The sequence below is a fragment of the Trichosurus vulpecula genome, chromosome 1 (assembly GCF_011100635.1).
Source record: "Trichosurus vulpecula isolate mTriVul1 chromosome 1, mTriVul1.pri, whole genome shotgun sequence".
NCBI classification, from domain to species: domain Eukaryota; kingdom Metazoa; phylum Chordata; class Mammalia; order Diprotodontia; family Phalangeridae; genus Trichosurus; species Trichosurus vulpecula.
Window position 1 is genome coordinate 79,694,237 of NC_050573.1, and position 72,089 is coordinate 79,766,325.

General features: G+C 39.2%; 1 pseudogene; it reads left to right on the forward strand.

The window, feature by feature from the left end:
* The first annotated feature begins 26,346 nt into the window (after positions 1 to 26,346).
* Positions 26,347 to 39,692, forward strand: LOC118845270 (annotated as a pseudogene).
* The last annotated feature ends 32,397 nt before the right edge of the window (positions 39,693 to 72,089 follow it).

The following is a 72,089-nucleotide window of genomic DNA, read 5'->3' on the forward strand; positions in this document are numbered from 1 at the left end:
AAAATCTCCAGGGCCAGATGGTTTTACATGTGAATTCTATCAAACATTTAAAGAACAACTAATTCCAATACTTTGTAGACTATTTGGGAAAATAGGTGAAGAAGGAATCCTACCAAATTCTTTTTATGACACAAATATGGTACTAATACCCAAACCAGGTAGAGTTAAAACAGAGAAAGAAAATTATAGACCAATTTCCCTAATGAATATTGATGCAAAAATTTTTAATAAAATATTAGCAAAAAGATTGCAGCAACTCATTACGAGAATAATACGCCATGACCAGCTAGGATTTATTCCAGGAATGCAAGGCTGGTTCAATATTAGGAAAACTATTAGCATAATTGACCATATCAACAACAAAACTAGCAGAAACCATATGATCATCTCAAAGATCATCTCAAAGGCAGAAAAAGCCTTTGACAAAGTACAACACCCATTCCTATTAAAAACACTAGAAAGCATAGGAATAAGGGGAACCTTCCTCAAAATTATAAATAGCATCTACCTAAAACCATCAACAAGCATTATTTGTAATGGGGATAAACTAGATGCATTCCCAATAAGATCAGGGGTGAAACAAGGATGTCCATTATCACCCCTATTATTCAATTTGGTTCTAGAAACATTAGCTGTAGCAATAAGAGAAGAAAAAGAAATTGAAGGAATTAGAATAGGAAAAGAAGAAACTAAATTATCACTTTTTGCAGTTGATATGATGATTTATCTAGAGAATCCTAGAGAATCAAGTAAAAAACTACTTGAAATAATAAACAACTTTAGCAAAGTTGCAGGATATAAAATAAACCCACACAAATCCTCAGCATTCCTATACATTACTGACAAAGCCCAACAGCAAGAGATAGAAAGAGAAATTCCATTCAAAGTTACTGAAGGCACTATAAAATATTTGGGAGTCTATTTGCCAAGACAAACCCAGGGCCTATATGAACATAACTATGAAACACTTTTCACGTGAATAAAATCATATCTAAATAAATGGAGAAATATCAGTTGCTCATGGTTAGGCCGAGCTAATATAATAAAAATGACAGTTCTACCTAAATTAATCTATCTATTCAGTGCCATACCAATCGAACTACCAAAAAATTTTTTTACCGAGCTGGACAAAATAATAACAAAATTCATTTGGAAAAACAAGAGGTCTAGAGTATCTAGGATATTAATGAAAAGACATGCTAGAGATGGTGGCTTATCCACACCAGATATTAAACTGTACTACACAGCAGCAGTCATCAAAACTGCCTGGTACTGGTTAAGAAACAGGGGTGTGGATCAGTGGAATAGGATAGGTACACAAGTAGGTGAAATCAACAAGTTTAGCAATCTACTCTTTGATAAACCCAAAGAAGCCAGTTTCTGGGCTAATAATTCACTATTTCACAAAAACTGTTGGGAAAATTGGAAAATGGTAGGGCAAAAACTGGGCATAGACCAATATCTTACACCATATACCAAAATAAAGTCAAAATGGGTTCATGATTTAGGAGTAAAAGTTGATACTCTAAGTAATTTGGGAAAGCAAATTCATGACCCAACAAGAGATAGAGAGCATTACAAAATGCAAAATGGATAATTTTGATTATGTCAAATTGAAATGTTTTTGTACAAAAAAAGCCAATGCAACAAGAATTAGGAGGGAAGCAGAAAATTGGGAGAAAATCTTTGCAACTAGTATCTCTGATAAAGGCGTCATCTCTAAAATATATAGGGAGCTAAGCCAAATATATAGGAATACAAGCCATTCCCCAATTGAGAGATGGTCAAAGGATATGAACAGGCAGTTTTCAGAGGAAGAAATTAAAGCTATCTACAGGCATATGGAAAAATGCTCTGGATCGCTGCTGATTAGAGAAATGCAAATCAAAACAACTCTTAGATACCACATCTCTCCTGTCAGATTGGCTAAAATAACAAATCAGGAGAATGATAAATGCTGGAAAGGATGTGGGGAAATTGGAACATTGTTGCATTGCTGGTGGAGTTGTGAGCTGATCCAGCCATTTTGGAGGGTGGTGTGGAACTATGCCCAAAGGGCTATAGAAATGTTCATACCCTTTGACCCAGTAATACCACTTCTAGGGTTGTATCCCAAAGAAATCACGCAAGCAGGAAAAGGACCCATATGTACAAGAATATTTATAGCAGCTCTCTTTGTGGTAGCCAAGAATTGGAAAGCAAAGGGATGCCCATCAATTGGGGAATGGCAGAACAAGCTGTGGTATATGAAGGTGATGGAATACTATTGTGCCATAAGAAATGGGGATGATGCAGACTTCATAACAACCTGGAAAAACCTACACGACATAATGCTGAGTGAGCGGAGCAGAGCCAGGAGAACGTTGTGCACAGCCACAGATATGTGGATTCTGTGAGGACCAATCCTGACATACTGCGCTTCTCTCAGCAACCTAAAGGGGCAAAGACAACTCCAGGGGACTCACGATGGAGAATGCTATATTCATTCAGAGAAAGAACTGAGAAGTTTGAATACAGACTGAGGCACACTACATGCTCGCCTTTTCTGCTTCTCTTTTGTTTTTGTTTTTGGGGTTTTTTTTTTGTTTTTTGTTTTTTTGTTTTTTTTTTGGTTCTGTTTCTTCTTTCTCATGATTCATTCAATTGATCAAAATTCTTCTCCACGACTTGACTAGAGCATAAATTAATTCAACGCGAAGTTATACATGACAGTTATATGAGACTTCATGCCGTCTTGGGGAGGGAGGGGGGAGGGAGGGGAGAAAAACTGGAACTCAAAACTATGTAGAACCGTGTGTGGTAAACTAAAAATAAATAAAGAAAAAAAAATAATTTCTTTGATTGTCTACTCTTGAATAGCCCCAATAGTGAGAATCATGCTTTTTGTGTATATGATACTGGGTAGATATAGATATAGATATAGATATATGTGTGTATATATAGACATGCACGTATGTATGTACACACACATATGTGTGTGTCCAAATCCAGCCTCAGAGTATGAGTCCTTGTGCAAGTCACTTAACTTCTGTGTGTGTAAACATATATTTATATATACACAAATGTGGATGTATATTTACATATTGCTCATATGTGGTAACACACAATGTACTTGCATAGCATATATATATGTACGTATATATGTATATTCAAGTATGCATATATGTTTATTCAGATCCAATCTCACTTACTGTGTGTCTTTGGGCTAATCACTTACCTTCTGTTTGCCTCAGTTTCCTCATCTGTAAACTGGGGATAGTAATAACACCTAGCTCCCAGGGTTGTAGGAATAATATGAGATAATTTTTGTAAAGTGCTTTGCAAACATTAAAATGATATATAAATTCAAGATATTAATCTAATTTGTACTTGCTGGTTGTATTCTGTCCCCTTTAAAAAAAATCTGGACAGCCTTTGCTCCTCTCTGGTCCTGTGGTAATTCCTCCTTTCTCTATGCTTTTTCAAATATCAATAGCAATAGCTCAATAACCACATCTTCCAGTTCTTTCAGTACCTGAGTGTCTGGGTCAGGTGACTTGAAAAAGACTTTCTTTTGAGCTCCTTATAGATTTGAAACTGTATTTCTTTGGTGTGTCTAGTTTATCTTTGGCCACGGATGCAAATATTGATGCTAGCTTCTGCTGCCAAGGGACACTGCTGGGACTTCAATGAGAAATCTAACTCTCTAAAGTTCACAAAGTTGTCCTGTAGTCAAAGGAGTTAGAGAGAAGGAGACAGAGGCTCTCTCTCCTCCCCCAAGAAAGTTCTTCTCTGGGGCTTGGCTAGACCACTCTCTTCTTGAGTCTGCCAGCTGCTTGAATTTGTTTTGCTGTTTTATGCAGAATTTTGCTATGTTATGCTAAATTACATGCAAAATCAAAAGAAAATAATTTTGAGGGGAACACTAGCAGATTGGAGATAATGAGAAAAGCCTTATATTAGAGATAGCCCTTGACATGAACTTAAAGGGACATAGGGATTCTAAGAGGTGGAGGTAATGATAGCGTCCATTCTGAGTCTGTGCAAAGGTGCTGAGATAGAAGATAGATTGTTGTGTTTGAGAAACAGCAACTAGGTCAATTTGTCTGGAACATGAAACTGCATAAACTGGAGTAATATACTTCAAGTTTAGGCAGTCTGAAGCTAATAGTGGAAGGATTTAAATTCCATGAAGTAGAATTTCTAGGCTAAAGACAATAGGGAGCCACTGAAGCTTCTTGAGCAAAGGACTGAATTGGTAAGCCCTACGCTTGACAAAGATTATTTTGGTGGCTGGTTGGAGACACAATTGGACAGGAGAGAGACTGGAGGTAGCAAGACTAATGAAATTAGCCTCTTCTTTTTTGTGTTAGTTTTGCATGTTTAAAAATTTGCCCCATAAAAGGTGGTATTTCATCTTTCTCCATAATTATGAACAATATGTGTATAAAGGCATTATTTGGTTCTTGGGCAATTTGGAAAAATTCTACTGTGAAACCTTCTGGACCACTTCTTTTTTGTAACAATAACTTGGTGACTTTTCTTATTTCTTCCACTAAGATTGATCTATTTAAATTATTCATTTTCTGTTGTTTCAATTTTGGCAGCTTATATTTTTGTACATAATCCTCTATTTCCTTTAACTTCTCTAATTTATTAGCCTATCACTATGTATAGCATTTCCTAATAATATTCTGAATTTTTTTGTATTTTATAAGATCACAGAGTTAAAGCTAGAAGAATATCTTAAAAGTTATCTAGTCCAACCCTGTCATTTAAGAGATGAAGAAACAAACCTAGAGAAGCCACAAATTTGCCACAGGTAGTAGTGTCAGACCCAGCATTTGAGCTTAGGTCTGTTGATTCCAAACTTAGCAAACTTTCCATTGTATTATCCTGCCTTCCACTTGCTTTGACACCTCCTTTCCTTTTGTATTTTTGTTTTCTTCTCCCCTTTTTCATATTAAATTTACTAATGCTAGCAGCTTTTATTGACTTTTTTCATATAGTCAGCTGCTGGGTTTAAAAAAATTCAAATGTTCTAACATTTTCTATTCTCTTTATTTTATCCTTTACTTGAATAATGTCACTCTCTTTTCCTTTGGATTATTGCTTTCTTCCTTTTCTCATGAGCTTAGTTAATTTATTTTCTCCTTTTCTTATTAATGCAGATATCAAATGATATAAATTTGTCCCTAAGAACTGCTTTTGTATGATCCCATAGATTTGGATACAAGTTATTATCCACTGCTTTTTATTCAGGAATGGCTGAAAAACTATGGCATGTGAATTTTGTGCAATAAATGGCAAATATGAGTTCAGAGAAGCATGGAAAAGACTTGTATGAATTGATGGGGAGCAAAATAAGGAGAACCAGGAGAATAATATAAAGAATGATTAAAGCATCAAATATGAAAAGCCTATGAATAGGAAGTTGAATTCTTTCATCTAGGTAACAGATAATGGAATAGATCTTTCTCATAATAAAGAAGTAAGAGACTACCAGGACAGAATATAGTATATATTATCAGATATAATCACTACTTTATGTTTTTGTTTTATTGTCATTCTTTGTTACAAAGCAGAGAGTTCATTGATGGTATTGAGCTGGGATATGAAAACAAAAGGCATGAATAAAACATATTAAAATGATCTTATTTCTCTTCTTTAACTTAACCATTGGTTAATAAATGGTTTTCAAAAATTTATGTGTAGTTCATCCTATTATTAGGATGGAGGGAAATACATGGGTAGTAATCATAAATGTGATTCTGAATGGGATGAACTCTCCCATAAAATGGACATGGATAGGAGAGTGGATCAAAAACCAAAATCCTACAATATATTGTTTACAAGAAACACCCTTGAAGCAGAGAAGCACACACAGAGTAAAGGTAAGGGACTGGAGCAAAATCTATTCTGGTTCAGCTGAGGTTAAAAAAAAACATGGGTAGCAATCCTGAACTTAGATAAAATAAAAGTAAAAAATAGACCTAATTAAAAGAGGTAAAGAAGGAAACTACATCTTGGTAAAAGGTACCACAGACGACGAAGCAATATCAATATTAAACATATATAAACCAAGTGGTTTAGGATCCAAATTCTTAAAGGAGATGTTAAGTGAGTTATAGGACTAAATAGACAGCAAAACTTTACTAGTAGGGGACCTCAACTGTCCCTTCTCAGAACTCAATAAATCCAACCAAAATATTAACAAGAAAGAAACTGAGGAATTAAATAGAATATCAGAAAAGTTAGATATGAAAAACCTTTGGAAGAAAACTGAATGGGAACTGAAAGGAAATCAAATGTAGAAAGGAAGAAATATTAAATATATCCTTTTTGTATCATAATGCAATAAATTACATTCAATAAAGGACAGGGAAAGATAGATTAAAACTATGTCAGCTAATATGTCAACTAGTAATACTAATGATGATGATGATGGTGGTGGTGGTGGCTAGAATTTGTCTTTGAAATTTGCAAAGTGTGCCACATCTCAGCTTGACTATGTTTGTGATCATGAGCAAGCCACATAACCTCTCTGAGCATTAGTTCCTCAACTATAAATGAAAAGGTTAGATGATGCCTCCATTTACTAATGGGAAGAACAAAGTGAATTGGAAAAGGGGTCATTTGACCTTTATCAACTGGGGTAACTATACAAAGGAGTAAAGGAAAGAAAACAAATAACTTAGATATAAATAATAAATATAAATATAAAAAAATAAAAGCTTAGAGATAAATAATAAATAAATATTTGCATATTGGATAATGGTCAAAACTCAAAAATATATTGAAGACCTAGAAGAAAAGCTCAAATCTATATTTATCAGATTGTCTAACATGACAGAAAAGGAAAATGACAAATACTGGAAGAAATGTGGAAAAATTGGGACACTGATGTACTATTGTTGAAGTTGTGAAGTAGTCCAACCACTCTGGGAAGCAATTTGTAACTATACCCAAAATGCTATAAAATTATGTATATCCTTTTACTCAGCAATACTACTACTAGCTCTGTATCCCAAAGAGATCAAATAAAAAGGGAAATTTCTATTTGTGCAAACATATTTATAGCAACTCTTTTTGTGATGTCAAAGAATTAGAAATTAAGGGCATGTCTATCAGTTTGGGAATGGCTAAGCAAGTTGTGGCATTTGATTGTGATGGAATACTATTATGCTCTAAGAAATGATGAGCAAGATGGTTTCAGAAAAACATAGGAAGACTTGTATGAACTCATGCAAAGTAAAATGAGCAGAATCAGGAGAACATGAGTACACAGTAACAGCAATATTTTAAGTATGATCAACTTTGAAAGACTTATCTACTCTGATTAAGGCAGTGATCTAAAACAATTCTAAAGGACACATGATGAAAAATACGATCCACTTTTATCTACCCTCAATCTGCATTCAGAGTTCATGAGAGAAGACTGATGAACTCTGAATACAGATTGATGCGTACCTTTTAAACACTATTTTTATTAGTTTACTTTCATTGTGTTTTCTTTTGAAATTTATCTTTTGCACAACTTCACATGTATAATCTATATCAAATCCTAACCTTAGGGAGAGAGGAGAGGTGGGAGGAAAGGAAAGAATTTTCAGGTCAACTTTTAAAAATTTTTACATGTAAATGTGAAATATTTAACAAAAATAAATGAAAACAATTTTAAAAAGAAAAAAATGTCAAATCTAACATATTGAAATTTTAAAAAAATAAATGTAAAGCTTTCATTTTCACCCAAAGAAATTAACTTTACCTGGTATAATGGATGAAGTGGGGTCAACAACAGTTCATGAAGAAAAGATATAGGAGTTTTCAGTAACTGAACATTTAATATGAGTCAGCTGTGGAATATGAGAGCCAAAACCGAATGGAATCTTAGGATCCAAGTTGAGGGCTTTGGTTCAATTTGCATTTAAGTGTTGTTTAAATAAAGAATAACATTTTATTAAAGATGAAAAGCCTGAAGAATTAATGATTCTAACCTCCTCTCTAGTTAACCAACGGATGAAACCTATTAATTGGAACAAGAACAAGCTCACTTCTTACCAAATAATGGAAGCATAGTCCTCATTGCAAGTTTGTTTCCTTTGAATCATGAACATCAGGGAACCAAGAAATCAAGAGTAGGAATGGGATTTAGGTAGATAGGGGTTAATCTGAAGTAGGGAGAAAATGTAGGAAGTATGAAAGAAGAGAGGAAGTTGACTTAGAAGAGAAACTTTCTGAGTCCTGCCATCCTTGTGCCCAACACTGATGGCCATATACATTTAGAGTAGCCAGAACAGGATACAATTAGTCTCCTCCTCTTACCCTTAGTCTCAAAGGAACAGACTTTGCCTGGGGTCTTGAGTAGTAATCATCTAAAGAGATTAACAAAATTGTAATAAAAACCACATGGAGGGTATACATAAATTTAGGAGTTATCTTTTAAAACCAATAAAATAGAAATGGTTAGCTAGTTGGATTTAGAAAATGAAAGCCATGTTGCTCCTATCAAAATTCAAGATGGATAATTTACAACAACTGAAGAGAAAACAAAGGAAATTATTAGACTACTATATGCCAACAAAATTAATAATTTGATGAGTAGACCTGATGGAGTGGCTGTGACTAGATAGAAGGACAGGAGAGTGGGCTTGGTTAAGGAGAGGGGCGGGGCCAGGGACCTTCTCTGAGTTCTAAGTAGGTTCTGTAGTTCCCTTTGCCCCCAGTCTGCACTATCACTTTTGGTTTCTGGGTCTCTGCAGTTAAGCTACCTTTGAACCTGGAACTGTCAGCAGAGCCCCTTCCTCTTACAGAGAGACCAACAAACAGGAGCCCCCAGGGCTGGACATGACTGCCCTTCAGGGTTTGTGAGGATGCAGCCTTGACCCGTCCATCCCTTTGGTGGACTCATCCTGTCCAGAAACTGAGAGACCCAGAGACAGGACTCTAAAATCACCCCAGGGTAAGTGATAAGTTGTTCCCTGCCCTCTTCCTTACTCCAGCACACACACCCCTCCATGTTAGAGCTTGTACTGGTTTGCCCACCTCCCTCCCCCAGCTCAGACTACCTCCCCAGAACTCAAAGAAATGTGTCCCTCCTCTCAGAGGTCACTTGGGTATGTGCCTCCCTCCAGAAGATATATGGGTCAGTTCTTCCCTGCCTCATGCCTCTTTATTTCCCTTGGGCATATGTAGCAGCCTGCCACTCCCCAGCCTACATGATTGGTTCTCCAGGGGTTGCATGGGTCAGCCCCACCTCTGTAACAGCTACTGAAATGATTCTTATAGAAAGAGAAGGGTTATAGAGGATGAAGGGAGAATGTTCAAGGTCTAGGGGTACTGCCTGGACAAATGTACAGAGGTGACGGCATGAAGATCGAGGAATAACTAATAGCTCAGTTTGGCTGCATGGGTGTATAAAGGAGTATCATGTGAAATAAGACTGGAATGTTATGGCAATGCTAGATTGTGGAGGACTTTGAATGCCAGGCAAAGAGCTTTGTATTTTAGACAGTAAGCACTATGAAAAGTTTTTAGACAGAAACGTGTTATGGTCAGATCTATTCATCATTAGTCAGTCAACAGGCATTAATTTAGTGCTTGTTATGTGCCTGTGCTAAGTAGCAGAGATATATAGAGAGGTAAAAACAATCTCTACCTCAAGGAACTCACTTTCTAATGGGGGGACAGCATTTAAATACCTAGGGACACACAAAATGTATTGCCAGAGTGGATAGAGGGCATTGTCAGAGAGGTGGCATGGAAACTAACAGAGTTTTGTCAAGATAACTTGTTGGTCATTGCAAGCACATTTTTTCAACAATCCAAAAAGCAGCTTTACACATGGACATTATCAGGTAGTCAACATCAAAATCAGATTAATTGTTTGGTTTGCAGCCAAAGGTGAAGAAGCTCTATACAGTCAGTTAAAACAAGACCTGAAACTGATTGTGGCTCAGATCATAAGCTTCTTATTGTGAACTTCAGATTAAATTTAAAAACGTAGGAAAAACCAACAGACTGTAAAGGTATAGGTATAATCTAAATAATATCTCTTATGAATATGAAGTGAAAGTGCTAAGTAGATTTCAGGGATTAGATCTGTTCAAGTGCCTGAGGAGCTCTGGACAGAGTTTGCAACATTTTATAGGAGGCTGTAGCCAGAATGGCCTTTGTTTTCTTTGAATGACTCAGTTTACCTCATTGAGCTTCCCTGGACGCTGGGGCTTGCTCTTCCGGGGCAGGACCAGAACTTCCTGTGTGATGAGTCATGGGGCTGGCTGAGGGGAGGTGTTAGCTCCAGAACCTGGTCTACCCTAGGGGGAGGAGCCAACTCAGGAACCAATCGGCCCTGGTCATTTGGGCGGAGCTTGATGATGTCAAAAACCCTATAAGAGGGGAGAGGACAGCTTGAAGACTCTCTTTTCCTTTTCCGGTTGGAGCCAGCGACAGTTACATCGTCAGTTACAACGACCGTTACATCGTCAGTTACAGTTGCAGCTTCAGTTACAGACACAGACACAGCTGAGGCAGGAGCTGCCAGTAGCAGAGCTGATCTACGGGAGGAAGCTGAACAAAGACTTCAGGCCAGTGGGTAATCTTATTACCATCGAGGGGGAAGCATGATTTTGCTTTACGCAATCATGCTTCTCTGTAGCCTCCTGGTTACTCTTGCAAGGCGTACTTATTGGGCCTGGAAGATTTGGATCAACATATCAAAATGGGGTTGCTGGTTCATGGGTTGGTTACTGTTGAGCCTAAATAAATGTTTTGATTCTTCTGCCTTCTACTTTGAGAGTTTCTTATATCCGGCGATTCCGAACCTTTCAGACATGTTTATGATCCTCTTTGAGATTATAAACTCTGCCCTCCTGATACAGAGGCATCAACAACAACAACAAAGAAAACATTTCAAAGAAAAAGAAGGGCAAGAAAGCAAAGTGGCTGATGAGGCTTTACAAATAGCTGAGGAAAGAAGGAAAGCAAAAGGTAAAGGAGAAAGGGAAAGATCTATCCAACCAAATGAGGAATTCTGGAGAATGGCAAGGAGAGATAAGGAGGTTTTCTTAAACGAGCAATGCTAAGAAATAGAAGAAAATAAAAGGAGGGAAAGACAAACAAATCCTCAAGAAAGAATTATCAAGGAAATATTTCATGCAGAAATGCGCATGAAAAAAGACAAAAATAGTTGGGACTTGAGGAAGCAGACAAAATTAAGAAGTGCAAGGATATACAGAAGAACTCTACAGAAAAGATTTTAACATGGCTGATAGTCATGATGATGTGGTTATTCATCTAGAAGCACACATCGCAGAGAATGAAGTCAAGTGGGTCTCCGGAAGCTTTGTTGACAATTAGGCTAGTAGAGGTAACAGAATTCCAGTGGAGCTATTTGAAATCCGAAAAGATGAAGCTATTGGCTCAGATTCAATCTAGCTCAGTAGATTGAATCTGGCCCGCTTGTGAAAACAACCATCGCAAAGGGTGAGATTTCTTAAGACAACCCATTATGGCGAATCCTTAATAAACTGTCTTTTTCCTTGGCTGAGAAGGCTTGAGTCAAATTCATTCAGCAGGACCCAGCGTGTCAGTGTTTTCGAGTCTTGAGCACCCTTAGAAACCTATGGTTCCCTACCATCATCATTTTTCTTTAACCTCATCACCTCCACCAGGCAGAGACTCCAGACCACTTCACTTGGAGATTTTGACAGCTCCCGTGGAGTCACTGAACATGGGAGATTCTCAAATCCATTTATCCAGCCCTAGTCTCTCTGTAGACCTCCAGTCCAACTCTTTATTGGACATCTTGAACTGGATGTCCAAAACTGAACTCATCCTTCCCTCAAGCCTCCCTCTTATCACTGAGGATGTTGTCAATCCTCCCAGGGTGCCCTTGCTCACAACTGTTAAGGCAATGCGACTTTTCCCTGTTCTTCCCTGTTGGGATGCTAAGACTATCAAGTCTCTTCCCTTTGTTTGAATGGGTGGGAAGCCCTTTTGCTGTCTTTGTTTAGGAGTATTTCTCTGCACTGAGGCAATCAAGAGTCATTGACTTGTATATGATGTGATCCTGGGGATGTGGAACTTTCACAAACCCAGCCTGGGTGAGGACAGAGCCCTCAGGGCTCCAAACTGCATATAAATGAGGAGAGCTTGGTGTTTGACTTTTGGGGCAGACTCCTGGAAGGAGTGTTGAGACTCTGGGCAAGCTATAACTGCCCCCTGGCTTTGCTAACCCAGACCCATTGGTTCTTCTCTGGTAACTATGAATAGTGATTCAATAAGACAAGGTTTGTCTGTTGATGTTTTTAATTTGTTTCTATTTGCCTTGAAGTTCAGAGGGCTGATCTTTTCCCCCTGTGAACTAAGTGATTGATACATGTACGTTTAATTAAACTGAGATTGTTAACCCCTTAAACAAAAGATGAAGATGTTAAAGTGCTGCACTCAATATGCCAGCAAATTTACTAAACTTAATGGTGGCCACAGGATTAGAAAAGATCAGATTATGTGCCAATCCTAAAGAAGGACAATGTCAAAGAGTGTTCAAATTATTGGAAAATTGTGTTCACTTCATGTGCAAGCAAGGTTATGCTTAAGATTCTGCAAGCTGGGCTTCAGCAATATGTCAACTGAGAATTACTAAGAGAGCAAACTAGTTTTCAAAGAGGCAAAGGAACTAGAAACCAAATTGCCAACATTCTCTGAAATATGGAGAAAGCAAGGGAGCTCCAGAAAAATCTACTTCTGCTTCATTGATTACACTAAAGCCTTTGATTATGTGGATCACAACAAAATGTGCCAATTCCTCAAAGAGATGGGAGTACCAGATCATCTTACTTGTCTCCTGAGGAACCAGTATGCTGGTCAAGAAACAATAGTTAAACTGAACATGGAACATCTTGTTGGTTTAAGATTGGAAAAGGAGTATAGCAACACTGTATATTATCAACTTAGTTATTTAACTTATATGTAGAGTATATTGTGTGAAATGCTAGATTGGACAAATCAGAAGCCAGAGGGCTGCTGGGAAAAATATCAACAATTTCAGATACGCAAATAATACCACTCTGATGGCAGAGAATGAAGTAGAATTAAGAAGGCTCCTGGTGTGAGTAAAAGAGGAAAGTATAAAATCAGCTTGAAGTTCAACATAAAAAAACCAACTAAAATCACAAAAACTGGCCCCATCACTTCCTGGATAATAGAGGGAGAAGAAATGGAAGCAGTGTCAGATTTTATATTCTTGGGCTCAAAGATCACTGCAGACAGTGATTGCAGCCATTAAATGAAAAGATGCTTGCTCCTTGGAAGGAAAGCTATGGAAAATCTGAACAACATACTCAAAAGCGGAGATGGCACCTTGCTGACAAAAGTCCAAAGTTACTGTGTTTTTTTAGTCATAATATATGGCTGTGAGAGATGGAATATAAATAAAGCCGAGCACTGCAGAATTGATGCTTATGAATTGTGTTGCTTGAGAAGACTTTTTTCTTAGAATTTTTTTGTTTTGTTTTGTTTTTTATTAGTTTATTTAATTTAGTTTTAAACATTTAATTCCATAAGTTTTTAATTTCTTCCCCCCCCTCTCCCTTCCCTTCCCAATATGCCTGCAATCTGATATAGGCTCTACATCTACATTCCACAAAAGAATATTTTCACATTACTCATGTTGTATAGAAGAATTATAATGAATGGAAGAAAAAATGAGAAAGAAAAAACAAAACAAAACAAAACAAAAAAGAAAATATTCTGCTTGGCTCTGCATTCACACTCCATAGTTCTTTCTCTGGATATGGATGACATTTTCCATCATGAGTACTTTGGCATTGTTTCAGGTCCTTGCATTGCTGAAAAGGGCTTAAATCTATCAAAATCAGTCATCACACATTGTGGTTATTATTGTGTACAATGTTCTCTTGGGTTTGCTCACTTCACTCAGCATCAGTTCATATAAATCTTTCAAGGTTTTTCTGAAGTCTGCCTGTCCATTTCTTATAGCACAATAGTATTCCATTACATTCATATACCACAACTTGTTCAGCCATTTACCAATTGATGGGCATCCCCTCAATTTTCAGTTCTTGGCCAGCACAAAGAGAGCTGCTATAAATATTTTTGTACATGTGGGTCTTTTTTCCATTTTTACAATCTCTTTGGGCTACAATCCTAGAAATGGTGTTGTTGGGTCAAAGCATATGCACATTTTTATAGCCCGTTGGGCATAGTTCCAAATTGCTCTCCAGAATGGGTAGATCAGCTCACAGCTCTAGCAGCAATGAATCAGCATTCCAACTTTCCCACATCTTCTCCAGCATTTATCATTTTCCTGTCTTGTCATGTTAGTCAATCTGATAGGTGTGATGTGGTACCTCAGAGTTGTTTTGATTTGCATCTCTCTAATCAATAGCGATTTAGAGCATTTTTTCACATGACTTTCTCTGAAAACTGCCTGTCCATATTCTTTGACTACTTATCAATCAGGGAATGACTTACATTCTTGTAAATTTGACTCAGTTCTCTATATATTTTAGAAATGAGGCCTTTATCAGAGACAACAGTCATAAAAATGCTTTCCCAGCTTTCTGCTTCCCTCCTAATCTTGGTTGCATTGACTTTGTTTGTGCAAAACCTTTTCAAGTCAATGTGATCAAAATTATCCATTTTGCTTTTTATACTGTTTTCTATCTCTTCTTTGGTCATAAATTTCTCCATTCTTCCGAAATCTGACAGATAAACTATTCTTGCTCCCCTAATTACTTTATAGTATCAGCCTTTATATCTAAATTCTGTTTCCATTTGGACTTTATTTTGGTATATGATTCAGACATCAGTCTATGCCCAGTTTCTGGCATACCATTTTCCAGTTTTCCCAGCAGTTTTTATCAGATAGTGAGTTCTTATCCCAGAAGCTGGGGTCTCTGCTATAATCATTGACTACTGTGTCTTGTGTCCTTACCTATTGCACTAACCTACCCCTCTATTTCTTGGCCAGTACCAAGTAGTTTTGATGATTGCTGCTTTATAATACAATTTGAGATCTGGCATGGCTAGGCCACCTTCCCTAGCATTTCTTTTCATTAATTCCCTTGATATGCTGGACATTTTGTTCTTCCAGATGAATTTTGTCATTATTTTTTCTAGCTCTACAAAATAACTTTTTGGCAATTTGATTGTTATGCCACTATATAAGTAAATTAATTTAGGTGGAATTGTCATTTCTATTATATTAGCTTAGGCTACCCATGAGCAACATGTTTTTCCCAGTTTTTTAGATATGACTTTATTTGTGTGAAAAATGTTTTATAATCATGTTCATATAGTTCCTAGGTTTGTTTTGGTGGGTAGCTTCCCAAATATTTTATAATGTCAACAATAACTTTAAATGGAATTTCTCTTTCTATCTTTTGCTTTTGGGCTTTGTTGGTAATATATAGAAATGCAGATGATTTATTTGGTTTTATTTTATATCCTGCAACTTTGCTAAAGTTTTTTTTTTTATTTCAAGTAGTTTTTTGCTGGATTCCCTAGGATTCTCTAAGTAGATCATCAAATCATCTGCAAAGAGTGATAACTTAGTTTCTCCTTTGCCTATTCTAATTGCTTCAATTGCTTTTTCTTCTCTTATTGCTAACACTAACATTTATAGTACCATATTGAATAAGAGTGGTGATAATAGAAATCTTTGTTTCACCCCAAACTTATTGGAAATATACCTAGCTTATCCCCATTACAAATAATGCTTGGTGATGGTTTTAGCTAGACGCTGCTTATCATTTTAAGGAAGGCTCCTTTATTCCTATCCTCTCTAGTGTTTTTAATAGGAATGGGTGTTGTATTTTGTCAAAAGCTTTTTCTTCATCTATTAAGATAGTCATATGGTTTCTTTTAGTTTTGCTGTTGATATGGTCAATTATACTAATAGTTTTCCTAATATTGCACCAGTCCTGAATTCCTGGAATAAATCCTACCTGGCCATAGTGTATTATTCTCATGATAAGTTGCTGTAATCCTTTTGCTAATATTTTATTTAAAATTTTTGCTTCTATATTCATTATGGAAATTGGTCTATAATATTCTTTGTCTGTTTTGGCTTTTCCTAGTTTAGGTATCAGTACCATATTTGTATCATAAAATGAATTTGGTATGACTCCTTCTTCACCAATTTTCTCAAATAATCTATATATTATTGGAATTAATCCTTTAAATGTTTGGTCAAATTCACATATAAGTCCATCTGGCCCTGGAGATCTTTTCCTAGGGAGTCCATTGATGGCTTGTTCAATTCCTTTATTCTGCAATGGGGTTATTTAAGTATTTTACTTCCTTTTCTGCTCATCTGGGCAATTTATACTTTCGTAAATATTCATCCATTTCATTAAGATTGTCAAATTTGTAGATATACAATTGGGTAAAATGATTCCTAATTATTGTTTTAATTTCTTCTTCATTGATGATGAATTCACCTCTTTCATTTTTGACATCGGTGATTTGGTTTTCTCTTTTTTAAATCAAATTAACAAAAGGTTTATCAATTTTATTGGTTTTGCATAAAACCAGCTCTTAGTTTTATTTAATAGTTCAATAGTTTTCTTAATTTCAATTTTATCAATCTGTCCTTTGGTTTTCAGTATTTCTAATTTGGTATTTAATTGAGGACTTCTAATTTGTTCTTTTTATAGCTTTTTCAGTTGCATGCCCAATTCATTGATCTCCTTTTTATCTATTTTATTCATGTAAGCACTCAGAGATATAAAATTTCCCATAAGAACTTATATCTCTGCACCTCGTAAGTTTTGGTATGTTGTCTCATTATTGTCATTCTCATGAATTAAGTTATTGATTCTTTCTGTGATTTGTTTTATGACACACTCATTCTTTAAAAGCATTAGATTATTTTGTTTCCAATTAATTTTTAGTCTATCCTTCTGTGGTCCTTTATTATATATAATTGTTATCGCATCATGATCTGAAATGGATGCATTTCATATTTCTGCCTTTCTGCACTGGACTATGAGATTTTTATGCCCTATAACATGGTCAATTTTTGTGTATGAGCCATGTACCACTAATAAAAAAGTATATTCCTTTCTAACCCCATTCAATTTTCTCCAGAGGTCTACCATATCTACATTTTCTAAAATTCTATTCACCTCCTTAATTTCTGTCTTGTTTATTTTGAGGTTAGATTTATCAAGTTCAGAGAGGGGGAGGTTGAGGTCCCCCACTAGTATAGTTTTACTCTCTCTATCTTCTTGTAACTCTCTTAACTTCTCTAAGAATTTGGATCCTATAGCACTTGTTGCATATATGTTTAGTAATGATATTACTTCATTGTCTATGATGACTTTAAGCAGGATTTAGTTTCCTTCCTTCCCTCTTTTGATTAGATCTATTTTTGCCCTTGCTTTGTCTGACATTAGGATTGCTACTCCTGCTCTTTCTATTTCAGCTGAAGCATAATATATTCTACTCCAGCCTTTTACCTTTACCCTGTGTGTATCCCCCTATTTCAAATATGTTTCTTGTAGACAACATATTGTAGGAATATGTTTTTCATCCATTCTGCTATCTGCTTCTGTTTTTACAGAAGAATTCATCTCATTCACATTCACAGTTATAATTACTATCTGTGTTTTCTCTCCATTCTATTTTCCCCCTGTTTATGCTTTCATTTCTCCCTTCTCCTCCTCCAAAGAGTTTTGCTTTTGACCACAGGCTCCCTCAATTTTCTCTCCTTCTATCAGCCCCCCCCCTCCCTTCTCCTTCATTTTTACCTTATTAGTTTTTCCTTCCCTTTTAACCACCCCCTCCTTTTTCTTTCACCTTTCACCTCCTACTGCCTGTAGGGTAAGTTAGATTTCTATACTTCACTGAGTATGTTATTCTGTGCTTGAACCAAATCTGATGCTCATCTCCTGCCCCTTCTTTCCCTCTAATATAATATGATGTAATTTACCCTTTTCTGCCTTCTCCTTTCCTCTTTTCCCATTACAATCCCTTTGTACCCCTTAATTAGGTCTTTTATCATCACATCAGTTAATTTATACCCACAGCCCCTATTTATATCCATTTAAAATGTCATAACAAAGATATTTTACAAGTATCATCCTCACATGTAGGGATGTAAAGTTTGCCCATTGAATAACACAATTTTTTTCTTTTTTTTCTTGTTTACCTTTTTATGCCTCTATTGTATTTGAAGATCAGATTTTCCATTGAGCTCTGTCCTTTTCATCAGTAAGTTCTGGAAGTCTCTTATTTCATTGAACATTCATCTCCTTGCCTGAAAGATCATGCTCAATTTTGTTGGGTAGTTGATCCTTGGTTGTAGTCCAAGCTCCTTTGCCTTATGGAATATCATATTCCAATCCCTCTGATCTTTTAATGTAGAAGCTGCAAGGTCCTCTGCGACCCTGACTATAGTTCCACAATATTTGAATTATTTCATTCTGGCTGCTTGCAGTAGTATCTCCTTTTCCAATTTTACTTTTCAAGAAGTTATTTTCTCCCATTGGGTTCTGTACCTCCTTATCCATTTTGCCAATTTTGCTTTTTAAAGATTTGTACTCATCAGTGAATTTTTTTCCAATTTGTCAGTTGTATTTTTATCATATTTTTAAAAGAATTGATCAATTGTTCTTCTACTTCTCTAATGTGACTTTTAAAATCCTTTTTGACCCCTTCCAAGAATGCTTTTTGGGCTTGAGTCCAGTTCATATTTCTTTTTGAGGTTTCAGATGTGGGTATAGTGGCAATGCTATCCTCTTCTGAATTCATATGTTGATCTTCCCTGTCCTCATAGTAAGAAGCCTTTGATTTTCTAATCTGCTTTTTGCTCATTGTGATTGCCTTTTTCCTGGCTTTCAAAGTGGATATCTGCTTCTGGGGCACAGGGAGCTCTGTCCCACACTTCGTGTGCTGTGGGGGTTGGGACTGCCTCTGGTTCCGGCAGCTGGAAGCCATATAATGTTGTAGCTCACCTGTTGCTGAGCTGGAGCTGGCTGGTGTGTGCTGAGGCCAGGTTAGGTCTTTCTGCATTTCCCCAGGGTTACACTGAAGCTCAAAGTATTAGGTGTGGAGGAGGGGTAGTGGGGCCACTGGAGGTCTCCTCCTCCCATAGGGCTGCACTAAAGCATGGGTAGGCTCAGCTTCTGGTGGATGCCACCTGCACTGGTATCTGCCAATTCCCCTGGCTGTGCAAAGGCACATCTGGCGTCCTGGTGTTGGCCCTTGCCGGCTCTACCACCCTGGGGCTCAGAATCTCCCAATGGTCTGCTGAGGGGGCTTGCTTCGGGCTTGCTGGGACACATCCCTTTCTGAACTGGTCCCCTTCAGCCACAGCAAAAGGGACCTTTCCTGTTGATACCCCTAGCCTCAAAGACTGCTCTATTTTAAATGCTGGAGAAGATGTGAGAAAATTGGAACACTATTGCATTGTTGGTGGAGCCATGAGCTAGTCTAACCATTCTGGAGGGCTATTTGGAACTGTGCCCAAAAGGCTACAAAAATGTGCATACTCTTTGACCCAGCAATACTTCTTCTAAGGCTGTGTCCCAAAGAGATCATATAATGGGGAGAAGGACCTGTATGTACAAAAATACTTATATCAGCTCTTTTTGTGGTGGCAAAGAATTGGAAATAAAGGGGATGCCCATCAATTGGGGAATGGCTAAACAAATTGTGGTAGATGAATGTAGTGGAATATAATATTATTTTGCTATAAGAAATGAGGAGCAGATGGACTTCATAAGAACCTGGAGAGTCTTATATGATTTGTTGATGAGTGAAGGGAGCAGAACGAGGAGAACATTGTACCAAACCACAGACACATTGCTTCTGTGATGACTAACTTGGATAGACTTGGCTCTTCTCAACAATGCAAGGTCCTAAGACAGCTCCAGAAGACTTATGGTGGAAAAGGCTGTCCACATCCAGAGAAAGAATTATGGATTGTGAATGTGATTGAAGCAGACTATTGGCTCTCTTTTTTAAATTTTATTTTTGTTTGTGTTACATCTTTCTCATGGTTCATTTCATTGCTTATATTTCTTCTTCACATCTTGATTATTGGGAAAATAAGTTTGACGTGAAGGTATATATAGAACCTATATCAGATTACATGCTGTCTTGTGGGTGGGGAGGAGAGGAAGGGGGAGAAAATTTGGAACTCAAAAACTTGTGGAACTGAGTGTTGTTAATTAAAACAAAAGTAATTAATTTTAAAAAAAGACTGCCCTTTTTCTGGTGGCTCCACTATTCCAGGATTTTTCCTGGGCAATATTCTCTGGGTTTTTCAAGGTCAACAAGGGAGGGTGAGAGTGAATTACTAATTACTCTGCCATCTTGGCTCCTGGAAGTTTAAATAGGTGACTTTCAAACATTCAGTCTGTGCGTTGATAGCCCCAGGAATAGCTATTGCTCTGCTGCTGCTGTAGGCCTTGCACAGGACGGCTGAATCTTTTTTTAAAGGTATTTGGAAGAGTTTGTGGGAGAGCTCAGGTGAGTCTCTGCCTTTACTCTACCATGTTCGCTCTGCCTCCAGAGTAGATTTTTGAGACTCCTTTAGAAAACAAGGAGACCAAATCAATCAATACTTAAAGAAATTAACTCTGACTATTCACTGGAAAATCAAATACTGAAGCTGTAGCTTAAATACTTTGGCCATATAATGAGAAAACAGAACACAGGCTGCATTTATGCCAGAGAATTGACTCTAGCATTAGATCAGAAAGTCCTTGTGACTACCTGTTTAGTTTCCCATTGTTTGCTTATTTCTCTTATTTAGAAATTAGGCAATCCCACAGCAAAGAGCTCAGGGCAAATTATTATGGTAGGTAAAGGATGAGGATTAGTTCAGGTCTCTAGACTTTATATTCTCGTCCTATAAGGCCAAGCTAGTCACTGTGCTAGATCTATTTACTTTGTCTCAAGTTAGCAATTGTTATAAATTGCTTAACCGTTGCATTGCTGATTGATATGGGTCATTGATTAAATACAGAGGAGAAAATAAATCAGGCAATGTCCAGGAAAAGGGGCAGAGGAGAGAGGGAAAAAATGGAGGGAGAATAGGGGAAGGGAGAGAGACAGAGAGACAGAGAAAGACAAGGAAAAGTGAGAGATAGAGTGGTAGAAGATATAGAGTTTTGACCCTGAAAGTTTGGTTAAAGGACACAAACAGACTAAGTGATATATAATTCGTATTGTTGATTCCCTTAAAGCTAGCAGATACATAATCGTGGAATTGACTGAAAGAAGAAAGACAAGGTTTAAGTAACAATCCCAACTCCAGTTTATGGTCTCCATATCACAAGAAAGGAAGTTTCTTAGTTGAGTGAGTCAATTGACAAGGTAGCGTCACTTAGAGGTTATGATCTCAAGATGCAAATGTCCCTAGAATATCAAGATAAGAGAAATTCCATTGTTCTGGTTGCAGACATCCTGTCACTACTGAAAAGTTATCAGTTGTCAATCTTTGAAGTTGCTGAGACAGGAAAGGGCATTTTTAGAGTAGAGCAAAGCGCTTTGGGTGCTTTGGATATTATTGGGATTCAAATAATCTGAAAGGATTGTCAAGACACAGAGAGATACAGAGAGAGGCAGATGTAAGACTATTTTTTTTCTTTTTTTACCTCATTGATGAGCTGCTTGCTGTTTCAAAGCTGAAAATCATCATCACCACCACCGTCAGTACTAACTTTTATATAGTGCCTTAAGGTTTGCAGAATGTTTTACAAATATCTCATTTGCTCCTCACAACCACTCTGGAAAGGACACACTACTATCATCCCCATTATGCAAATGAGGAGACTGAGGCAGACTGAAATTAAGTGACTTGCCCAGGTTCATACATCTGGGAAGTGTCTGGGGCCAAATTTGAATTCAAGTCTTCCTCACTTCAAGTCCAAGTTCTATCCACCTAGCTGTTTCTGATCCATTTCTACAGCTTCACAACGCATAGAAAGAAGACATACAGCAATTAGTCTTGATAATGAAGGAATGAGTCAGAAGTTGTGGATAGGGCTGCCCAGAAACTTATTAGAAATGGGACTTTCACCAGTTTCCTTTTCATTGTTTTTCACAGTTATGTAGAAAGAAAAAAAAACACTCCTAATGAGTTGGGAGATCCTGAGATCATAAGTGAATAACAACAAGACTCCTGTCCAAGGGTAGGAATAGTTCCACTCACACAAAAGTGGGGAGGATGGGTAAAAGGCATGACATCTTTTATGTCACTTGTACATGATTCCTCATTTTTAATGTGCTGATCACATCCATACCCATCCCCATGTGCCTCTCTATTAACCTTTGGGTAATGCTTAACTTCAGTGCTTCAGAGACTTATTGCATGACTTGCTGTCAAATAATATCATGAAAGGAGCATTATGGTTTTAACAGAAAATTAGGCCTTTATTTAGGGGAGAAGCTTGGGATCACTGGAATATAAGCTCCTTGAGGACAGACTGTTTCCTTTTTGTTTTTTATCCCTAGCCCCAAGCACAGTGTGATAATCATTTAATATCAATTTAGCAACTTCAATAAGGGCCAGAGCCTGAACTAATTAACCAGAAGAAAAGTTTATATCTAACAACTTCTTTGGTTTCTGAGTAAACTCAGAGAATACCTCTTCCTATGTCAACAAGCCCAGGTGGGCTGACTTAAGAACATTCTTTCCTCTGTTCATGGCCTATTAAAGATGAGACCCTTAACCAAAAAAACACTATCTTGAATAATGGGACTTTTCCTTATCTTAGTAGTTTATAGACATACACTCTGTTATGGTATGTTGATTGGTAAAAAAAAATACAGATGTTCCAGATCATAATTTCAACTGATATTTCTTCAAACTCTCTTATCTTATTGCCTTTACAACCTATCCATTTAGGAAATTCCTTTCTTATACTGTGATTACACATACATGGGGAACATAAATTTTGAATGACACAGACATGCTGAGTTGGGGCTGTCCTGAAATGTATTTAAGCCTTCTCATTCTTTGTTCAGACAGTCAGATTTTGTCTGGTTGCATAAATGCATGTATCTGCTACCTTTGAGGGAATAAATAACATGAATTTACATATCACCTAGGCTGCTTGCCTCCTTTAACCAAATTTTCAGGTCAATAAGTGCTTGCCATTCCTTAAGTATATAAGACTTCCTTGCGGAAAGAATAGAACAACAATTAGGAAGAGAAGTGGATTTCTAATTACAGACAAGCTGAATTTCAGAAGAAAGTTCAGAGACAAAGAACCATGTATTAGGCAGTTACAGAACAAAGTAAAATCTAATATAAATTTTAAAAAATCAATGGTTGCTTTTCTTATGCTATTTATACAAGATGTTGCCAGACATGAGGAAACATTTATCAAATCAAATTCATAAAAGAGTAATTTTGTAAATGAGGAATCCATACAGATTAATTTAGGTGACAAAATACACAATATATGGGAATTTGGCAACCCAGGAGCAAGATAAAATCTAAGATTAAACAGGGCGAGAATGATTTCACTCAACATATTCATTCTTGGAAGTTTCTTAAGAATGTAAGTGTCATCAGTGGAGATGTGTTGTGGCATCATTTTGAAAAATTCACAGACTCAGACATAAGCCATTTCCAACCCAAGTAAAGGCCATTTATTGAGGATTATGCCTGGGGTGGGCTAGGATCCTTAGAGAAGCCAGCAACTAGCAAAGCAAGACAGGGAATTTTATAGAGCAAGAGATGCAGTCACATAAAATAATATATGAATATGCATTACAGAATACATGAATAATGAAATATGGGAGGTGTTTGCTAATATGAGGAGGGGTCCTAGCCTTGGTGGCACTGTGCATATGGATACCCAGAATGCATACAGAAAAGCCCACTTGGGGTGGAGTATTAACATAATGTAATGATATTATAATAAGCCTCTCATGTCCTAAGTTCACCTAAAGAACAGCCTTTGCTATTACTGAATAGGCATCCACTCAGGGAAAGTCCCTTCCATGATTTAGTGGTAAAATATCCTGCTTAATATCCTATTAGTGCTGCTTTCTTATTGGCTGACTATCATGGTCCTGTCTAAAACTACATGGATGTGGTATGTGATTGAGTTCCGGGACATGTCTGCCGTTTTATTAAGGCATATGAGGAATTTGGAATGTTGGGGGCAGCAGCTACTGGGGCTAGGTGCAGTGGCTAGACTCCATCAAAACACTGGGAAGTGAGCAACATGCTGCTCCTCTCCCCCCATACTTGTGTCTTTAGTGGTCTCTTAGTCACTATTCAAATCTGTGCCTTCATTTTTCTCACCTTTTCTCTCCTTTTCCTTGGCCTATTTCTTATTTCTTCCTTCAATCATAAATCAAGTCACCGTATAGATAGGCAAGGATCACAGGGCTCATAGATCTCTCAACCAATCTTGAATCACTTTTCCCCAAATGCACTGGAAAGTGAGGGAATAGGGGATGTTGTCAGAATGCTGATAATAGGGAATATACCTTTGGCCATGTAGTAGCAATTTAGATTTGAAGATCATTCCCACCCATTAATAGGCCATGTGACCTGCTTACCTCACAGGAAGCCTAGGATGCATGTGGTGGGAGGAACCTCCTGACAGAAAAAGAAAATTATGACACAGGAAATGGTGAGAGGGAGATAGATGTTATGGTTGCTAATGGCTGCCCTCTTGATAGTTAAAACTGAACAGGTTGACTTAGCTGTACTGTGAGTTTGTTTTGGGGAAGACCCCAGCAGGGGGTCAGAAAGGTTTTGGGATGGCAAGGCTCCAGGATGTTATATTGTGTATTGAATGTTTTGGGTTCCTTGCTGTTATGATGAAGTTGACTGACTGGATAAATAGCTTGTGGTATATGGTTCTCTGGTGTCTGAATAAATGGTTTACTTCTTCTACCTTCTATGTGGAGAGTCTCATATACTTTGCAATACAGAACTACATAGGCATTTTGACAATTATCATCTGCACTATTATTATTGCCTTGCTGTTACAAGCCAGTTCTGGGATGAGTAAGTATGTGGCCTGAGATTTGGGTGAGTTCATAAAGAGACTCCTTTATTCCCAATGTTACTTTTTTAAAAAATTAAGATTTTTATTTTTAGTTTACAACACTCAAATCTGCATGATTTAGAGTTTCATATTTTCTTCCTCCCCTCCCATCTCCTCCCCCAGACAGCATAGAATCCAATATATCTTCTACATATAACTTCACATTAAACTTATTTACACAATAGTCAAGTTGTAAAGAAGAATTATAACCAATGGAATGAATCATGAGAAAGAAGAAACAAAACCAAAATAAAAACAAAAGAGAAAAAATAACAAAAGGAAAAAAAAGGATTGCAAATAGTTTGCCTCAATCTGCATTCAGATTCCATAGTTCTTTCTCTGGATGTAGATAGCTCTCTCCATCATGAGTCCTTTGGAGTTGCCTTTGAACCTAGTATTGCTGCGAAGAGTGAAGTCTATCAAGGTTAGTCATTACAGAATCAATGTATCTGTGGTTGTGTATAATGTTCTCCTGGTTCTGCTCTGCTCACTCAGCATCAGATCATGTAGGTTTTTCCAGGTTATTATGAATCTCCCCCATTTCTTATAGCACAATAGCATTCCATTACATCCATATACCACAACTTGTTCAGTCATTCTCCATTTGATGGGCATCCCCTTAATTTCCAATTCTTTGCTATAAAGGCCTCATCTCTAAAATATACAGGCAACTGAGCCAAATTTATAGGAATAAAAGTCATTGCCCAATTGAGAAATGGTCAAAGGATATGAACAGGCAGTTTTCAGAGGAAGAAATTAAAGATATCTATAGGCATATGAAAAAATGCTCTAAATCACTATTGATTAGAAAAATCCAAACCAAAACAACTCTTAGGTACCACATCTTTCCTGTCAGATTGGCTAAAATGACTAAACAGGAAAATGATAGATGCTGGAGGGGATGTGGGAAAATTGGAACACTGTTACATTGCTGGTGGAGTTGTGAACTGATCTAGCCATTCTGGAGAGCAATTTGGAACTATGCCCAAAGGGCTATAAAAATATGCATACCCTTTAACCGAGCAATATCACTTTTAGGGCTGTATCCCAAAGAGATCCCACTAGTGGGAAAAGGACCTGTATGTACAGAAATATTTATAATGCCCCAATGTTACTTTTTGCTCCTTGGTCACTGTGTGGAGTAATCATGAGAGAGAACTAGCAGCAGAGCATCCTGCCTTCGTCTTAAAGGGACAACTGAGACACAGGAGCCTCCCCCCATGCCTCGTTAAGAGTAGGAACCTCAGACTGAATAATTCCCTTCTGAATTTTTTTCCCCTAGATACCTCCACGATTTTAGGGTTTCTACCAATGCAAGATGTACCTTGACATGAATGGATCTTGTTGTGCATGGGGCAGAAGGATTCAATAAAAGTTATAGCGGAGGAGCATAGTTAAGGGGTCCTCAGGCTCCTCCCTCCATAAAGGAGATCTGGCATCATTTCAAGGTGAGTGATTACCACCCCCTACTCACATGGTCATTTCCATCTCTTTCTTAGATAATACTCCTTGTCACAATCATGGTATGGCATCTTTGTTATATTAAAGCTCTTTGATGTCCTTGTCATAGCTACTTGTGTCCTGTATCCTTAACACAGCCAAAATCCGTATTCTTATGACACTCATAGTCATCCTGTGTCCCTGTCATATACCTTGGTTCACCTATGTCACAGCAACTCACTGGGCCTTTGTATTCCTGTCACAGATATTGTCTCACTTCCCTATTATAATCATTTGTCCTCTGATGTTTAGTTCCCTACCACAGTCACTAATCCCTCTTCCTCCTACCTGTGTCCTCTCCCAGGTCTGATGGAAATTGTTAGTCCTTTTGGAGCCTGTCTTGCTCATTCTGTCATTGCCTTCTTCCTCCTCATTATGATGCCCAAAATGGCCTTAGGTAAGTATTTGCTTCTGTTTATTTGGTTTCTTCTGGCCTGGAACAAGATCTTTGAAGGCTGACAGTTGAGCGTATGGAGATTCTGTCCTACCCTACTCTCCATGTTCTCCCAAGTCATACCCCTGATATTCTTCTACTCCTTTCTTGGGATTTTCTTAACTTCCCTATGCTCTCTCTGCTAGGGCTTTTTCATTATCCTCATAATCTATTCCCTTCTTCTTTACTTCTCTCTCTCTGAAATCTCCCACCATACTTCTTCCCTCCCCATCCTATTTCAAGGTTCCTTTCTTTTGTCCCTTTTACATACTGAAATTTGACCCTATTTCTGCTCTGCTGTTCTCCTCTTTGACCTCTTATCCCCTCTTTCTGCCTGATTGAACAGGGGACTTCTCAGTGATTGGCCCTGCAGGACCCATCCAGGCCTCACTTGGGGGAGAGGCAGAGTTATCATGTTACCTGTCCCCTCCTCAGAGTGCTCAGCACATGGAAGTGATGTGGTTGCAATCCACTCAGATGGTACATCTCCATCAAGATGGAGAGGATAATTTGGTAGACCAGGCCCCCAAAGGAGGGTGGAGCTGGTGAGAGATGCTATCACAAGTGGAAATGTCACCCTGAAGATACGAGATGTGAGACTCTTGGAGGCAGGAAAGTACATATGTCTCATCACAGATGGTTTTCACCAAGAACAAGCTGACATGGAGCTGAAGGTCTTAGGTAAAGAGCTGGGCCCTAGACTGGGCATGTTTGTAGGCATAGATGGGTGAAGAGAAACTTTCTTCCTAGCTCTGTGATTCCTGGAATCACAGGATGTCCTAGCTGAAAGGGACCTCTTAGTCTATCCACTCCAATACTTCTCTGAACAAGTAATGTCTCTCTACATGCCCAGCAGGTATCTATTTTCATTTGGCCTGTATTCTTGGCCCCTTACTTCATGCCTTGTTCATGGAAGATAATTGATGAATACTTGTTGAATTTAATAGAGTTTCCAGACTTTACTTAAAGACTTCTAATGAGAAGTCATGTACTTCCCTTGGGTGGCAGCCCTTTCTACTTCTGGATAAATCTCATCTTTAAAAAGTTTTTGTTGACATCAATCTTAATCTCTCTCTGCAGCTTTCACCCATTGCTACTCATTCTGTCCCAGAGAGACAATCAGAACAAATATTAACCGTTTTCCAAAGACTAGTTCTTTAAGCCTGCAAACAATTGTCATGCTCTAGCTAAGTCTTCTCTTCTTCAGGCTACAATAATCACAGGACTGGAAGAATGAGAATGCTGAACATTACCAGTTTTGTTTTGGCATAACCTCAAAGCTGTTCACCATCCTTGTCTGCCTCCTCTGGGTTCCCCTGGAGTATTTGCCAGCTTTTCTCTGGGAATTTTGATATTCTTTCCATTCCAAAGACCACAGAATTAACATACTTGGGGCAGGGGCTGGAGGAGCATGATAGGCATTGTTAAGATTTGGCGAGCACATAAAGGAAGAAATTCCAAACAGTCTCCTTTGCAAGGTTTGCTGAGAAGAAGAGAAAAAAGGAAAGTGGGAGAAAAAAGAAAGCTACAAAGTGAAGGAATTACAAAGGGAGGTTGTAAGAGCAGGAACATCATTTTTGTATTTCTCCTTTCTCCCCTTCCTCCACACACATTGTATACCAATGCTTCTTCCTCAGCTTCTATAGCAGTTAAGCACAGATAGATAGACTAGAACAAAACTACCAGATGGGAAGATATGGGGGATGATGAAGAATAGTACTTCTTAAACTAATATGGCCTGGGAACACTTTGGGGCTTGAGAAATATGGACAGTCTATAAGCTCTGGTCCCAGGGACTGGATGTGTGGGATATCCTTAAATTAAGGTGGGTTGGGATAGGGAGTGGGAGCATAATGAGGAAAATCAAAACTATTTTGATACTGCATTTTGTGTTGTGATTGAATCACCCTTAACTTGAATCCAAATCACATTAAGTTGACTTTAATTTTAGGTGGCAACGTGACGCTGGATTTGTTGTCAAAGGACTTGGATTCAAGTCCTGGCTCTCTTATTTACTAACTGAGTGATCTTAGACTAGTCAATTAACTTCTACACACCTCAGTCCCTCACTTATAAAATGAAGGAGTTCAACTAGTTGGTGTCTAAGATTCCTTCTTGTTCTACATTTTTAATAAAGGACCAACATTCAGGGTATAGTGGCTAGGGAACTATATTCAGAATCTGAAAAAAAAAATGATTTCAAGTCCTACCTCAAGCACTTAGTGGCAGTATATTACTGGACAAGTGATTTTGCATCTCTGTGCCTCAGTTTCCTCATCCATAAAATTAGAAGGTTGGACTTGATATCTAAATTTATGATTGCATGATAAGTATGATTGTTTTATATTCTCTATTCTCTCACCTTAGTCTTCTACAGTGAGACTGGTTTCATCTCTTTTCATAATTTTAGGGTACCATTGAGGGAATAGTGAAGTCATCTTTTTCTAATGTTTTCAGCTTGAGTCCTCATCCATTATGCTCTCACCACTGTTAATTGCAAGTGATTAGTGACACAGTTCCATTTAAGCAATTAACATCAATTAGCTTTTTAGAAAGGGATATTTACTAAAATATTGCAAGAACAAAATTACAAATATTTCCTCCCAACACCTGGGCTTTGATCTTCCCTATTCCATCTCAGTCCCTGGGGGAGTAGAATCAAATGTAAAACAGTTTCTACATAGCATCGTTCCCAGCAAATTGACTTCCAAATATGGCACAGCTATGGATGGATGAGTCTATATCCATATTACAACTCACCTGGGTCATTTAGGTTCTTTGGGACTTTACTCTTATCTGTATGACTTCTGGTAAATCTTTGCAAGGCCCGTAGCCCCAAGATAACCTGATAGTATCTTTTGAAGATCACAAGATTGTAGCCGTCTCCAAGACTCCTTCACCTAAAAGAAAGAAAGAAAGCACACTACAGAGACAGAAGCAATAGCACAGCTGGGTCTTCTCAGTTTCAAGGTAGCTCCAAGTAAAAAATAGCCCCAAATCCCTGTCCCACCTAGAGGCCCACAGCAGCTCTTTCTTATTCTGGAACACCAGTTGCAAAAATGTAAATTTAGGCTTGAGGTATGGAAAAGCTGCTTAACAATTACAACAACCCCAAAATGAATGTTGCTCCATTGTGAGGTAGTAAGCTACCTCTTCTTGTGAGTCTTTAAGCAAAGGCTGACTGACCACTTTTAAGGCCAATCTTAAAGGAGATCCTGCAAGTATGTGTTGAGCAAGATGAGTCACTGAATTCCCTCTTATTTCTGAGGTCAGCTCAGTATAATGACTATCCAAAAAGTGCATAAAATTGGCCCCCTATCCCACTTGTAGTCCATGGTGTCCTCATCAGTACAGCCTACTGTTGTATGTCACAAATGGGGCAAACTCCAGGTGATGTGGCCTGATCTGGGGATGCAGAAAGGGGATATGGACATGGTAATGTTATTGGTGGAAGGGAGAAATTGCCTGTTCTAGGGTGCGAATGTTGGGGCAGGGAGCAGCCACAACTGGAGGAACTGAGAATTTGGCCACATCTATGGCTTTGCTCTCTACTCAGTAGGGGTATGGGAGTTGGAGATGGGGAGAAGAGATGTTATAAGGATTCTAATAAGAGCTTTGGTTCTCATATTTATATGCAATTGTGTTTTAGGTGATGGACCTGAGTCACCGACTATGTCACCAAAATTATCTATACTCCTTATTGTCTTTTGGATCCTGATTTTAATTTTTTTAGTTTTGAATCTGCTTTCACAAGGTAAATATCAGAGGAACTGGGGGAAGGGCTTCCTATCTGGTTAGTCAGGAGTGACTGGTCTGGGAAGAGAAAAGGACTTTGGAACCCTGGGTCTTAGGAGCATGACTTTTACTGAGTCCTTGGTCATTTGCACTGGGGTACTCTTTGGCTTTCAGTCCATATCCTTCAAGGTCAGTCATCCCCACCCTTAGAACCCTGCTCCTCCCAACTAACCTTCACCTGCCATGTGAATTTCCTTCTTATACCATCTCCTACTCTATGTTGCCATTTCATGGCTTTCTTTCACCATTCATTCATCATATGTTGGTGAAGAACTTAATGTGTACCAATCACATGCCAGGCTGTGGTTGTTGTTGTTTAGTCATGATACTCATGTCCAACCCTTCATGACTCCATTTTGAGTTTTCTTGGAAAAGGTACTGGAGTGGATTGCCATTTCCTTCTCCAGGTCATTTTCTAAATGAGGAACCTGAGACAAACAGGGTTAACTGACTTGCCCAGGGTCAGACAGCTAGTAAGTGTCTGAGGCCAGATCTTAACCCAGCTCTTCCTGACTTTAGCCTCAGCATGTCATACACTGCACCACCTAGCTGCCCTCTTCTAGGCAATATTGAAAGACAACTATTTCCTCATTCTATGTCAGTCCCAATCCCTGCCCTCGGTAAGTTAAGGAAGTAGGAGTCTGAATAAGGATCATCTTTGACTCCAAAACATTTGGAAAAAAACTTTAAATCAGTGAGCATTTTTAACATATTGCTGTGTACTTTGCTTTATGGTCTGGACTGAAGAAAGAAGTAAGAAAGGTAAGACCACTTGCCTTCATGAAGCTAACAATCAGAGTGGGAGTAACTCATGGATACAAATGTGAGATGAGAACAAAGGGAAATATAAACAATATATTGTGAGATATCTGAGGAGGGAGAAACCACTTTTACCTGGTTGTGGGAAGGGGTCAAGAAAGACTTCAAGGAGGATGTGGCCCCTGAGATGGGCCTTGAAGGGAGAATGGACTTAGACAGAGATAGGCATAGCTTAGACACTATTCTCACCTCAGGAGTGAAGCAAAGAAAAGGGAAAGGGCAGGATGAGTAGGAAGAGCAAAGATTAGTACAGTCTGGCAGGAACGTAGTATATATGAATCAATCAGTCAACAGACAAGAAGCATTTATTAAGTATTCATCGAATGTCAAGCCCTGTTCTAGGTACTAGGGACACAAAGAGAAAAGGGAAATAGTCCTTGCCCTCAATGAGCTTACATTCCATCAGGAGAGACAATGGGACCCTCGAAAACTTAAACACAAGAAATACAAGATAATTCTGGAGAGATGTATTAGTGTCTGGAAGATGTGATCTGGAAAGATGAGATATGGAAGATGGCAGCTGAGCCAAGACTTGAAGGAGACTGTAGATTCTAAAAGATAGAGTCTAGAAGAGAGAACATTGGAGGCAAAGGTGACAATCGATGCAAAGGCATGGAGAGGGAATGGAGGGGGGAAGAACTGCAGGAAGGCAAATAGGACTAGACCTTAGAACATTTGAAAGGATGTTTCAACAACGCATCTAGCAGCTGTTGTGGGGGTGGAAGATCAACACAAGCCCAACAACAAGAATGCTACCAGCATGCTGCAAAAGTACAGGTTCCTTTGATCTGCTTTAGTAAGGAAAGCATCATTAAGGGGTTGACAAGCTTACTTTAATTCAGCATACAAATATCATTCACTTAATTCAGGGGAAAAAACCAGCACCATGAACTTCAGAGCAAAATACAAACAAAGCACAAACATCAACACACAGACCTTGTCTGATTCAAATCCCAATACATAGCTACCAGAGTTTAACAAAGTCTCAGCATCCGGGTTTACAAGCTGGAGGGCTCTTAGCTACAGCTGCCCGAAGTCTCCACATCAGCACTACCAAGAGTGAGAGCCCTAAACAAATTACAAACATCGACAGACAGACCAAATACAGATTCATAGTTACCAACATCTAGGTTCAGCCCAGGAGCTCATAACGAGGGCTGGTCCAGAGCCACTCTTGCCACCACTGCTGTGGGTGAGAGCTCCAAAGAAGGGAAAGCCAACCCCTGGTTTTATATCTTTTTCAGGGTCAGGGGTGAGTCACACATGCGACTCACACATGTGACCTAGAATCATCACAAAGAGGCAACTTAAACCCATGTGGTCTAAAAGCCTCTGCTGTCCCAGACATGTCACTCAAACTCATGTGTAAACTAGGCCCTCCCCTGAGTCAAGGAGGCACCAAGGACACCCAAATCTAATCAAGGAAACAAAGGCCAAACTCTTCAAGGGCACTTGGTTGAACTAAGTGCTAAGAGCCCATTTTGCTTACCAACACAAGGTAGTCATGCATAATAAGGCTCTGAAAGTGGGGCTAGGTTGTAAAGAGTTTTAAGTGTCAGACAAAGGAGTTTATATTTGACCCTAGAGGAAATTGTTGTTTTTATTCCATCATGTCTGATTCTTGGTGATCCCATTTTGGGGACTTCTTGGCAGAGATACTGGAGCGGTTTTCCATTTCCTTCTCCAGTTCATTTTACAGATGAGGAAACTGAGGCAAACAGGGTTAAATGACTTGCCCAGTGTTACACAGCTGGCAAATGTCTGAGACCAGATTTGAAACAAGGAAGATGAATCTTCATAACTACAGGCACCCCCTTTATCCACTATGTGACCTAGAAAGCCACTGTTAATATATAGAAGATAGATATCATTATATACATGGGCTTTAGCAAAATCCCTTTGGCAGCTGAGTGGATGATGATTGGACAGAGGACACCCACAAAGGAAAGAGACCAACTGGGAGACTCTTGTAACAATTCAAGTAAAAGTTGACAAAGGCCTGTATTAAGGGGTGATCATATGAACAGAGAAGGAGATTAATGTAAGAGATGTTTGGAAGTAGATAACAGTATTTGGCAACTGATATATAGATATAGATATGTGTAGATATATACATATATACATACATATGTATAGATATGTGTATATTTGTCATATATGAATATATGTATATGTGTATAAATATACATACATATGTATGTGTATACATGTGTGCGTATACACACACACACACACACACACACACACAGTGCCAAGGATTACTCTGTTGTCCCCAACTTGTATGATGGTGTATTGACAGGTGCAGGGAATTACAGAAGAGGTATTGATTTGGTGAGAAAGATAAGAGGCCTGCTTTTAAGAGATTGAATTGGACATGCTTACAAGAAATCCAATTTGCAATGTCTAAAAGACTGTTTGGTGATGCAGTCTTGGTGTCGTAGAGAGAGACAAGATACAGAGAGATACATAAAGATGTTAGTCATCAGTTTAGAGAAAATAAAGTCATGAGAGCTGATGAAGTCACAAAGATAGCGTAAGTAGAGAGAGATCTGAGAAGGAGATCAGAAGAGTCGCCAAGCATACACTGACAGGAGGTAGGTTACAGATCATGATATAGCAAAGGAGACTGTAGAGTGTTTGTCAGAACCAAGATAGAGTAGCTAAGTCAGTCATAGCTGATCATCTTACAATATTGCTGTTACTTTGTACACAGTATATTTCACTTTGCATCAGCTCGTGTTAGTCTCTCCAGGTTTTTCTGAGAACATCCTGCTCATCATTTCTTATAGCACAATAGTATAGTGTTGTATCACAATCACATACTACAATTTGTTAAACCATTCCCCAGTTGATGCGTATTCCCTCAATTTCCAATTCTTTGCCCCCAGAAAAGAGCTACTATGAATATTTTGGTACACATAGGTCTTTTTCCTTTTTGTTTTTTGTGGTTTTTATATCTTTTGGGATACAGACCTAATAGTGGTATTGATAAGTCAAAGGGTATGCATGGTTTTATAGTCCTTTGTACAGAGTTCCAAATTGGTCTATAGAATGGTTGAATCAATTCCCAACTCCACCAACAGTGCATTAATGTCTCATTTTTCCCACATCCCCTCCACCATCCATCATTTTCCTTTTCTGTCCTATTAGCCAATCTAATAAGTATGAGGTAGTGGCTCAGAATTGTTTTAATTTACATTTCTTCAATCAGTAATGAGTTAGAGCATTTTTTCATGTGGTTATAGATAGCTTTGATTGCTTCATCTGAAAACATATCTTTTGATCATTTATCAGTTGCAGAATAGGTCTTAGTTTTATATATGTTTGAGAAATGAGGCCTTTATTTATTTGTTCTTTTTTTGCCCTTCCTCCCCCCCACCCACCACCCCAAGGCCACAATTGAGCATGGATATCCTTATATATAAGTATTGATATATACATACACATATACATATATACACATACTATATGTATATACTTTTCCTAAGAGATTCTACTCCTTATCTTTTTCTATGTTTATGCATATCTTTTTTCCTATCTCTCCTAACTCATATACTTTACTTTTACCTTCTACCTTGCCCTCCTTTTAATTAACCTACCCCAACTCCAGCAATCCCTCCCTTATCCTCCCATTCCCCTAAATCTAAATACACTTATACATCCTTTGACCTATTCTGTCGTCCTCCCATCTAAAACTCCCTCCCTTATCCTCCCATTCCCCTAAATCTAAAGACCCTTCTATAATGCCCTTTCAACCTGTTCCCTTACCCTCCACTCTAAAGATCCCTCCTTTATCCTCTCCCTCCCATCCTCTTAGAGTTTTATTTCTTTCTAAATTTAGAAGACTTTTATACTCTTCTAAATGTTTATGTATTTTCCCCTGTTAAATCCATTCCTGATGAAAGTAGGTTTCCAGAACAGCCCCCCTACCCCATCTAATTCTTGTGTTCTTCCTCTTGTACCTCGTTTGTATAAGATAATTACTCTTTTAGCTGGTGTTGAATGGTTTTACTTTTTGAAGTCATATCATACTCAGATCTACCCCAATCTTTCTTATAAGCTACCTAATTACTAGTATCAATTTTAGACATAAGTTTAACACTTGCCATACATAAAAGGTAAACATTCTGTCCTTATTTAGTCCCTTGTAATTGGTCATTGGTATGTAACTTATATTTTTCTTGATTCTTGTATGCCAAATCTTCTGAGTTCAGTTTTTTTAACAGAGTCCTGAAAGTCTGACAGTTGATCAAATGTCCATTTTTTTTCGTTCAAAATTATGCTTAGCTTTGATATTTTCAGAGGTCCAGTCCTTTGGCTTTTTAATATATAGTATTCCAAGACCTACACCTTTAGCTTTGTCAGTGCTAATTTTTATGTGATTATAATTGTGGTACTGTTATATGTAAATTGGTTTTATCTTTTTTTATTTTGTAGTTTTGTTTTTTTTTTTAATTTAATTTATTTATTTAACATATTTAGTTTTCAGCGTTGGTTTTCACAAGAGTTTGAATTACAAATTTTCTCCCCATTTCTACCCTCCCCCCAACTCCGAGATGGCATATATTCTGGTTGCTCTGTCCCTCAGTCAGCCCTCCCTTCTGTCACCCCAATCCCTCCCATTCCCTTTTCCCTTTCCCTCTTGTAGGGCAAGCTAAATTTCTACTCCCCATTGCGTGTGTATCTTAATTTCTAGTTGAATGCAAAAAACTTTTTTTTTGTTTTTGAATGTCTGTTTTTAAAAACTTTGAGTTCCAAATTCTCCCTCCTCCTCCCTTCCCACCAACCCTCCCCAAGAAGTCAAGCAATTCAACATAGGCCCCTTGTGTATCATTATGTATAACCCTTCCACAATACTCATGTTGTGAAAGACTAACTATAATCTGCTCCTTCCCAACCCATCCCCCTTTATTGAATTTTCTCCCTTGACCCTGTCCCCTTTGGAAAGTGTTTGTTTTTGATCACCTCCACCCCCATCTGCCCTCCCCTCCATCATCCCCCCCCTTTTTTATCTTCTTCCCTCTTCTTTCCTATGGGGTAAGATATCCAATTCGGTATGTATGGTATTCTCTCCTCAGGCCCAATCTGATGAGAGCAAGATTCACTCATGCCCCCCTCACCTGCCCTCTCCCCTCCTCCCACAGAACTGCTTCCTCTTGCCACCTTTATGTGAGATAATCCACCCCAATCTGTCTCTCCCTATATCCCTCTCTCAATATGTTCCTCTCTTATCCCTTAATTTGATTTTATTTCTTTTAGATATCTTCCCTTCATTTTCAACTCACCCTGTGTCCACTCTCTCTCTGTCTCTCTCTCTGTGTATATACACATAGATATATACATACATCCACATCCACATATATATATATATATATATATATACATAAACATATATACATATATGCATATTCCCTTCAGCTACCCTAATACTGAGGTCTCATGAATCATACACATCATTTTTCCATGTAGGAATGTAAACAAAACAGATCAACTTTAGTAAGTCCCTTGCAATTGCTTTTTCTTATTCTTTTTCTTGATTACCTTTTCATGCTTCTCTTGATTCTTGTGTTTGAAAATCAAATTTTCTATTCAGTTCTGGTCTTTTCACTGAGAAAGCTTGAAAGTCCTCTATTTTATTAAAAATCCATATTTTGCCTTGGAGCATGATACTCAGTTTTGCTGGGTAGGTGATTCTTGGTTTTAATCATAGCTCCATTGACCTCCGGAATATCATATTCCAAGCCCTTCGATCTCTTAAGGTAGAAGCTGCCAGATCTTGGATTATTCTGATTATGTTTCCACAATAATCAAATTGTTTCTTTCTGGCTACTTGCAGTATTTTCTCCTTGATCTGGGAGCTCTGGAATTTGGTGACAATATTCCTAGGAGATTTCTTTTTGGGATCTATTTGAGGAGGCAATCAATGGATTCTTTCAATTTCTATTTTGCCCTGTGGCTCTAGAATATCAGGGCAGTTCTCCTTGATAATTTCTTGAAAGATGATATCTAGGCTCTTTTTTTGATCATGGCTTTCAGGTAGTCCAATAATTTTTAAATTATCTCTCCTGGATCTTTTTTCCAGGTCAGTGGTTTTTCCAAGGAGATATTTCACATTGTCTTCCATTTTTTCATTCCTTTGGTTCTGTTTTATAATATCTTGATTTCTCATCAAGTCACTAGCTTTCACTTGCTCCAATCTAATTTTTAAAGTACTGTTTTCTTCAGTGGTCTTTTGGACCTCCTTTTCCATTTGGCTAATTCTGCCTTTGAAGGCATTCTTCTCTTCATTGGCTTTTTGGAGCTCTTTTGTCATTTGAGTTAGTCTATTTTTAAGGTGTTGTTTTCTTCAGTGTATTTTTCAGTATTTTTTTGGGTCTCCTTTAGCAAGCCATTGACTTGTTTTTTTGTGGTTTTCTTGCATCCTTCTCAATTCTCTTCCCAATTTTTCCTCTACTTCTCTAACTTGCTTTTCCAAATCCTTTTTGAGCTCTTCCATGGCCTGGGACCAGGTCATGTTTTTCTTGGAGGCTTTTGGTGTAGGCTCTTGCACTCTGTTGACTTCTTTAGGCTGTATGTTTTGGTCTTCTTTGTCAGCAAAGAAAGATTCCAAAGTCTGAGACTGAATCTGGGTGCGTTTTCGCTGCCTGGCCATATTCTCAACCAACTAACTTGACCCTTGAGTTTTTCAGTGGGGTATGACTACTTGTAGACTAACGAGTTCTATGTTCCACATTTGGGGGGGATGTGCCAGCTCTGCCACACCAGCACTGCTCCTTCCCCAAGAACCCCCAACCCAGACTGGGCTTAGATCTTCAGCAGGCTGTGCACTCCTGCTCTGATCTACCACTTAATTCCTCCCACCATGTGGGCCTGGGGCCTGAAGCAAAAACAGCTGTAGCTGCCCCACCTCTGCTGCCCCCGGGGCTGGAAGCCGAACTGCGAGCTCCTTCCACTCCTGCAGCTTTTCCCACTAACCTTCTCCATTCCCTTTGGTGTTTGTGGGTTGAGAAGTGTGGTAACTGCCGCACCTCACTGATTCAGGGTGCTAGGGCACTTTCCACTCAGCTTGTGGTCTGGTTGGTCCACCTATCTTGTTGCTTGTAATATTTTGTTCTTAAATTGTGGGTTTCAGAATTTAACTATAATATTTCGGTGAGTTCCGTCTGTTTGTGGAGGAAATTTGGAGAGCCTAGAAATTTCTGATGTATTTTTCCATCTTTCCAGAATGCTTTATCTAAGGGCTTCTTTCAGTATATCTTCTCAGGTCACTTCCCGGGCTGTATGAAATCAATGGGATCCTGATTGTGACTTGTGTATTGGAACTTGAAGCAGCCCTTTATTACCTGTGGATACATCATATATGCATAGATAAGAAGGGGCTAAGTAGGGTAGAACTATGATGGAGTCATGAGATGTTAATAAAGCTCCAGCTGGGCAGTCCCTAAGTAGCCCAGATCCTGAGGTTCCTTTAGTATTTGTGCATTTCTGACCCCTTCTAGCTCTATATTTGCCCCTCCATCCCCAATTCTGTACCTTTCAGACCGTGTACTTCCCTGAACTCTGGTTGGGTTCCTTTATCTACATAGTTCTGGCCCCTTGTGTCAACCGGTCCACGTGTAGGCATCCTTCTAAGTGCTCCCCGATCCTGAATTTTTCCCTACTCTCTTTGCAAAACTGATCCAAATCTCCTGGTCTTCACATAGTCTTGACCCTCAAGTGTGACCTAGTCCCTGTGTAGGCCTGAGATCAGTGTGCCCCCACCCCATGCACTTACCTAAAGTATGGAGGACTGGGACTCTTCTAAGTCTGTATTAACTCAAATAGAATGTGGTGCTTAAGACATAACTGGAGCCCAGGGAGGGGATTGGAGAGGGTTCAGAGGGTGCAGGGACTGTGAAAGGGCCAGAACCAGATGGTCCCAGTCCTGTTTCTCCTAAACTCCTAAGCTCACAGCTTCCTTTTGGCTTACAGGGTATCTTTATGACTGGACATTTAGATATGACTGGACAACTTTGGCACTGGGTCATCTGTTGGTAATATTAAAGAGTGTGTCAGTATACTTATTCAAACGGTTTGTCATCTGACCCTACCAGTTCCCAGAGCTGACAATAAGGTGACTTCAGGTGCGACCTCCATTTGACTTAATTACTGATGAGTATCCCCACAGGCAGCTGATGAGAGACCAAGTTGAGCCTAGGGGAGTTGAGTTGGGCATGTGGGTAGCATTGGTGTAGAACTGGAAAAGGATGATACGGATGAGACAAATCACCACAATGAGGTCAGTGGGAGGCTTGGGGTCATAGGGTAGGCTGCGGAAGACTGTAGACTTGCCTCAGACTGGCCTGGGAAGAGGACAGGAGAGGGAGGTCAAAGAGAGGTCACTCTCCCTCTCTTCTTCCCACTCTCCTTTCCTTCCATTTTCCTTAGGCCCTTTCTCCCCTCTGCTCTCTGCCATCTCCCTATTCTCTCCTTCTCTGCTTCCTTTGGGTATCTCCCTTTTCTATTTTCTGTCTATACACTTCCCTTTCCTCATCCCTCTCTCTTTTGCTCTAATGCATGTTCTCAAACACGTGCGTAACCACTGAGCTGAATCAACCTGATCCGGTATATAAGCTTGTTTCCTTCCCTTGTTCCTGAGTGAGATCAAAGAGGCAGATGCCATGCCCAGGTCTCTTAATTTGTAGTGGGAGTTGGGGGTGGGGTTGTACAGGAGGTGAAACCCCTTTGTCTTCTCTTTCCAGTGGCTGAGAACCACCTTCCTCTGCCAGGCTCCCCAGTCCTTGATTTGCTTAAAGTCCTTGACAGTCAGATCCAACCCTCTCAATCAATCACTATCGGCATCCCCGCTCTATGGATCAAGTTTTATGGCTCATGGTGTTCATTTACTCAATAAATATTTGTTAAGAACCTACTGCATGCCAAGCAGTCTACTAAGGCCTGGAGATGCAAAGAATGGCAAAAGACAATCCTTGTTTCAGGAAAGAGAGAGGCAACATTCAAACCATTATGTACAAATAAGTGACATACAGGATAAATTGGAGATAATCAGCACAGGAAAGTCACTAGAATTAATGGGGAGGAAGAACATGTTTTCATAAGAGGTGCTATTTTAGCTGGCACTTGAAGGAAGCCAGAGAAGTTGAGTAGCTAAAATGAGAAGAGAGACAATTCCAGACATGAAGGACAGCCAGTAATAAACCCTGGAGTTGTGATATGGAGTGTGTTGCTCAAGTAACAGGAAGATCGGTATGACTGGATCACAGAGGACATGGGGTGAAAGGGGTAAGTTGTAAGAAGACTAGAAAGACACTGGCAAATTTTAAAGGGCTTTGAATGCCAAAGAGGATTTTATATTACATCTTCTTTTATGCAGCTTGAAACTCTGCTCTTCATTCTCACCATCACCTCCATCCATCTTTCCCAGGCCATCATCCCTACACTAACTGCACTCTTCCCTTCCCTATTCTATTCCCAATTTCTCTTGGAAAACCAGTTCAGCTCTCCACTTTCCTCTTCCTTTTAGTCCCTTGCCCCCTTACCTTACTGCCTAATTTGCCCTGCAAAGCCTCAGCTTTGGATCACTCCCACCATCTTGTGGCTTTGCTCCTACACACTTGCAGCTGACAGAAGCTGGAGAAAATCACAAAGCCATGCTAACTGGGACCACTATAAATTTATGTCACATTGTCTCAAATTGAACTCTCACTGCTCCAAGGCAGGCCTTTAAAACTTCACTAATTATTTCACTCTCCCACTCACCACAGTGACTCTTCCAAACCTTTTCACCCTTCACAAGCTTCCCATCACTACCCCACTCACCTAGCCTCATATTAAACTAAAAATTTGAGAGACATCTCTGTTTTTAAAATTGCTAAGAGATCTCTCTTCTCTCCTCTTCTTCATCTAATATCACTCAGATGCCTCCTGCCACTATCTCCTCCCTCACTCCTGTCTCACACAAAGAAGTGGCTCTTCTTGCCAAGGCAAACCCCTCTATGCATACAAGTGGTCTCCTTTCATTCTGCGTCCTCCAGCAGATTTCTCCCTTTATCACCCCCACTCTCTCAACTATCTTTAATCTCTCCATATCTGCTTGCTGATTCCTTGTGGCCTATGAACATAAACATGTTTCCTCCTCTCTAAAAAAAGAAAAAGTACCCATTGATCCAACCATCTCCACCACTACTGTCATATATCTCCTCCCTTTTTTGGCTAAACTGCTTGAGATGAATCTACAGTAGATGCCTCCTTCCCTTCCTCTCACTCTTCTTAACCCTCTACAGTCTGGCCTCTAACTCACTATTCAAAATAAACTCCTCTCTTCAAAATTACTAGTAATCTGCTAATTGTCAAATCTAAAGGCTTTCTATCAACCTTCATCCTTCTTGGTCTCTCTGCAGCCTTTGATAACTGTGATGCCTTTTCTTTTGCCTGTTGTTGTTGGTCAGTTGTTTCCAACTTTTTGTAACCCTATTTTGGAGTTTTCTTGGCAAAGATACTAGAATTGTTCGCCATTCCCTTCTCCAGCTCATATTTACTGATGAGGAAACTGAGGCAAACAGGATTAAGTGACTTGCCCGGGGTCACACAGCTAGTAAATATCTAAGGCCATATTTGAACTCATGAAGATAATGAGTCCTCCTGATTCCAAACCCAGTTCTTGAGCCACTGCAGCTTCTGGCTGCCACTTTCTTTTGTTTAATACCCTCTTTTCTCTAGATTTGTGACACTTCTCTATCTTGGTTCTCCTCCTTCATTTCTGACTACTCACCTTCACTGAATCTTTCTCCAGGCCAGGTCTACTAACCATAAGTGTCCCACAAGGTTCTGTCCTGGGCCTTCTCCATTTATTCTATTTTACCCAGTGGTCTTATCATCTCACATGGATTCAGTTATAATCTCTCTGCTGATAAGTCTCTATTTGTCCAGTCCCATCCTCTCTCCTGACTTCCAGTCTTGTATATCCAACAACTTATTAGAGATCTCAAAACCAATGTCTCATAGATATCTTAAGGTCAATATGCTGAAAACTTAACTATTTCCCCCCCTCAAATCTTCCCTTTTCCTAACTTCCTTTTCCCATTTGAGGGTACCTTATGTTCCTAAGCATCCAGGTTAGCAACCTAGGAGTCATCCTTACCTCCTCACTCTTTCTGACCCCTCCCCCATACCCAATCTCTTGCTAAGGCCTTTCATTTTTACCTTTGTAACATCTCTCATATATGCTCCCTTCTCTCTGACACTGCTACCACCTGGAGAAGGCCCTTATCACCTAATACCTGGACTCTTGCAAATGCTTGTTAGTGCATTTCCCTGCTTCAAGTCTCTTAACACGCTGCTCTAGAACATATGTCTTCAAATTCAAAAAATTCTAGTGGCTCTTTGTTACCTCCATTATCAAGCATACGATCCTCTGTTTGCTTTTGCAAGACCTTCCAAACTTGGCCCCTTCTTACCTTTCCAATCTTCTTATACCTTACCCCCCTCCATGTCCTCTGCAATCCTGTGATACTGGCATCCTGGCTCTTCCTTGCACTCTTCACTCCATCTCCTCACACTGGGCATTTCCACTGTCTCTCCCATGCCTGGAATTCTCTCTCACTTCACTTTACCCTCCTGCCACCCCTGGCTTCCTTTAAGTCCTAGCTAAAATACAGAAATGTCATAATCACCTGTCACCAGTAGATAGGCTATGTGAGGTGAGAGAGACTAAGGAGTTGAGGATGATACTTCACTCTGAACAACTGTCATTTTCCCTCCTCCTCCCTAGCACTTTTTCCTTCCTACTCCTGACAATTTTTGTATCCCATGCTTCTGCTTCCTACTTATTTTAGTCACCTCCCCAACATTAGTCAATACCTATGGAACAGGGGCCCTTTGTGTTCCTCACCCCCCATGTGGTATCTTGCTCAGTAATTATTCTTGTTTTTAGGTGACTACATGGAAACTCGTGGGCTGTGCTGCATCCAGCCATGGATGATTGATCACTGAGGAATTTGCAATGGTAGATGCCTGCTGAGCCACAACAGATGATGCCTCATCGAATATACCAAAAGCAAGCTAATAACCTTCTGGACTCTCTTTTCCATTCTAGCCTTGAAGCTTGGGGGCTCTTTAATGTTGCAATAGGAGCCTCGGGTTGAAGAAGGGATGATCATCCTCTTTTCCACCCAGCTACCATGTATCTATGATCACATGGTCACTTCTGACTCTTGTGTATTTGTTCTGTCCTGACTTTACTCATTTCCCCCAGCTGGATATGTCAAGCACTGGCTGGTAGCTGGTTATTGGAAAGGTCTGAAAATCCTGAGTTCCAGTCAGCAATTGGATGTCAAAAAGGACCATTTCTGCATCAGAGAAGATGCTACCAGAAGGATGTCTGACACAAGCTTGGCATTTGCTCTGACAATGTCCAAGGCGAAATGTAAAGTATCTGGTTAATGAATTGCAAACTGCTTCACAAGACAGGTAGGTGGCACAGTGGAAAGAGTGCTGACTCTGAAATCAGGAAGACTCGTCTTTGTGAGTTCAAATCAGGCCCCAGACACTTACTAGCTGGGTGACCCTAAACAAGTGACTTAACCCTGTTCGCCTCAGTTTCCTCATCTATAAAATGAGTGGGAGAAGGAAATACTCTAGTACTTCTGCCAAAAAAAACCCAAATGGGTTTACAAAGAGTTGGATACAACTGAAACAACTGGATGACAAAGACAAAAAGTGCCTTATGTTTTGATACAGTTTAAATATTACCCACCAGCCTATTGTGCATGTAAGAATAAGTTACTAAAGCCTGTTAAAATCACATTGTTAAAGCATATTATGATTTGTCTATACTTAGCATTCCTTTTTGTGAGTAGGAATAAACTACTTGTCCCACTCCTGATTTATATTGTACTTTAAATACCTTTAAATACCTTTGTTACTTTCCCCTTTTGAAGGAAACAGAGACTGTAAGAAACTGCCTCATTTTCTTCAGCCTTCAGGGTAGGGATTTGTTGGCCAGCCAATGCATATAAACCAAAGGAACCTTCTTTCACCAGAGGCCAGGCTGCACAGGACCAAACCCAAGTCAACCACATGTTTAGTATGGGACAGTACTAAAGGTTGGTGCCCCAGCATCTGAGGTTAGTACTTCTAGGTTATGTCTAACATCTCAATACCTGTGATATCGAGAAGGGAAACCCACAACAGCTACCTGGGGGGTAAATAGTCCCATAAAATAGTCCCATCATCATGACTTTTGGCTGCTCAGGCAGCTACCCTACTGTGAACATGATCCACTGACTTAGAGGGAGTGGGGAGAACTCAGTGGAGCTGGGTATGCCTCTCCTAGGAATCATTGCTGACCCCCTCACTCACCTTCCTTCCTCTTGTGGTTTCCCGAAGATCGGAACACCTTATCTCACAGTGACAGCTCCGGTTTTATCCATTTATTGATGCATCTGCTTGCTCCTACAATGGCCCATTCATGTTTCATTTCAGGTTCCAGTCTTTCCTTTGTAAATGTGATAGGACCAACAGTTTCCTGAGGCAGCTTTCCCAACTTTCTGATCAAGCTTCCTCCCCTCCACTAATTCTGATTTGTCCAGCTTCCCTGATATAGCTTCCTGGTCTTGGGGCACAAAAAGTCCCAGCCGTGTGTAGTTAGTATCTCTCACACATGGTGAATGCCTGAGATCATGTGAATCACCATATCTTGGCAACTGATTGTCCAGATAAATTCCCGAAGGAGACTGCATCCAGAGGAGCCAAGTGCCACTGTGTCCTTGTTACACATCTTTGCTATATTAGGGCAAATGTTTTTAAACGTGTAGTGTTAAATATTCAGTGACTCGCAAGTGCCCAATTTTGTCCCAACATTGAAAGTGAAATTGAGGGGTTTAATAGGCTGGCGTTATTCTCTAAGAGTAAGACATTGATAAGCAATGATAAAAAAATCTAAGAGGCAGCATAAGGTAGTGGCCAGGAGGCTAGCCTCTGTCTTAGAAAGTCCTACCTCTGACACACACACACACACACCAGTTCTGTGACCATGGGCAAGTCATTTAACCTCTCATTGCCCCAAGCCACTCTCTAAGGTAATTGCATTAGCAGAGACTTTCCATATCAGTCATTCCATCAACAGACAAAATCATAGTTCCAGACCAAAATAAAGGAAAGAGTTTTCACTTGATAAACAAATCCTTCATCTTATTCTTTTGTGAAATGTGCTCTAAGTTTGGAAAGCACCATGTGGAATGGAAAGAGGGGTATGTTTGGAGCAGGAGTCTAGATTGCATCTTAATTATCACATGATCACAATGTTCAGATGACAGTCTCCTAATACTTTGCTGATTCTACCAGCAAAGAGAAGAAAAGGGGCAAAAGAGGAAAGAGAGCCTAAACACAACATCATATCTATAGGCAGAATCTGTAGTCTAGCTACTTCTTATTTTGGCGGGGTGGCGTGGGAAGTCCAGTAATACTGGAGTGGGCATCTCCTCCTTTTAGGTTCACTCAATCCATATCTACCACCCAATCATTCCTGGTAGGTGTTGTCTGCAGACCTCCAGGTCACTGCTTTTCTTTACATCAAGAGTTCAGTGCTTGGCTCAGTCTCTCTTTAACTCTTGCCTTCACACTAGGGGACTTCAACATATCTCTTGAGAGTTCCTCAGACAGTCTAAACTTCTAGTTCCTCAACTTATTCATTCCACACGACCAGTTAGTTACTTCTATACCCCATTTAAGCCACCCACAACAAATGGTTATAACCTTGATCTTGCTACATCCAGAGATGTACCACTTCTATGTTGATGAGCTCTGAAATTCCCTTATCTGTTCATAATCTACTATCATTTCGTCTCTCATTCTGCCTTGAAACCCCAAACCCTGTTCTTCATCCACATCATGACCCCCAGGCTCTCAGCCCCTCAGTTCTTTCCCAGACAATCACCCTTATACTAGCTATACTCTGCCTTTTCCCCATCTTGACCTCTTGGTGAACTGCTTCAAGTCTAATTATAAACTTCTTCTCCTGAGTCCTCTTACCCCTTCATTCTCTTGTAAATCTTGCCCTTCCATACCTCAGCCTTGGATCATTCCCACTCTTGTCTTTCTTGTCTGCTACATCCTGCTGCTAAATGAAGCTGGAGAAAATGATGAAACTGTGCTAACTAGGTTCACCACAAATTTATGCTATATAGGCTCAATGGGGCCTTAAGCAGGGCAATCCTTTTACAGCTCCCATATCAACTCATTCTCCCACTGCCCACAATGAGTCTTCCAAACATTTTAATGCCTCTTTAATGCCCCACCTTCCTAGTTAAGAACTTTGACTCATATTTTACTGAAAAAAAAAATTGAGGTCATTCATGGATAGCTCCCTTTTCACTACTGCTTCTCATCTCACATCACTCAGATGTCTTCTATCCCATTTCATGCTTTTGCTTACAAAGGCAAACTTCTCTACATGCACAAGGGATCCCATTCTAGTTCAGCAGATTGCTCCTTTGTATTATCCCCACTCTCTCATTTATCTTCAAACTCTCTCTGTATACTGGCTCTTTCCTGGCTGCCTAGAAACACCCATCCTCAAAAACCCCTCACTTGACTCATCCATCCTGGCTATCTCTCTTCTTTTTTGGGGGCTAAACCTCTTGAGAAAGTGGGGTCCACTACCCATCATCCTGACCTATGTCTTGCCCTTGGACTCTGAGACTCTGAGGCTATTGACTTTGCACAGGCCTGCCTCACTTAAATCCAGTTCATTTGCAAGTCAAGACATCACCATCCTGAATTCACTGGTCCTTTTTTCATTTTGTTAATTAATTTATTTTTAGTTTTCAACATTCACTTCCATAAGATTTTGACTTCCAAATTTTCTCCCTATCTCTCCTCTCCTGCCACCCCAAGATGGCATGCAGTCTGATCACCCCTTTCCCCAATTTGTCTTTTCTTCTTCCCTTCCTTCTGTCTTCCCCTTCCCTTTTATTTTCCTGTAGGGCAAGATAGATTTCTATATCCTATTGCCTGTATACCTTATTTACATGTAAAAACAATTATTAACATTTGTTTTCAAAACTTTGAGTTCCACATTCTCTCCCTTCCTCCCTCCCCGCCCACCTTCACTGAGAAGGTAAGCCATTTGATATAGGTTATTCAAGTGTAGTCATGCAAAACATTTCTATAATAGTCACATTGTGAAAGACTAACTATATTTCCCTCCATCCTATCCAGCCCCTCCATTTATTCTATTGTCTCTTTTGACCCTGTCTTTCCTCAAAAGTGCTTCCTTCTGATTACCCTTCCCCCCATTTGCCCTTCTTTCTATCATTCTCTCTTCTCTTATCCCCTTCCCCCTTATTTTCCTATAGGGTAAGATAGAATTCCATACCTAATTGAATGTGTATGTTATTCCATCCTTAAGCCAAATCTGATAAGAGTAAGGTTCACTCATTGCCTCTCACCTCCCCCCTCTTCCCCTCCACAGTAAAAGTTTTTTCTTGTCTCTTTTATGTGAAATAATTTACCCCATTCTACCTCTCCCTTTCTCCTTCTCCCAGTACATTCCTCTCTCAACCCTAATTTTATTTTTTTAAATATCATCCCTTCATATCCAACTCACCTTGTGCTCTCCCTATGTATATGTTTGTATATGTGTGTGTGTCTGTGTATATGTATATGTTTATATATGTGTATTTATATATGTGTGTATATATGTATGTATGTATGTATGTATATGTATGTGTGTATGTGTGTGTATATATACATATACATACATACATACGTACATATATATATGTATGTATTTATATTCCCCTCAACTACCCAAATACTGAGAAAGGTTTCATGAGTTACAAATATCATCTTTCAATGTAGGAATATAAACAGTATAACTTTAATGAATACCTTATGATTTCTCTTTCCTATTTACCTTTTCATGCTTCTTTTGGTTCTTGTATTTGAAAGAGTATTTTCTATTGAGCTCTGGTCTTTTCATCAAGAATTCTTGAAAGTCCTCTATTTCATTGAGTATCCATTTCTCTCCCTGGAGTATTATACTCAGTTTCGGAGGGCTCATGATTCTTGGTTTTAATCCTGGATCCTTTGACCTCATGATTATAATATTCCAAGCCCTCCAGTCCCTTATGTAGAAGCTGCTAAATCTTGTGTTATCTTGATTGTGTTTGCACAATACTTGAATTTTTTTTCTGGCCACTTGAAATATTTTTTTCTTTGACCTGGGAACTCTGGAATTTGGCTACAATATTCCTTGGAGTTTTCCTTTTGGGATCTCTTTCAGGAGGTGATCAGTGGACTCCTTCAATTTCTACTTTACCCTCTGGTTCTGGAATACCAGGGCAGTTTTCCTTGATAATTTCTTAGAAGATGATGTCTAGGCTTTTCTTTGATCATGGCTTTCTGGTAGTCTAAAAATTTTAAATTACCTCTCTTGGATTTATTTTCCAGGTCAGTTGTTTTTCCCATGAGATATTTTACATTTTCTTCTTTTATTTATTCTTTTGGTTTTGTTTGATTTCTCATAATGTCATTAGCTTCCATTTGCTCCATTCTAATTTTCAAGGCATTATTTTCTTCAGTGAGACCTCCTTTTCCATTTGTCTGTGTCTAAAAGGACACAGGACTGATTTCCTATATTCCTAGAGGGGTGGCCAACTCTTCCAGGAAGAAGAATTGGCCATGTATAAGCTGATGTTTTAATCCTGGGAACTCAGACCTTGTTCCAAGGAGAGAGGACAACATATGTAATCACATAGGCCTATAAATGTACAGGGAAGATCTTTAATATTTGATTAGCCCTTCACCTCCCTCCTCCTCTTCCTCCTTTTCCTCTTCTTTCCCCCACCACCTCTTCCTTTCTTCCTCTGTCCAAATGGGAATTGTATCCTTATACGTGGTTGTGATTACTTATACTTAAAAAGATATCTTGGCATTTGGGGGCTGAAGTTCCTTTTCTTCCCTATATATTTATTCTATTTTTTTAAACCAGAACAATTAACTCTTATCCCATGTAGTATTCATTCAAGATTTCTTGAAATATAGCTCTGGTAAACCATCTTTTGATAAATCCCATTGGTATTCAAGTAAAGCTATTTGATTATGCCTTTAAACATAAATCACTCTTGTTATTACTGATTGGCCAACAATAGGTTCCAATCTCATTGGCTCATCAGGTTCTGATGGTTCAAAGTAAGTATAAATAGCACTGTTTCTGTTCTGGTCAGAAACTCTGAAGGTTTTCCTCTCCCATATTGACTCTTTTGGGAAGTCATATACATATTCTGCACACCAGTGACACTGGCCTCCTTGATGTTCCTCAAACAAGACATTCCATCTCCTAACTCCAGGCATCTTCTCTGGATGTCTGCATGCCTGGGATGCTCACTCTCCTCCTCTCCGCCTCTTGGCTTTCCTGGCTTCCTTCAAGTATCAGTTTAAAATCTTGTCCTCTAAAGGACATCTCCCTTAATTCTAGTGCCTTCTCTGTGTTGATTATGCCCCATTTATTGTGTATATAATTTGTATGTACGTAATTATTTATATGTTCTCTCCCCTATCTGGCAGTGAAGTCCTTGAGAGCAGGAACTGTCTTTTACCTTCCTTTGTATCCCCAATACTTAGCCTAGTGTCTAACATGTAGCAGGTACTTGAGAAATGTTTATTGATTGATGGGAGATACTGCAGTCTTTTGGAAAGATGTCTTATGCAAGTCCTTGAGAGTCTCAAAAGACTCCTCGGCTTGAGTAGGGTGCCACCTAGTAGATAATTCAGATAGGACTCCCTCACTGTGTAAGATCCTGCCACATGGCCTTTCTGAAGGTTTAAGGAAGGTATCACAAGAGCCCATTTGGAATGTTTACAAGGCCATACCGATACTGTAGTGGCCCAAGCATCATACTGTGGTTGTGCTAATAAAAAAAATTACATTTGATAGTTTTTTCTATGCCCTTGCCTACTTGGGTGAGTAAGTTGGGGCAGAGAAGGAGGAATATCTCATCAGTTAAGGGTTTCCATAATACCAGGGGTATAATTAAAATAGAGCATACAAAGTTTCCCCAATTCTTGAGAATCTGCAGGCATGAGGCAGGCTACTTGAGCATTTAATATCATTGTGACACTTTCTGATTGTCTATAATTGAACCTGGCATTGAAGGTTAAATAACTTCTATCCTGTATGTTGTGGAACACTTTGGGGGTATTTTAGTGCAAGAGGCCATTCTTAGGATTATAGAGCTAGAGCTTAAAGGACCTCACAGGCCATCTATCCCAACCCCTGACTATACCGATGAGGAAACTGAGATTCGAGGAAGTTAAGTAGACAGGTGAGCATCAGAGATGTGACTTGAATGCAAGCCCTCTGTAGCCATAATGGCTTTTGTTTTCTTTGAATGACTCAGCTTGCCTCATTGAGCCTCTGGACACTGTGGCTTGCTCTTCCGGGGCAGGAGGCCCGGGGAGCATGCCGGGAAGCAGACAGCTTCCTGTGTGAGGAGTCATGGGGCTGGCTGAGGGGAGGTGTTAACGGCTATGCTAGGGGGAGGGGCCAACTCAAGAACCAATCGGCCCTGGTCATTTGGGCGGAGCTTGATGATGTCAGAAACCCTATAAAAGGGGAGAGGACAGCTTGAAGATTCTCTCTTTCCTTTTCCGGTTGGAGCCAGCGACAGTTACGACAGTTACAGCGACCGTTACATCGTCAGTTACAGTTGCAGCTTCAGTTTCAGAAACAGACACAGCTGAGGCAGGAGCTGCCAGTAGCAGAGCTGATCTACGGGAGGAAGCTGAACAAAGACTTCAGTCCAGTGGGTAATCTTATTACCATAAAAGGGGGAAACATGATTTTGCTTTACGCAATCATGTTTCTCTGTAGCCTCCTGGTTACTCTTTCAAGGCGTACCTATTGGGCCTGGAAGATTATGACCAACATATCAAAATGGGGCTTCTGGTTCATGGGTTGGTTACTGTGGAGCCTAAATAAATGTTTTGATTCTTCTGCCTTCTATTTTGAGAGTTTCTTCTATCCGGCGATTCCGAACCTTTCAGACATGTTTATGATCTTCTTTGAGATTATAAACTCTGCCCTCCTGATACATTTGGCGTCACGAACAGGATACAATGAAGCAGTTTCTTCTTCAGCATTAAATTTTTGTAAGGTAAGATCCTTCCTAGGACAATCTCATTTCTCTCAGGACTGACTGACTTATAGGCAATGCAGAGCCACTCAAGGCTTTGAGCAGAAGAGTAATGGCTTTTTCAGAGGGCTTTCATATGGTCCTTTGTCACATCTTGTCCTGACAACAATCTGGCTTGAAGTCTTTATAAGGACAAGCCACTAGTACACCTGAATAGGTGTCAACACACGTACATACATATTTACATCCTTTATCCTGGGGTAGTGGGCCAATATAATCTATCTGCCAAATTTGGGCTGGAACTTTTCCCCTTGCTATTTCTCCAGTAACTATCCTAGGAAGAGTTCGTTCTTTTTCTAATTGGCATATACAACACTCCTCTGTTATTTGTTTTAACAACGCATGAGAAATACTGATACCTCGATCCTGTGCCCATCGATGGGTGGCCTGGACCCCTAAATGGCCAGCAGTCTGGTGGACCCATCTTGCTAAGGCTGGGTCATCAGTTGGAGTCGGAGTAGGGACAATACATTCAGTAGCAATCTTTGCTAGTCGATCCGCATGTGCATTGTACTCACGTTCTGGTGTGGTCAGGGTTGCATGAGCATCAACATGAAAAACTGACAGATCTGTAACCAAAGACATGTCCCATATATTTTCCCATAACTCTTTACCCCAAACTTGTTTGCCATGAATCTCCCAATTCTGATTCCTCCATATAGGCATCCACGTAGCTAATCCATTAGCTACCGCCCACGAGTCAGTAAATATATGACACTGTCCTCCTTTCTCTGCTCTGATGGCCTGATGCACTGCCATCAGTTCAGCATATTGGCTACTTCCACCTATCCCAGAACTTTCCAGAGTTCTCCTTGTACAGGGGTTATAGGCTACTGCTTTCCAATGTCTCTTCTGTCCTAAATATTTTGCTGTCCCATCAGTAAACCAAGCATGTTTCTTCTGTTCTTCATTTAGTCCGTCATATCCATTATTCCATTTCACTAAGGATGGTACCATCTGTTGCTTAGATTCAAGGGGCTTTTCATTGCTCTCAGTATCAATGTTCGCCACAGATTCATGTAGAGCAGAAACTCCATTTTTGCCTGCTCTGGACCTATTCTGAATATACCACTTCCATTTGATTATGCTTGCCTCTTGTGCATGTCCAATTCTGTGAGAAGCTGGGGTACTCATTACCCAAGTCATAATTGGAATTCCAGGCCTTAATACCACTTCATGACCCAGAGTTAGTTGCTCAGTTTCTACTAAAGCCCAATATGCAGCTAACAGCTGCTTCTCAAAAGGTGTATATTGCACTCCAGATGAGGGTAGTTTCCTTGACCAAAAGCCTAAAGGTACACTTCGGCTTTGTTGTTTTTGCCACAGACTCCAATTTGCATAGTCATCTTGTACAGTCACTTGTAACTCCACTGGCCCATTTTGCATAGGCCATAAGTCTAGAGCTAATTGAATAGCAGCCTTTGCTTCCTCAAAAGCTCTACTTTGTTCAAGTCCCCAGTCAAATTCATATTTCTTTCTGGTGACTTTATACGAGGGTTTTAAAATCTGTCCCAAATGTGGGATGTGGTGTCTCCAATAACCAAACAGCCCTATGAACTTTTGGGCCTCTTTCTTATTGGTAGGGGTGGGAAAATCCTGGATTTTTTGTCGAGCTTGTGGGAGAATTTCTCGCAGTCCTCTATTCCACTGTATCCCCAAGAATTTTACAGTTTGAGCTGGCCCTTGAACCTTTGCGGGGTTGATTTCCCATCCTTTGCTTTTCATATGGTCAATTAATAATACTAAACTCTCCTCCACCTCCTTTATATTCTTTCCTTGTATCATGATGTCATCTATGTAATGTGTAAGCTGTACACCAGGTAACTTTAATTCATCCAAATGTTCAGCTACAATCCTGTGGCAAATAGTTGGGCTATGAATATATCCTTGCGGCAGGCGTGTAAATGTATACTGTCGGCCTTGCCAAGTAAAAGCAAACTGATTCCATTGCTTGGGGTCTATTGGGATTGTAAAGAAGGCATTGGCCAAATCAATAACTGCATACCAAGTCCCTTCACGTTTTTGTATTCTCTCTATTAAAGTAACTGTGTCTGGGACAGCAGCATACAAGGGAGGAGTCACTTTGTTCAGCTGTCTATAATCTACTGTCATCCTCCATGTTCCATCTGACTTTCGGACTGGCCAGACAGGGTTGTTCCATTGAGTAGTTGTAGGGACTAACACTCCTGCCTCAACACATTCTCTTATAGTGTTGGCAATTTCATCTTGCCCACCTGGCACACGATATTGCCTCAAAGTAATTACTTCAGAAGGTTCGGGCAAAGTGATTGGATCCATCTTGATTTTCCCCACTAAGACTGCATTAATGCCTATTTTCCTCACAGCAAATTGGTATTTCCCTTCAGGTAAATTTAAGGTCATACCCTTCAAAATGTCTATTCCAATGATGTATTCAGGAATAGGCACAATAACCACACTATATTCTTTCTTGGGCAACTGTCCAATTTTCATCATCAATTTAACTTGTCTGGCTGATATTTCAGTCCCTCCTAGTCCTGTGATGGTAATAGGAGTTCCATGGCTGAACTTGTCTGGATTTCCATAAATAAGGGTGGCCTCGGCCCCAGTATCTATTAATGCCTCAGTTACCGTACTTGACCCATTTTTCCAATATATGGTCAAGTTAATGTGAGGTCTACAATCCAGCCTGTGTATTTCCTTAATTTGGACTGGGGCTCGGCCTATTCCCTAGTATTCCCTTGTCGAAGGGACAAGGTGGAGTGTAGCCATAATGGCTTTTGTTTTCTTTGAATGACTCAGCTTGCCTCATTGAGCCTCTGGACACTGTGGCTTGCTCTTCCGGGGCAGGAGGCCCGGGGAGCATGCCGGGAAGCAGACAGCTTCCTGTGTGAGGAGTCATGGGGCTGGCTGAGGGGAGGTGTTAACGGCTATGCTAGGGGGAGGGGCCAACTCAAGAACCAATCGGCCCTGGTCATTTGGGCGGAGCTTGATGATGTCAGAAACCCTATAAAAGGGGAGAGGACAGCTTGAAGATTCTCTCTTTCCTTTTCCGGTTGGAGCCAGCGACAGTTACGACAGTTACAGCGACCGTTACATCGTCAGTTACAGTTGCAGCTTCAGTTTCAGAAACAGACACAGCTGAGGCAGGAGCTGCCAGTAGCAGAGCTGATCTACGGGAGGAAGCTGAACAAAGACTTCAGTCCAGTGGGTAATCTTATTACCATAAAAGGGGGAAACATGATTTTGCTTTACGCAATCATGTTTCTCTGTAGCCTCCTGGTTACTCTTTCAAGGCGTACCTATTGGGCCTGGAAGATTATGACCAACATATCAAAATGGGGCTTCTGGTTCATGGGTTGGTTACTGTGGAGCCTAAATAAATGTTTTGATTCTTCTGCCTTCTATTTTGAGAGTTTCTTCTATCCGGCGATTCCGAACCTTTCAGACATGTTTATGATCTTCTTTGAGATTATAAACTCTGCCCTCCTGATACACCCTCTTACTCATTCCACTGTATGAAGCTTCTTGAGTAATCATTCCATGTCACCAGAGAATCAGGAAGGAGGCATAAACATGATGAAGAATTCTAACTAGACAAAATAGGTAGGAACTTAAATATCATCTAGTCAGTGTATATTTCTTTTAGGTGCAGTTCAATAACCTTTTACTATACTATGTATAATTTCTTATATTCATCACTCAGAAAAAAAATCACTCAGGACATCTGGAATGTGGAGAGACAATGGAGAGAAGTGAAAGAGGGAGTAGATACCAGACTGTCATCTGTTTATGAGTTACCAGGGGAATGGCAGAAGAGTAAAGGTAATTAAGAATGAGGTATGGCTGATATCTGAGTCCAGGGAGCCAAGGAAGCTCAGGACCCAGGAAGGTATAAATGACTGTGGACTTTGAGGTGGAATTCAGGGATGAGAGAAATTAGTGAAAGTGTTCCAAGACAAAGGTCCCTTCGACAAGTTCTGAGAAGGATCTCTGCTCTCTGTCATGTATCAGTTTGTCCACACAGAATTGTGGTGTACTTGGTCAAATGTTGGAAAGAAATTCATATTTTCTATATGTAGGACATTACTCAAACAGCAAATGGGCCTCCAGACAGGAAAGTGCACTAGGAAAGTGCCAGGAGGGAGAGGAGGAAGAAAGGAGGGTAAATAGGGAAAAACCTGGAGGTGTTTTTTGGGAATAAGAGAATGCATTGGGTCATAAGTAATCATGTAGAGGAGAGGACAAAATCTCAGTATCATCATGCCTCAGTCCTCATTACCCACCTTTCAAGTTCTAGGAAATGAACAAGAGCAAACAGCATGACCTGAGGTCAATGTAATCATCTCAAGGGGGAGGAAGGAAACTGAGAAAGGTGAGAAAATGGAGCTGGATGGCCTGATGGTCTCCATCACACCTGGAGGAAACCCAAGGGTGGGAGAAAGGAGATATGTGACAGGAACACAGGGATTCAGCATTTGGAATGGGAGAAGGGCTTTCATTGAATGTGATGGGAACATAGGTAAATAAATATCTGTAATAAGGATATGAAGTTTCAATGTTTATGATAGGACTAGGATGGAAGTTTAGTGACTGTCATAGGGACACAGTAGTGTTAGAGGGACATAGGAAGGTCAGTGTCTTGTGAAGAGAACATAAGTCAGTGTTTGTGAGTATACAGGATAGGTATACTGATAAAAATTCTGGGTTCAGTCAGCTGCCAATATTGGCCTGAAGTAACTTTCCTTGGAGACATAGGAAGGTACTAAGAAAGAGGCATATGGACTGGGCTTTCTCTTCCATGCAAATAACTCCGATTTGAGTCTGGACCAAGATCAGCTATGTACTCTGGGGAAGGCTGCCTGTGTTTCTTCATGCATGATTTCAGAAAAGAGCAAGGGATGGGGGAAAAAGTCCATGAGCAGTAGGCCCAGAAGCACTGGCCCCAGGGATAAAAGCAGAGAAGATGTATGAGACTTGAGGGAAAGAAAGCAGAATCAGTAAACCAATCACAGGAACATTAACCAATATGAGCCTAAGGAGAAGAGGACATTCCTTAGAGAGAGTGATGGAGATGTCTTTTTTCTTTGGGGACTATATGTCAATACAGCTACCTTTAGTTCTCACCCTGCTCTCAATTCTCCAAAACTCAGAGACGTAAACTGGGATAGAGTGTGATAGGATGACTTTACTGGGGGACAGAGAGGCATGTAAAGCTCTATTCAGTGGTATTTCTGTTTGTGTTAGAATTGGGGTGATGGCCAGGGTTTCCTCTTATGAAAAGAAGACTGTCTTCCCTTTTAAGGCTATACAATAAGGTTCAGATACCTCCAAATGGGAATAATATACTCTTTTCCTTTCTAGGACAGGGTCCCATGGTGGCAACCTCTTTTGTATGTGTTTATAGGCGGGTGGTTGTTTCCTTCTTTAGGAGGAATGTACTCTCTTTGGAAGAGGTGGATCCTCTAAACTTTCCTGCTTAGGTAGAAAAAAGTGTCCTCTTTTCCCAAAGCTACCATGTGGTAGATTCTGTGCCTGGGCACTGAACTCTCCCTTCCTCTTCACACACTACATAGTCTAGACAAACTGGCTTATTCACTGTCTTTCACACATAACCTTTACATAAGCCATCTCCATTCCTGACATATGTGACCTCTTCATTTCTTATTCCTGAAATCCTCAGCCTCCTTCAGAGCTCAAATCAAGTGTATCAAGATATTTTGGAGATCTCCTCTTTCTCAAAGCCAAGACCCAGAAAGCATTCTGTACCCTAAGCTTGGCATAACAATGATGTTTTGCTGTCTGTATGGTATCACCCTCTGAGAAAGTGTATTGCCATAATGGAGTTGTTTGCCATTTCATTCTCCAGCATGTTCCCATTTTTACAGATTAGGAACTGAGGCAAATAGGAGTTAACCGACTAGTTCAAAGTCACACAGATAGTAAGTGTCTGAGGCTGACAGGAGGACCCAGCCTCAAGATGTTCATAAGTTCAATACTTAATAATGGATACAGGTAAAATCTTGACTTCAAAATCTTCTAGAGAAAAATCTAGTCATTCAGGCCAGATTTAATGTTATGTCTTATTACATGTTCTGTGTCTGTCTGTTTTGTAAATGATGACAATAAGTTTACTTCAGATAGAAAGGGATGTTATCCAATTAGGAAAATCTTTAAGAAAATTCAAAATAGGTGTCTGTTTTGTCTATGTTATTTGGACTTCATGCAAACTCATAGCTAGCAAGTGTTTTACTGTGCCTTTTCTTTTGCATGATCAACCAAAAAGAACAGGCTATAAAAAAGTAAACTTAAAGGAAAAGCCTTAAAGAGGACAAATCTCTCTTTTTCCCATTACTGGACATGATGAAGATTGCTGAGATGAAAGACAGATACAGAAATTAATTGAAAATTAAGATACCAAAGCAAAAACAAATTGGAAACCATATTGTGAAAAAGGAACAATTATTTCTTTCACTTCTAAATTATAATCTGGATATCTTTATAAAGTATTTTGATGAGCTTGTGAGGTACTAGCAAACTCTGTGGAGTTTAATAAAAACAACAACAAACTCACAGTTATTCCTTAAAGACACCTTTAAAATAACTATGGGTCGATTTAAAGGGTAAGTTTACATTTTAAGTACTGTCTTATTAGTTGTAAGATATGTTCAAGAGAGATTCAGTGAAAGAGGAATTCAGGGAAATGTTAAAATAAGAAACAAAAACAGGATATAATATAGGAGAAATTAGATTAGGAATCTTGTGACCTTAAATAATTCCACAACTCAAAATTTAAAAGGGAAGCACATTTGCTAAGCCTGAAGAAGTCTCTGCTAGCCAATCACTAAGTCTGAAGTTTTAGGGTATCAATCTGTGAAACTGATTTTAATTTTAGCATAGAATTATGGTGTACTTAATATCTTTGCTTAAAGTTAGGTTAAAATAATTATAGGAAGGAATTTTTATTATTAAAAAGAAGAATAAAGGAAGTTTAGACTATTCTCAGGAAAGAATAAAAATGGGTAGAACTGGAGTTCATTTACCCTTCTGTTGTTTACCGCTTTTAAACAACCAACTTGAGGTCACCAAGCACGTCCTTATTGGTACTCCCAATTGAAAGTGAATCCCAAAGTGCTCTCAAAAAAATGAAACTTGTTTTGAAGTCAGAAAAAAAACTGAAAGTAAGTGAAATGTAATGATACTCCTGAAATTTAAATCAATTGTTTAGGTAAATTAGAAACACAGTGACAATTGCGTCAAAAGCAATTGTTTAGTAAAAATAAGTTTCAATTGTATAGTAAGTTAGAGAAAGAACGATTGAAGATAGAATTAAACAATACTATGTATAAGAAATAGATACAGAAATAAATTAGGGGCATGCACACATAATAGAGGGTGCTCAGATTGGAAAAGATCAAATTAAAATGAGCAAATAGCTTATACAGGTATAAAATACTAAAATTTTGAGAGGGGAAAAAAATTTGCAACTCATTTAAAAAAAATAAATGGACTTAATTTTGCTTGATTTGAAAGGAAATAAAGAAAAAAGTACACCCTTAGCCCTTCAGAAAATTACAATCTCTATCAGATAGTTTTCCAGTAGTGCAATTCCTATTACATTGTTGTGCCATAGTCGGGGTTTGGTTGATCCCCTTGGGCATTGCCAAAATAGCTGGATGAATACCTTTCCAACATAAAAGAGGTTAACTTTGTGGAGATAGATGATTCTCCCAGTTATCTTGCTTACAGAAATCTGCAACACCCTACAATAAGGAACTTGTTGTGCTGAGTGAGTTGTTTTGGGGGTCTATTTGTCTATCACTTACCAAAAAACCTAATAACTGTAAAAGCTAAAAACTGTAACTAATTCTAATTGCCTAAAGACCTCTAAAGAAATTGGTATGAACCGTGCATTTGTAGCCACTTGTTTCAACAATCTGGCTAGCAGCTTCTGTGGGGGTATGAAATCCATCCACAGCCAGCACCCAGAAAGCTGCCAACAGCACAGGTTCTTTTGATCTGCTTAACTAAGGAAAGCAAGGTGAAGGGGTTTGACAAGCTTACTTTAATTCAGCATACAAATAAAATTCAATTAGTTCAGAGGAAAAAGCCAGCACCCTGAACTTCAGAACAAAATACAAACAAATTACAAACATCAACAGATAGACCTTGTTAACAAAGTCAAAGAGCCTACAATAGAAACCTCCAAGAAAAACATGAACTGGTCCCAGGCCATGGAAGAGCTCAAAAAGGATTTGGAAAAGCAAGTTAGAGAAGTAGAGGAAAAATTGGGAAGAGAAATGAGAAGGATGCGAGAAAACCATGAAAAACAAGTCAATGACTTGCTAAAGGAGACCTAAAAACATACTGAAAAATACACTGAAGAAAACAACACCTTAAAAAATAGACTAACTCAAATGGCAAAAGAGCTCCAAAAAGCCAATGAGGAGAAGAATGCCTTGAAAGGCAGAATTAGCCAAGTGGAAAAGGAGGTCCAAAAGACCACTGAAGAAAATACTACTTTAAAAATTAGATTGGAGCAAGCGGAAGCTAGTGACTTTATGAGAAATCAGGATATTATAAAACAGAACCAAAGGAATCAAAAAATGGAAGACAATGTGAAATATCTCATTGGAAAAACCACTGACCTGGAAAATAGATCCAGGAGACATAATTTTAAAATTATTGGACTACCTGAAAGCCATGATCTAAAAAAGAGCCTAGATATCATCTTTCAAGAAATTATCAAGGAGAACTGCCCTGATATTCTAGAGCCGCATGGCAAAATAGAAATTGAAAGAATTCATCGATCACCTCCTCAAATAGATTCCAAAAAGAAATCTCCTAGGAATATTGTCACCAAATTCCAGAGCTCCAAGATCAAGGAGAAAATACTGCAAGCAGCCAGAAAGCAACAATTTAAGTATTGTGGAAACATAATCAGAATCACCAAAGATCTGGCAGCTTCTACATTAAGAGATCGAAGGGCTTGGAATATGATATTCCAGAGGTCAATGGATCTAGGATTAAAACCTAGAATCACCTACCCAGCAAAACTGAGTATCATGCTCCAAGGCAAAATCTGGATTTTCAATAAAATAGAGGACTTTCAAGCTTTCTCAGTGAAAAGACCAGAACTGAATAGAAAATTTGACTTTCAAACACAAGAATCAAGAGAAGCATGAAAAGGTAATCAAGAAACAGAAATTGCAAGGGACTTACTAAAGTTGAACTGTTTTGTTTACATTCCTACATGGAAAGATGACAAGTATGATTCATGAGACCTCAGTATTAGGGTAGCTGAAGGGAATATGCACACACACACACACACACACACACACACACACACACATATATATATATATGTATATGTTTATGTGTATATATATAAGTGAATGTGTATGTATATATATATATCTATGTGTATATATATATATACACATATATATGAAAGAGAGAGAAAGCAGACACAGGGTGAGTTGAAGATGAAGGAAGATATCTAAAAGAAATAAAATCAAATTAAGGGATGAGAGAGGAACATACTGAGAGAGGGAGATAGGGAAAGATAGAACGGGGTGGATTATCTCGCATAAAGGTGGCAAGAGGAAGCAGTTCTGTGGGAGGAGGGGAGAGGGCAGGTGAGGGGGGAATGAGTGAACCTTGCTCTCATCAGATTTGGCTTGAGGAGGGAATACCATACATACTCAATTGGGTATCTTACCCCACAGGAAAGAAGAGGGAGGAAGATAAAAAAAGGGGGGACGATGGAGGGGAGGGCAGATGGGGGTGGAGGTAATCAAAAACAAATACTTTCGAAAGAAAATTCAATAAAGTGGGATGGGTTGAGAAGGAGCAAAATATAGTTAGTCTTTCACAACATGAGTATTGTGGAAGGGTTATACATAATGATACACATGTGGCCTATATTGAATTGCTTGACTTCTTACGGAGGGTGGGTGGGAAGGAAAGAGGGGAGAGAATTTGGAACTCAGTTTTAAAAACAGATGTTCAAAAACAAAAAAAAAAAAGTTTTTGCATGCAATTAGAAAATAAGATACACAGGCAATGGGGCGTAGAAATTTATCTTGCCCTACAAGAAAGGAAGGGGAAAGGGGATGAGAGGGGAGGGGGGTGATAGAGGGGAGGGTTGACTGGGGAAAAGGCCAACCAGATTATATGCCATCTTGGAGTGGGGGGGAGGGTAGAAATGGGGAGAAAATTTGTAATTCAAACTCTTGTGAAAATCAATGCTGAAAACTAAATATGTTAAATAAATAAATTTAAATTAAAAAAAAGAAAAGAAAAAATAAAAAAAAATAGAGAGTTCAGAGGTCTTCAAGAGAACTCTGCTTCTGCTCAGACATTATGGGATTGCCTCCCAGACTTTGTATTGGATTTAGAACTGTGGAATGACCCCCAAATGGTGCTCAGGGCTGCTGTGTTCTAGTTCTGACTTGGCTCCAAATGTTCCTGTGTTACCTTGGGCAAGTCATCCTACTTATCTGAGCCTCAGAGGATTTCTTCATGCCAGAATGGAAATCCTCATCTCTACTCCCTTGTGGGGATATTATGAGGATCAAATAAGCTAAGGGAGGTGAAAATTCTGTAAACTACAAAATAAAAGTTGCAAAATTGTTTAGACTCTTTGGCCCAGTGACCTGGTTACTTTCCCGAAAGGAAGAAAAGACTTACCTGGAAAGAAATACCCATCACAGCGCTCATTATTTGTAAGAACAAAAGATCAGGAAACCTCACATGCTCAACAATCCAGGAATGGCTGTTTAAACTGTGGCTTGAATGCAATTGGAACGTTGTTGTGCTATAAGGAATATAAAAAATATTCAGGGATTTATGGGAAAACTTGTACAAAGTGATAAAATGAAGATGCTGAGGTACTCAGAAGGATAAAGATGATGTGGAAAGAGCATAGGATTTGATTCAATGGGCCTGAGTTCATTTTGTCTTCCTGATAAAAACAGAAGCTTTGTGAGGGCAGGGATTATTACATTGTATCGTTGTATCCTCGTATTTTCATTTAACAAATGGTTATTTGATTGTAAAAAAAAATATGTCGAGATGGGACATAAAAACAAAAGTCATGAAAAAAACATGTTAAAATAATCTACTATCTTTCTTCTTTAACTTAACCATTGGTTAGTAAGAGGTTTTTTAAAAATTTGTGTAGTTCATTTATTTTTGCTAATATTACTGCTACTTAATTCTAATTTTGTCTTATGATCTGAAAATACACTATGGATAAGTTGTGCCTTCCTGAACACAGGAGGGCTTCTGTCACCTATGTATAAGGTGCTGTTCTAGGTACTGAGGATAAAAAAGTAACTAAAAGGAAACAAATTCAAAGAACTTGCATTCTACTTTGAGTATGAGGCACAACATGGACATAAAAAAAAATTAAAGCTACTTTTTTGAGATGGGTCCTGCCCCCAAGGGAATTTAGTGATGTTTTTGGACTCTTGAATAGTTACATAGGCCGCTCTATCTGTGAAAGCCACCAGGTGGCACTCAAGGTTTGCTGTATCTGCTTATACCTTAACAAATCAATTGCCTGCTATGGTGCCAGACATTGTCCTCAGCACTAGGGATAAAAAGAAAAGCAAAAACCAATACCTGTTTTGAAGGAGGTCATAGTCTAATGGGGAATGCACTCCATGGAAGACATGGAAGACATTGTGTAGAAACAAATGAAGATGGGAGATAGGGTGTTTTCTGTAAAGAATAGCAAGGTCAGTTTGACTGAACTACAGAGTATGTGAAGGGTTGTGTATAATAAACTAGAAAGGCAGGTTGGAGCCAGTTTATGAAGACTTTAAACATGAAACAGAGCAGTTGGATCTACATACAATAAGGAGCCACAGAAATTTATTGAGTAGGGGAGTGACGTGATCAGATCTGCATTTTAAGAAATCACTTTGGCAGCTGTGTGGGAGATGCATTGGAGAGGGAAGAGACTTGAGGCAGGGAGACCACTTATGAGGTAATTGTAAGAATCTGGGTAAGAAGTGATGATGGCCTGAGATAAAGGCTATGTGAATAAAAGGAATGGCTGGGTACTAGAGATGTGACAGAGGTAGAATAGACAAGACTTGGTAGCTGATTGATGATCAATTTGTGGAGTGACTACTATGGTATTACTACTAGTGACTAATAGGGCATTAAGGATGACTCTAATGCTGTAAACTTAGGTAACAGGAAGGATAGTGGTACCCTTGACAGATATAGTAATAACAGGGTATGCCTAGAGCTGCCCTGCCTGTTTCTGACCTGCCACAGGTGCTCATATGGACACTTTGGGGATTTTAAAGCCCCTGACTGCTTTTCACCAGTCATGGGTGATTCAATACTGAAGGGTTTGGGATGCTTTGAATGTCCTAAAGTAATCTTTTATTAGTCATTCAGCAGAAGTACTGCTGACTCAGTGGATCTTTAAAAAGGAGTAACCCATCCTCAATTACCTCTTCTCTTCCTGTCTACAGTCTGAAGATTCCATCAGTGCTATTCAAGTCTATCCCTGGATTGAAGAAGAAGTCTGACAACAAGAGCAGGAGGATTCAAGATAAGCTTGAGTCAGAGCATCTAGATACCTCTTCTGCTTCATGTTTTGTTTTGAGGTTTTCTTTTTTCCTGATCACAGGTGATGCTGAACTGTGATCCTGACATGGATGTGTGAAAATCTGCAGGCAAGCTTGTGAATTTGCAATATTGAAGATCCTGGGTCCATTGGTCATAGCCTGGTAGAAGAGGGAGTTTCTGGACCAGAGAAGACAATTGTAAAGAAGAGAAAGAGTCCAAGCCTGGCTACCAAGGTAGGTCATCTACCTTGAAGGAGAATTCCTTGAGGTCAACTGTGAGAGGCCTGTTCAGTAGTCCTGTGAAATGTATCATGTTTTGATGTTTAAACTTCCCAGGAGAGCATAAAAGTGATAATAAATGATTGATTACTTAAGTCTTTTCATTGTGTGTTTGTGTGAATCTTTTGCATCAAACAGTTATTTTGTGTGTTCAAAATAAATACCAGTTCAATAGTTGTTTCATACTGTACATTGAGTACCTCTCTATTTCTTCCCTTGAGGAGTCACTAGACATCAGTCAATGCAGAGCTAATAATGAAGGTTAACATTTCTATAGCAGTTCAAGGATTTTAAATGAAATGAAAGTGCTCAAGGAAAAAAACTGGAAAAGAAATGAGAGCTATGGAAGAAAGAATTGGAAAGGGAATTAACAGCTTGGCACAGGAAGTAAAAGATGTCTTGCCCAAGGGATAAAATCACTCAAAATTAGAATGGACAAAATAGAAGCCAATGACTTCATGAAGTAACAAGAGATATTAAAACAAAATTGAAAGGCTGAAAAATATAGAAGAAAATGTAAGATATCTCATAGCAAAAATAACTGATCTGGAAACCACATTGAGAAGTAATTTGAGAGTCATGAGAGTGTCTGAATGCCATAACCAAGAAAAGAGCCTAGACCTAAGAAATCTTAAAAGAAAATAGCCCACATTTCTTAGAAACAGAGAGCAAAATGGAAATAGAATCACTGTTCACTTTCTAAAGGAAACCCCCAAATAAAAATTCCCAAGAACATCATAGCCAGAATTCTATTTACAGGTCAAAGAAAATATTGCAAGTGTCCAGAAAGAATTCAAGTTCCAAAGAGCCACAGTCAGGCTCACCTGATTTAATAACCACTACTGCAAAGGAAGAGAGAACTTTTAATATAATATTGCAAAAGGCAAAGAATATAGGCTTATCACTAAGAATAACTAACCAACAAAATTTAGTATACTATTGTGGGGGGAGGGAGAACATTAATTAAATAGATCATTTCCAAGCATTCCTGATGAAAACATCAAAGATATGTGAAAAATTTGAAGTTCAAAAATAAAACATAAACGGGAAACATAAAAAGGTAAACATGAATGAATAATGATAGAAGACTAAAGAAGGATTAAGCTGCTTACATTCTCATATGGGAAGAATTGATACATGTCTCCCCCCTGAACCCTGTCATCATCAGGAGCTAGGGAAGAAGTTTAATTAGACAAGGCCTGGAAATGGCATTGTTATGTGTTGATTGTTTTAAAAGAAGAATGGAAGTATGGGGGAAGATGAATATACTATGGGTTGAGGTAGAGGAAGTTTAGGGAAAATTAGGTCATATAATCAGGATTTATAAGTTGACTTCTATACAAACAAGGAGAGGGAGTAGGGAGGGCAGGAGAACTCTCATCTGAACTAGTCAAAGGAAGGAAGAATATATATACACAGGTGGGTACAGAGATGTATTTCCCTCAAAAAAAAAGCAAATGGGGGGAAGAAGGAAAAGAGAGAATGGGGAATTAGAGGGAAGGTAGATTAAGGAAAGGATTCGTCCTACACAAAACAATCTCTAACTAAGGAAGCACCAAATAATTTGTAGCTCTTTTTGTCATATTTAAGAGTGGGAAGCTGAGGGGGTGACCATAAATCGAAGAATGGCTGAAGAAGTTACAGTATATAAATGTAATAAGATAGTATTGTGCTGTAAGAAATGACAAATAATGTTTCAGAGAAATCGGGGAAGATTTGTATGAACAATTTATACAATTAATATATGGCAAAGATAAACAGTTTTGAAAGAATTAGGAATACTGACATAATGATAAACCATGGTTCCACAGAATTAATGATGAAATATGCTACCAACTTCCAGATAAAGAGGTGAAGGACTCAGAGATTAGAATGAGACAAATTATTTTGGACATTACTAATGTGGACACTTGATTGCATATATACATTATACACACACGCATGAATATGTGTGTATATACGCATATGTATATACACACACATATATATATACACATGTATGTATATGTGTGTATGAGTGTATATGTATATAGACACACACATATGTAATGGGTTTTGTTTTTCTTTTGTTTTCATTTTAGGAGGGGATTGGCAGGGAGAGTGAGAAGGCAGATTTTTGTTGATTGAAACAAAATATAATTTTAAGTATTACCTTTATTTTTAATTTTTATTTTCAGTTCCAATTTTGTTCCCTCCATTCATCCTACTCCAATTCACTGAATAGGTAAGAAATATGACACCCATTATACATACAGTTATGCAAAGCATTTCTACATCAGCCATGTTGCAAAAAAAATGCAAGAAAAAAGTGAGAAAAAATGTTTCAGATATTTGTTCAGAGTTCATCAGTTCTCTCTCTGGAGGTGGATAGCATTTTTCATCTTGAGTCCTTTAGAATTGTTATGGATCATTGTATTGATCAGAGTAGCTGTCTTTCATAGTTGAAAACTGCTACAATGTTACTGTTATTCTGTATAATGTTCTCATAATTCTGCTTACTTCACTTTGTATCAGCTTGTATAAGTCTTCCTAGTTTTTTTCTAAAACCATCTCCTTCATTATTTCTTACAGCACAACAGTATTCTGTCACAAACATATACTATAACTTGTTCAGCCATTTCACAACTTATGAGCATTGTCTCAGTTTCCAACTCTTTTTTCACTTGAATAAGAGGCACTATAAATATTTTTGTACATACAAGTCCTTTTTTCTTTTCCTTTGTTCTCTTTGGGATGTACACCTATTAGCAATATTGCTGGGTCAAAGGTTATGGATGGTTTTATAGCACTTTAGGCACAGTTCTAAATTGTTCTCCAAAATAGTTGGGCTAGTTCATAACTCTACCAACAGTGCACTAGTGTCTCTATTTTTCCACATCCCCTGCAGCATTTTTTCTGTCAGAGTTGTTTTATTTTTCCCCTCATTCCCTATCTTCTAATTTATTTATTTAATATTTTTAGTTTTTAGCATTGATTTTCACAAGAGTTTGAATTACAAATTTTCTCCCCATTTCTACCCTCCCCCCCACTCCAAGATAGCATATATTCTAATTGCCCCGATCCCCAGTCAGCCCTCCCTTCTGTCACCTCACTCCCCCCATCTGCTTTTCCCTTACTTTCTTGTAGGGCAACATAGATTGCTGTGCCCCATCACCTGTATATCTTATTTCCTAGTTGCATGCAAAAACTTTTTTCTGAACTTCTGCTCTAAAAACTTTGAGTTCCAAATTCTCTCCACTCTTCCCTCCCCACCCACCCTCCCTACGAAGGCAAGCAATTTAACATAGGCCACACGTGTATCATTATGTAAAACCCTTCCACAATATTCATGTTGTGAAAGACTAACTATATTTTGCTCCTTCCTATCCTAACCCCCTTTGTAAAATTTTCTCCCTTGACCCTGTCCCTTTTATCATCCCCCCTTTCTTATCTCCTTCCTCCTTCTTTCCTGTGGGGTAAGATACTCAATTGGGTGTGTAAGTTATTCCATCCTCAGGTCAAATCTGATGAGAACAAGATTCACTCATTCCCCCTCACCTGCCCCCTCTTCCCTTCCTACAGAACTGCTTTTTCTTGCCACTTTTATGTTCGATAATTTACCCCATTCTATCTCTCCCTTTCTCCCTCTCTCAATATATTGCTCTCTCATCCCTTTATTTGATTTTATTTTTTTAGATATCATTCCTTCATATTCAACTCACCCTGTGCCCTCTGCCTATATGTATACACACACACACACACACACACACACACACACACACACACACATATTCTCGGCTGAATGCCGAGATCTTATGAATTACACACATCCTCTTTCCATGCAGGAATGTAAACAAAACATTTCAACATTAGTAAGTACCTTACTATTTCTCTTTCTTGATTACGTTTTCATGCTTCTCTTGATTCTTGTGTTTGAAAGTCAAAGTTTCTATTGAGCTCTGGTCTTTTCACTGAGAAAGCTTGAAAGTCCTCTATTTTATTGAAAATCCATATTTTGCCTTGGGGCAATATACTCAGTTTTGCAGGCAGGTGATTCTTGGTTTTAATACTAGCTTCATTGACCTCCGGAATATCATATTCCAAGCCCTTCAGTCCCTTAATGTAGACACTTCTAGATCTTGTGTTATCTGGATTGTGTTTCCCCAATATTCAAATTATTTCTTTATGGCTGCTTGCAGTATTCTCTCCTTGATATGGGAGCTCTGGAATTTGGCGACAATTTCCTAGGAGTCTTCCTTTTGGGATCTTTTTCAGGAGGTGATTGGTGGATTCTTTCAATTTCTATTTTACCCTCTGGCTCTAGAATATCAGGGCAGTTCTCCTTGATAAATTCTTGAAAGATGATATCTAGGCTCTTTTTTGATCATGGCTTTCAGGTAGTCCAGTAATTTTTAAATTCTCTCTCCTGGATCTATTTTCCAGGTCAGTGGTTTTTCCAATGAGATATTTGACATTGTCTTCCATTTTTTCATTCTTTTGGTTCCGTTTTATAATATCTTGATTTCTCATAAAGTCACTAGCTTCCACTTGCTCCAATCTAATTTTTAAAGTAGTATTTTCTTCAGTGGTCTTTTGGACCTCCTTTTCCATTTGGCTAATTCTGCCTTTCAAGGCTTTCTTCTCCTCATTGGCTTTTTGGAGCTCTTTTGCCATTTGAGTTAGTGTATTTTGTAAGGTGTTATTTTCTTCAGTATTTTTTGGGTGTCCTTTAGCAAGTCATTGACTTGTTTTTCATGGTTTTCCCACATCACTCTCATTTCTCTCCCCAATTTTTCCTCTACTTCTCTAACTTGCTTTTCAAAATCTTCCTTGAGCTCTTCCATGGCCTGAGGCCAGTTCATGTTTTTCTTGGAAACTTTTAATGTAGGCTCTTTGACTTGGTTGGCTTCTTTTGGCTGTATATTTTGGTCTTCTTCATCACCAAAGAAAGATTCCAAAGTCTGATTCTGAATCTGAGTCCGTTTTTGCTGCCTGGTCATGTTCCCAGCCAACTACCTGACCCTTGAGTTTTTCATCTGGGTATGATTGCTTGTAGAGTACAGAGTACTTTGTTCCAAGCTTGAGGGTCTGTGCTGTTGTTTTCAGAGCTTTTTCTACACAGCAAGCTCTGCCACACCAGCGCTCCTCCTCCCGCAAGAACTGCCAGCCCAGACAGCAACTCAGATCTGAACAAGCTCTGCACTTCCTGCTCTCTGCCACTTAATTCCTCCCACCAGGTGGGCCTGGGCCTGGAAGCAACTGCAACTGTAGTTCTGTAGCTGCAGCACCTCCACTGCCCCTGGGGCAATGACTGAACTGCAAACTCCTTTCACTCTGTCCCTGCAGTTTTTTCCCTACTATCCTTCTCTGTTGTCTTTGGTGTTTGCGGGTTGAGAAGTCTGGTAACTACCACAACTCACTGATTCAGGGTGCTAGGGCCTGTTCTGTCTGGCTCCTGGTCTGGTTGGTCCATGCGCAGCCCACTGCTGGGCTCTGCTCCACTCTTCTCTGCTCCCAGCTTCTTGCAATAGACCTTACCCAGTGACAATCCAGGCTGTCCTGGGCTGGAGACCAGCTTCCCTCTGATATTTCATGGTTCTGCAGTTCTAGAATTTGTTCAGAGCCATTTTTATAGGTGTTTAGAGGGTCTTGGGGGAGATCTTGAGGCACATCCCTGCTTTCTAGGTGCCAACTTGGCTCTGCCCCATTGTCAGAGTTGTTTCAATGTGCATTTCTGTAATTATAAGTGATTTAGAGCATTTTTTTCTTATGACTATCAATAGCTTTGATTTCGTTGTCTAAAAACTGCCTGTTCACATCCTTTGACAATTTATCAATTTTTACCAATTTTTATTTTTTTTTGACAAAGTTGTCTCAGTTCCTTATATATTTGAGAAATAAAGTTTTTGTCAAAAAAAAAAACTTGCTGCAAACTCTCTCCCCCCAGTTTCCCACTTGTCTTCTAATTTTGGCGACATTGATTTTGTTTATGGAAAAGCTCTTAAATTTAACGTAATAAAAATTACCCATTTTGCTTCCTAATATTCCCTATTTCTTGTTTGGTCATGAACTCTTCCATTATTCATAGATCTGACAGATAATTTTTCCATACTCCTCTAATTTACTTATTATATACTTCTTTATGACTAAATCATATCCCCTTTTTGAGCTTATTTTGGTATATACCATGTAAGATGTTGAGACCATGCCTTGTTTATGCCATATTGCTTTCCAGTTTTCTCAGCAGTTTTTTTGTTGAATAGTGAGTTTTTGGCCCAATAGCTGGGATCCTCGAGTTTATCAAAAACTAAGTTACTGTGGTCATTTACTTCTGCATATTGTGTACCCAAACTCTTCCACTGATCTACCACTTTATTTCTTATCTAGTACCAGATTGTTTTAATAGTTATTACTTTGTAGTATAATTTCAAATCTATAGTGCTGTGCCTTTGTCTTGCCTCTTTGTTTTCTCATTGATTCCCTTGACTTTTTGTTTCTCTGGATGAAGTTTATTACAATTTTATTCTAGCTCTACAAAATAATTCTTTGGTTATTTGATTGATATGGCACTGAATAACTCAATTAAAGATAAAGATAAAGGATTTAAGGAGTGAGAAAGAATGAAGAATCAAAGACAACTCTTCAGATGGGAACCTTAGAAGTGTGATTGAAAGGGTCACAGGGTCTTTGATTTACAGTGGAAAGACTTTAGAGGTCATCTAGTTCAACCCGTACACTATACAACGGAACAAACTAAGGAGTAGAAATATTAGATGATTAGACAATATGAGCCCTGGAGTAGAGGATGGGGTTATTGACACATAAGAGGTGGGCATTGGGACATTCATCTGTCTGAGGGAATATCAGACCTATATAACGGCTGAGCTCAGGGGTGAACCACCCATGGGGTGGACAGAAGGTGAGAAATTAATCCTTTGTGAGTCCTAGGGTATACACTAAATTATGTGAATCCTAATCAATCAACCAACTAACATTTACAGGCAGTTTTTGATTAAATTCCTTAAATTCCCCTTACTCAAATTTGACCTCATATAAAGAATTCTGAAAGAAACAGGCATTCCAAAACAATGAGCCCAACTGTATTATTGTATAGTACTACTCTCCCTCTCTCTCTCTCTCTCTCTCTCTGTCTCTCTGTTTCTCCCTCTCTATGATCCTATTCCTCAGCTCAGCCCTCCACCAATGCCTGCCCCCACAAACTATCCCTCTAAAAACCACCTTCAAGTGAAAGTAGGAGGACTGACTCCTGCAGAGATGGACATTTTCCAGGCATTGGGGGCTTCACTTAAGACCTTCAGTGCTGAGAGAGAAGAAGACCTTTGATCTGCTTATGCCCACCCAACCTATGTCCAAACCCCTCTTGTGTGTCTTCCATTCATCCATGCTAAAGTAACCTGTTTCTGTCCCCATTCCCAGAGTGCTGCCTGTCTTCTCCTGCTTTCGTCTGTGCCTGGTCCTAAGCGTTGTTCCT